The 71,614-nt window shown below is 43.6% G+C and overlaps 3 protein-coding genes and 1 long non-coding RNA gene across 4 annotated transcripts in view; 1 reads left to right on the top strand and 3 right to left on the bottom strand.

Moving 5' to 3' along the window:
* Nucleotides 1-4,840: 4,840 nt before the first annotated feature.
* Nucleotides 4,841-36,455, bottom strand: LOC102793716 (uncharacterized). The gene is made up of 6 exons (XM_087833817.1): nt 35,882-36,455; nt 11,141-11,373; nt 9,544-9,730; nt 9,214-9,309; nt 8,525-9,032; nt 4,841-6,395 (listed from the first exon to the last, which is right to left on the bottom strand). Exons 1-6 carry the CDS (start codon nt 35,906-35,908, stop codon nt 5,458-5,460), a joined length of 1,989 nt encoding a protein of 662 aa, XP_087689943.1. The 5' UTR covers nt 35,909-36,455; the 3' UTR covers nt 4,841-5,457.
* A 13,700-nt stretch (nt 36,456-50,155) lies between these two features.
* Nucleotides 50,156-58,583, bottom strand: LOC148097054 (secretory phospholipase A2 receptor-like). Its single transcript, XM_087833846.1, has 5 exons — nt 58,320-58,583; nt 54,797-55,007; nt 54,337-54,672; nt 53,885-53,979; nt 50,156-50,290 (listed from the first exon to the last, which is right to left on the bottom strand). The coding sequence occupies exons 1-5, from the start codon at nt 58,581-58,583 to the stop codon at nt 50,156-50,158; spliced, it is 1,041 nt and encodes a 346-aa protein (XP_087689972.1).
* Nucleotides 50,620-51,560, top strand: LOC148097055 (uncharacterized). The gene is made up of 2 exons (XR_015717030.1): nt 50,620-50,706; nt 51,075-51,560. It is a non-coding gene; the product is annotated as an uncharacterized LOC148097055 (long non-coding RNA).
* Nucleotides 58,584-61,313: 2,730 nt separating the features above from the next.
* The window catches only part of LOC102798685 (peptidase inhibitor 16-like), a 21,511-nt gene continuing 11,210 nt past the window's right edge, over nt 61,314-71,614 (bottom strand). Inside the window, exons 2-6 of the mRNA XM_087834198.1 lie at nt 68,257-68,407; nt 66,660-66,727; nt 66,249-66,358; nt 64,627-64,718; nt 61,314-64,278 (exon numbers count right to left, since the gene is read on the bottom strand). Coding sequence (XP_087690324.1) covers nt 63,764-64,278; nt 64,627-64,718; nt 66,249-66,358; nt 66,660-66,727; nt 68,257-68,407 — 936 coding nt within the window. The 3' untranslated portion in view covers nt 61,314-63,763. The remainder of the gene's footprint in view (nt 64,279-64,626; nt 64,719-66,248; nt 66,359-66,659; nt 66,728-68,256; nt 68,408-71,614) is intronic.

The raw sequence follows: 71,614 nt of genomic DNA on the forward strand, positions 1-71,614 counted from the left end.
CAGACTTTCGTCCGGCCTCGGAGGTTCTGGACAAACTGGCATTGACACTAGCTAATTATTAACAAATTATTTACATATTAAATTCTTATTGTTATTAAAATTCACAAGATAAGTACCTGTAGCAATCCCAAGCATGTCCAGTTTTTGGCTCTGCTTTAGCTTAACAATTTTAATTATTATCGCTGCCTGTCAGATGTCCGATCCAAATAAAAGCCCAGGCTGTAAACCCCCCCCCCCCCCCCCCCCACACACACACACACAAAAGAAAAACAAACACAGGACGACAGTTTTAGCACAAACAGCAGTTTAGGCAATCAATGAAACACTTGTTCTGTGCTAATCAGGTGTTAGCATGCTAGGCTTTGACTGTAATATTAGCGCTTGTATATGCAACACTCAGTACGCTAACATGTATGTACAAACACTAGCACAGCAGGATGTTGGTGTAAAGCAGAAGTAATCTATTCAAGGCAAAATAAAGGATAAAGTATAGAAAACTACTATGATTATAAAATATACTTTTACACGGTACAGAGATATTCTAGATTGTCCACAAACCAAAGTTACCCTGTTATCTTTGGCTAATCACTGCCAACAAACCAGCAAATTCACTCTTCTTCACACACACACACACACACACACACACACACACACACACACACACACACACAGCTTAGAAAAAACCCTCAGATATATTCGTTCGACAGGACCAACCTTTGAAACTCACTTCCTTCCAAATCTTCCCATGAAATATGAAAATAAACAGACATTTTCTCATATTTAACAAAATTGCATTGAACAGTTAGATTATGACACATTATTAAATCATAACATTTAACCCTGATAAACATTTCTTAGATTGGTGAAACCACCAGCTTCCTTCAAAGGTGCCTGCAGTCATATTGGCTCACAGCAGCCCTTGTGACAAGACAACAGAAACCTTGATATCTTGATATTTAATCATCCTCTCTGATCTGGAAATCTACCTGAACGTCATCACTGATAATCTGACAGGCTGGAACAAAGTCTCAATTACACGTTTACAGAATTAAAAGTACAATAATTAGACTGAATTTGCAGCTAACAGCTGACGTGTGGTGATATGTACCTGTACTCATTCATGTACCGTGTTTGTGTAGTGTCATCAGTGTTGTGTTTTCACAGATTTCAGATGCAACAGCTCACAAGAATATAGTGTTTTTGCCTCCTGTGTGATAAGACTGATAGTTCTCTCATGTCTCTAATGGATATGAAATTATTGCCAGAATGTAGTTAGCTTAGCTAGGCCAGGCTAAAAGATTAGAAATAGAGCCAGTCTAGAAGAGTCTACTTCCTGGTATTTCCACCAGGTGAGCAGTAGGGGGCGATCGTGAGCCAATCCTGAATATGTAAATGAAGCTCAACAGCTAACACGTTTATTTACACCTGTTTAAAGACAAAAAGCCTATTTTTATTTTAGTATTTCTAACACAACACTGATAATATGCCAGATTTGATATGAAACGACTCTTTTATCTCTCCTTTGATTTTTATTTTTCTAAATTATGCATCGGTCGTTTAAGGACGGGGCGTACTTTCTCGATGGTTGTGGGAAGCGTAGCTTAACAACAATGGAAACTTCCATTGTATATAAGAAGCTACTGGTTGCGTCACACTTCCAAAGCTGTAAAGCTTTCTCAGATTTACTGCAACACAAAACTGTAAAAACTCTTAAAAAATAAATAAATAAATAAAAGTAAATCTGTTGGCTCAAAGACGTCTTTTAAGAACATCATGGAAACTCGCCAAAGAAAAATGCTTTCTCCAGTAGATCTGGTCATTTTCTTCATCTACATAGAGCTCCACTGATTATGGAATAACTCATGAGCGCCCCCTACGCTCTCTGAGAAACAAGGGAAAATGGGTATCCTGATTAACTGGACAAGTTGTTATCTCAGGTGTGCTGGCAGATTTGGAGATTTTGCTTTATAACATTTGAAACTGAAGTACAATCATAATCATTTCTATGCAAAACTCCCAACATTCCCAAAATTCCCAACCATTTGCTGCATATGGCCTCTGTGTGGATTTGTTACTTTTCTTTGTCCCATGTTACACAGAAAGAATTTATTTGATAAACTGATGGATGACGATGAAGACGCAGGATTTCTGAGGGACAAATGTTTTATGTTTTTGGTCCGTTACATATAAAAAAATAATTATCTGTGTTAAAAATATAACTCAGTACTCAGACAGGTGTTTATAAACTTTACTTTCATTATTTCATTATATTCAAATTTGAGTTATGTTTAAAAATTCAAAAGGTTGTTTTCAAATAATGACTTTTACAAACAATAAATAAATAACTGGTTCAGTTTGAATGTTTACTGAAAAACATACAGATGGATGAGCATAAAGGTGTTGGTGTGCAGTTTTTCATTTAGTGTTGAACAAAGAGCCAAATTGGATATTTTGTATCATGTCTTCACAAATAAATATCAAATTGAAAATAATGTCATAGACGTCTTTGTGTTAACGGAATAAAACGAACCTGGATCTGAGAAGTTCGTACATGGTGTTGACGGCCTGCTGTTTGTATTTGTCCTTAAATATAAAGTCAGTCAGTAATTGTGTTAAATAATCGTGATCTCCATATTTACCAAAGTAACTGCGCGCTGACAGATTTGTTGCCAGTGGAGCGCTCTCAGGGCTACGGTAGATATGATACATCTGTCCTGTTTGATTTCCACGTCTGACCCATGTATTTGAAACACAGAACATTATGATTTTGGACTTAACTCTGCAAGACGAGAGAAAGAAAACCAACAAATCCGACACTCGACACTCTGAACCCGGGATGTGTTCTGCACTGCAGCTTCAAAAATCATCATATTCATCATCAATTTATAGATGAATCATCGGGACTGGAGAACCAAATGTGAGAAGTGTGCGAAGTGGAGATTCAGCTGAACACAGTGCTGCACAGAGACTTGCGAGGCCTCTCGATGGCGCCGCATTTATTTACACTCCGAGTCTGTGGGAGTGCGTGGAGATTAAAATGGTAAACCACCCAGGATACGCCAGTGAAACGACGCTGTGTTGAAACAGCATCTTAGAGGATTTAGAGGCTGTTTGATCATAAAGGTGCAGAAATCCTCTAACAAGCTTAGAGCGAGTTTTGTTGTTTCACACAGTCGACTTTGACATTTTATGGCACAGAAACAAAGGCGGTCAACTAGAAAAGGAGCAGAGACACGTTTCCACAAGGCAACACATCCAGTGGTGTGATATTTGATGCTGGTCGCAGGCGGTCTGGTGTGTGAAGGATCTGACCAGTTCATCGTGCGAGTTTGAAGCTCATGCAGCTCTTTAGAGTCTATTTACTCGTTCAAAACCGCAGAGAGTCCTTTGATTAGAGGCTCTCTGCAGACGGTTGTGTTGCTGAAACTGAGCTCAGGAAGGCTGACGTCTCCAGGACTGGAATGATCATCAGCATTTATTCATTTAGCCTTTTCTGCAGAGAGCTTTCTCCCTCTGAGCCCCAGTTTTGGATCTGACCACGCTTTTTTTCTGCTCTTCGGTTGTTTTTATAAACCCAGATGCATTTGAAGAGCTCTGACGCATCATCAAATGAGTCAGAACTTCCTATCAGATATTAAATAACACAGCTGAGATCCAGATTCACTAAGAGTGTGATGTGAGTCTAATGTAACCTCTTAACTTCCGCCGGGAAACTGGAGACCCATTTAGGGTTCTGGGTGGGTGATCGCCTTTTTCTAGTTTCTGAAATGTGCTTGTTTAGCATCGAGCTGAAGCGTCGCCAAACCCAAGCTCTGATCCTTAGTGGGTCACCAGAAACCATTTGGATGTCAAGATGTCTGCAAGTTTTTTCCTTTACGTCTTTACTAGGGATGGGTATCGTTTAGGTTTTATCCGATACCAGTACCAAACCGGTACTTTTGAAACAGTTCCGGTGCTTAAACGGTGCTCAAACCGGTGCTTAAAGAATGGAGAACAAAAAATTGGTCCAAAAACCTCTCATGTTTAGCTGTTTTTTTGTAAAAAGATAACAATGTTAGCCTTTTCTGCAGCTATGGGGCATATATGGTATCACTCTTGGCTGGAAGCAGTGCTTAAACAATGGAAAAAACACAAACTTTGTCCAAAAACCTCTCATGTTTAACTGTTTTCCACTTTTTCTTTGGTCATTTTAACCTTTTTGGCCAGGGTGAAGGGAGTATCTGCCATCAAACAAGAAGACAGCCGCATGTAGCTATGATGGTGTTTGCTAGTTCACCTTACATGCATTAATGTAATAACGTGGTTAGCCTACTCAACGTAAATTACACACGAACAACATTAAGCTACTCACGCAGAGAAGAACGGCTGCTGCTGCATCATCATCATCATCATTCCTGCTACACTGGCAGGGCTAGGGGCCAGGACTCTCCTCTTCGGGTTTTTGGGGGATGTTGCTAACTCCGGGTCGATAACAGGCACCACACCCGCAGTAGATGTGCTCGGTGTGAGGTCTCGCAGCAATCTATCAAATACGGCGCATTTCTCAGCTTTTAACAAAATGCTATACGTCGCCAGGTGTTTCATCAGATTCGAGGTGTTACCTCCTTTGACAGTATCACAGTATCAGCTTAAAGCACTTGTTGCAGCTGCTGAGTTTGCATCTTTTGCTGTGAAGTACAGCCAGACTTTGACCGCTTCGCCTTGGGCATTTTTAATCTGTAGCTCTGCTCTAAAAGAACGTACGTACCTGGGCTCGCCTACTATCCTTGGAAACGTAAAATGATTGGCTAGAATCCAAAGTGCATGACATCTCAGGAAAAAAAAGCACCGAAATGTGCGCTGCTTTTCGGTCTGGTTACTACCGTTTATGTCAGAACCGGTGCCATCATGGCGAACCGGTACCCATCCCTAGTCTTTACTCGGTGTGACGGAAATGTTTAAACTTTAGTCCCTGCAAGTCAACATCAGCGTATCTTCTACGGTTCTTTCAGACTAGAGTAGCTGTAGTAGAATTTATGAAATATTATGACAGTGTATCGTGGCCATTAAACCTTTAAAAAAACATGAATGAAGCAAAGAGAGGAAGGTAATCTTCCTGAAAAACGTATATAATTCTTGGTATTTTAATCCCAGATATATGGATTTGTAATCTAACGTTCAGAGTTATATATTTCTTTGAATGGCAGCGTACCTTGGAGAACTGATTACTGAAAGGTGTAAACTTTTGTCTTAATTTTTCTCTTTATGAGGACTTAAAAAGATATTCAGTGAGATTTATGTTGGCAAATCTTGCAAATTGTGTCCCCAATACACAAAGTTTTGTTTTCAAATGTGTTTAAAATGTAATTTCGATGTGTAACTGAGGCGTGAGTGACCATGAAGTTTGCTGTTTGCAACACACATATTTAATGAATCTGGGTCTGAGTGATCAGTAAATGATGGCGTGTTGCGTTGCCATCAGACGGTAGTGACCGACAGCAGTGGGCTGGGACAGAGCTGGCTGTCGCTCTCCACTCGAGTCCCGTGAGTCAACAGCTCCTCCACCGTTGTCCAATCATCGAGCAGCTTGCTGTTCCTCAGTCGGTTCTGCTTCATGTGGCTCAGCTCCAGCACCGTCTGAGATGACAGTGACCCCTGAATGACCCCAGTTTGCTCCTCCCCACCTCCTCTCCTCTCTCGGTGTTGGCGTGACAGCGCCAGGTGGCGTCTTCTTTCCGTCCGGCTCCAGTATCGCCCCGCCAACCGTCCATCGTCTCCTTCCTCCTCCCCTAGCCTGCCTCCTTCTCCTCGCACCTCCTCGTCTGTGGTGACCTCGCTGCGTTCCCTGGCCAGACGGTACGCTCGGGCCCTGAGCAGCTGATTCCTGACTGACCTCTGATTGGACAGTCTGGAGCGAGGTGAGGGTGGAGAGTGAGGGCTACGTTGTGGAGCTCCAAGAGTGCTGTAGAAAGGACTGCACGTGCCCTTTGGCCTGCCGGGGCGGTTCCCGAGGGTCTGAATGCCACGCCAGTCTGACATCCCACTGGAGCCGGATCCAGGGCTCTTGGAGAGCGAGTCCTCCTCCCGGCTGCGGTTCGAGCCCGGGCTGTTTCTCATCGTGTTCTGATGATTGGTCAGACTCGTTTTGTCTATGCTCAGATGACTAGCAGGGTGACAGTTGTTGGGGTAGCTGGCCCTGCTCCTGGGCCCCAGTGCATTGCTGGTTGTGTCTGGCTGGTTAGTCTGGGCTGTGTTTGGATCCGTCATGTTGGGATGGCTCGCCCGGCGCCGTCGCTGTCCTTCACTCAAATCTGTTATTGTTCGACTCCTACCTGGACCCTCTACAGTCCCGCCTCCTCTGTGCTGCTGCTGCTCCAACCATAGCGCCCTCCGCTGACAAGGCTCAGTACGACAACCTGTTCAAAGAAAGCTGTTATTAGGCCTTAGATATGTGTCTGCAAGAGTGTTTTTGGATAGACTGAAATATGCTTGACGGGCATCTCTGTCCTACAGAAACACTCACTTAAAAAAAACACAGACTCATTTGCAAAATTTCTCATACATTATGAAAAAAATAATGAAAAATAATTAACCACATCTTTCTGAAAACATGAGGTGAGACGCAAGTTTGTCAGGTCGTGGTGCATTAACCCTTTAAGACCTACCATAGAACCAAGTCCACCAGAGCTTATATTATATTTTTACATGCTGTGGAGCCATTTTTGGGAGCATTTCAAGTTGCTATACATCAATACAACCATTACAGCCTAAATTCTAATAATATGTCTGCATTAAGTGCATAGTAATTACATAAATTGCAAGAAAGTGCAATAAACTACCAAAAAATTAAAAATCGTTTTTGTTTTTTTAACATCTATTTCTAGTTAGAGAAATTTAAGAGGCTTATCCCTCAAAACTGTAAATACAAAAAAGTTGCACAAAATAGTTTCCCACAACAGGAAATTTATTTTGAGTGTCTTCATAGTTTTATTTTGGAAATACACCAATTTTTATATACTGCAGGAAAAACGAAAATAAATATTATAATGCAAATTTGTAAAAAAGCAGCATATGCATCAAAATAAACTATTTCCAGCAGTGCAATATGAGTCCTAAGCATCCCAGAAACGACACAGAAAGTCATAAAGTCAAACATAACTTTTAAAAACACCAGTATAGGCTCATGAGGCCTTGATGGTAAAAAACTACATTTCAGCGAAAATGACGTCACTTCCGGTTTCGGGCAGGTCATGGCGGACATGCGATAGTTCGCGCTGACGTCTATTCCAACCTAGGAAGTGTTACAAACAGCTGATCGGATCGGCAAAGCGTGTTTCTGGAATATTATGTTTTTGTTGCTGCAAGTGCTTTTTATGCCGTTTTTCAAAGCTATATGTGGAAGGAAACTGTGACCGAGGACAAGCTGATGGCATAAGATGTAAGTACAACTCCTCCGGTTTCATATGCAAAAAAATGATTGCGCTAGCTCACGTGGTTGCAGAGCTACAAGGATTTAAAAGTAGTTGCGCAAAACGGAGCGTTAAGGATCCGAGACACTGAGCTGGTGACTTAATGCTATTTTCTTAGAAAGTCAGCACAACAATACCACGATGCAGTGCACGGTTGCTTATATAAACAAGAAAATGTGGAAACTACACGTTGAATTGTTGGCTCTCAGTCAACACATTTAAGCATTTTTCTCCCTCACAATGAGAGTCTGAGACTTTATGAATAAAGGAGGGATTTAGCCACCATGACATTACAGATTGGTTTCTGTTAGCACTTTGTCCATCTACTAAAAGTGACTATGTTTGAATGAGATGGTAGCGTGGCCAAATTATCAACTTTAGATTAGATTAGATTAGATAAAACTTTATTAATCCCTCGGGTGGGTTCCTCTGGGAAATTTGCTGAGCAAGATTGATTCATAGACTATGGGTACATCACACCAGCAAACATACGTGCGTATTAGTGGGTAGACTTCTTGGATGGTCTGCAGCGATCGATTGCAGGAGATACAAACACAGTAGAGAAGCTGTTCTCATTAATTCTAGGATGTGAGGTCCAGCAAATAGCTAACAGCTGCTGTTACCTGTGTCAGCACACTGTCAAAGTGGCCATTCCCCTAACTTTAAGCCTTTGCTGTATCTAAATGGATGTATTTTAAACCTGATGTGTAGCTTTGTCTATAGATAAAACTCTACCCAGCTGTTAACCTACCTTTGTGACGCTGTAGAGTTGGGCATTTTAACATGAGCTGTTGGAGCCGCCTCGAGTGATCGTTCAAGGAACTGAAGCTTTGTCCCTGCCTTAATTTGCAGATGCAAATTTAGCTATTTGATTGGAGGGTGTAAACCTGAAAATTCTGTATTGATGTAGTTATGTTTTTCAGGAAAACAGGGATAAGAAGAAAAGACACCCGACTCTAAAGTCACTTTGACCTCTGGTTGGACTGTGATGAAGCCATAGCTCAAAACTTTGACAGATCAGATTAAAATGACTAAAAGTGGAGATTCTCACAATTATTTTACTGTGTTTTACTAACCGATAGAGGGTGAGGGTGGTGAACGGTGACGAGGTAAAGTGGGACTCCTCTCAGCTCTGTGGAAGTGAACTGTTGTGGTCGTGCTGTTACCCACAGAGCAATGGGATGCTTGTGGTACTCCAGGTTGGGTCATCGGAGTCGTCTCAGGAATCGACTCCAAATCCCAGCGTCCTCTCTGCTCACGAGGGGAGTGGCCTGAGCGAAGATGGTGAGCTTGCCGATGAGTGTGGCCTCCGTGAATCTTGTGTAGCCGTCTGTGCTCCCCAGTGCTGACACTGTGGAAGCCTGAGTCGCTGGGTTCGGAGGAGATTAGGGACTCGGAGGAAGAGGAGGATCCTTGAGAGGAAGGGGTGTGGCCAGGCAGTGATGACATGGCATCTGTCTCAGCTTCGGAGAGCGCTATCCGGTTGTGTGGGCTGTCGGGGCCACAGCCTAACCCGCTGTCAAGCTCACTGAGGGGAAGGTAGCCAAGAGGACGTTCAGACCTCCAGGGCTGACGATAGTCCGACTAAAGAGAAAATAAAAGAATTTAAACTGAGTTTTTTGTTCAAATCAAACTGCAAAATCTGCTGCAAATGCTCCAAAACTGCAAAATGTACTAATAAAAATGGAATAGTTAGAGAAAGAGTATAACAGAGACAGGGATAGGTCTGAGAAGAGGGCATAGCCTTGATACTGAAACCAGTTACCTGTCTGGGAAAATTTTTCGGGTCCACCTCTTCTGCACCGTAACAGCCAATCAGACAGCTCTCAGAGTTAGGCTGGTAGTGCAACATTTCTTGGCCCTGAAATAGAAACAAAGGTGAGAAAAGAAACTAGTGTGTCTTCATTGGAGAGGGTCATGAGTTAACTTTAGTGCTGAACGTCTCCCAGACGTGACCTTGAAGAGGAGTTCGGTCAGATGTTTTTAAGGGCCGATTTATGGAACAATCTGGAAAGATCGCAGCGAGCGTCATATTTTAGACGAACACACTCAAGTGAAATTTCAGAATAAAATGGTGTAAACAAAAACAAATTACCCGGTAGTCCAGTCTGTCCAGGTGGTCTAAGCTGTAGGACACACTGGGCAGGTAGTTGGTGCCTGGGTGCTGGTCATTTGATGATCTGGGGAGGTATCCATTGGGCGGGTAGGCATCAGGTGGCATCATCATGTGACCATTGGGAGAGTATAGGTCAGGTGACACCGTCATGTGACCATAATAAGGCCTGTGTAGTGAAAGAGATCAGGTCATGTTATATTTTATGATATATACCTGCTTAAATAAAAACAATACATATATAGTCTTCTAAACAGACAGGTACTTCAGGAGAACAACCTTCCATGGCCATGACAGACACTCGATGGAGCATCGTGCTGATCTTGCAAACTCAATTTGCCCCAAACCCTCAAGTAAAAAAGACACATTGTCCTTCAATCTGACATATCGTGCAAACAGAGGCACAGGATTCATTTTGGTGTTTCTCGTTGCAGTCGTTACACGTCAGCTCATCCCCAAACCTGTTCTAAAAGTCTTTATGATACGTGTTCTCATCCTTGATCCCGAACCCACATTCTCTGCTTCGTGCTGAAAGTTTACTCCAGTTGGTTCTCAGTCATCCAGGTCATGGTAAACTAAGGAGCTTGGAATGAAAAGCAACTGGATGTTTCATCTCTCATCTGAAAAGCTTCACCAGTTCTAAGACCAAATGGTGGAGAGTCCCAGATTTTAAGCCCTAGTGGGAGATCTCCCTTGAGAGGCTCGTTGACCCACTAACTGATCATAAGGTGTGAAAAAGGGTTTGGCTCATTATCAGCAGAGACCGGGTGAATCCATTATCAGGGTGAGTGGGTGTTAAGTCGCCTGGGAAGGGATCTCGAAATTGGATTATAGGTGGCAGACAGTTGGTGTCGTAAGCCACGCCCTTCTGTTCAAAGATGGCCGTCGTTCAGATGGTTTCTTTCAACTAAGCCATCCATGTCCACTGCTGGGAAGGCCTTCCACACCATGTAGTTCAGATAGATATCTACAACCAGATTAGTTTTATTTCATTGAGAATAACAAAAAGATATCTACCCATTTGTTTTCAATTTGATATCTATTTGTGAAAATGTGATACAAAATATCCAACTGTCTGCCACCTATAATAAAGTTTTGAGATCCGTTCCCAGGCGCCTTAACTTCCACTCACACCTTGTGTCTGTTGGTCTCAATAAGTTACATGATAGCGTGACGCAGGGACTCACAATGGTTTCACCTGAAACCTCTGCTGATAATGACTCGGATAAGAGGTGAAAACATCTTCAAGAAACGTAAAGAAGTTCATTTCCACTTTCCTTAGTTTAGCTTCAAACTTTCAACTCATCCTTCTGCCATCTTCTAGTCCTACGGCCAACATCTTATCCAGTTTGCAAACACCTTATTTCCAAAATCGGACCTAGGTTCCAAACTTTGCACCATTTAATTCTTTCCTTCTCTATAAAAGTCTCTCATACTGTGAAAAACACAAATATCTCTGTTGTCATGAACGTTTGGGTTGGGGCGCTGACTTGGTTATCAAGTCGGATCTTGGCTCCTTAAAAGTAAAGAAAACTGAAATGTTTTTTACTTAAATCACAAAAACGACAGAAGTACGTACCCTGCAGTGTAGCCGTCTCCCTGACCTTCCTCTCCCTCCATCAGCCCCATGGCTCTCAGGGCCTCCCAGTGTCTCTCGGTGGGGACGCTGCACTCAATTGCACAATGGGACCTTCGCCTCCTGTGACCATGCCCCCTTTTAGCTTCGACCTGCACAGCGACCGGCTGGCCATACTCGTCCACGTAGTGAAGCTCCTCTCGGTGTCGGTGGTGAGCAGGTTCACGAGTTTTAGCCTAAAGACCAAAAAAACCATGAAAGCTAAAACACTGCAAGCTTAAGAAAAAGTGGAAATGAACATCAGTAATTTGGTTCCTTCTATAAACCATTATTTATATCTTCAACCACCCGAGGTTTCTGCCGTGAAACATTGCAGTATTTCGTGCAGTATTGATAAAGCAGATAAAGACACGGAGGCAAAGTGGGAGTTTAGCCTCCAATACAAGGTCAGTCCGTGCTTTAGATCCAACCGTTTGGCATGCCTGACTACAATTGCGTTACATAAAGTGGCAAATGATTCACACTGTCTTTATATAGAAAACGAGCCATTTTGCATAAGCTGGATAACAAAAGAGAAAAGTTTGGAACAGCTGCAAAGTTTTTCCTTTAGTGCTGTGTTTACTGTGTTTACAGTCAGTGTGTTTTTAATGGAAACAGATGTTTATTGAATATAAAGCCTCTGACCAGCTGTGTCTCAGAAGGCTCCATGCAGATTTCATGTAAACTGGAACAGTTATTACAGCAGACAAATAAAGCCACTGGGTGATGAATCGGTGGTGTAAACACACTGGTACTGCTGTCCAGGCTCCTGTGCATGTTCACGCTGATCTCGCTCTACCTCCAGGATGACCCTGCTTTCATATCTGTGGGATGCAGGTCGGCTGATTGGTTGCTGTTTTAGCTTGCTGCAGGCCTGACGCCTGAACGCTGGCTTCCCTCCAGCTTCTGTGGGCTCTCCTCTTTCCACCTCCAGCCAGCAAGCGAACTCGTCACTCAGCCTGTGTGTAGGATGTTAACTGATATCTGCCCAACGATGCAACAGTCCAGGTTTGGTAGAGGTGGGTGGCATCTCCGTGTAATCCTCTATTTCTTCTATTTTGCTGAGTTAGGAGTTTATTCTTCTCTTTTATTTCATTATGTATGTTTAGGTTGTTCTCAGGGATCAACTGAGTCCATCCTCAGTCACACAGAAATTTTTATGCTAACCTCTGTAGAGCTGTCACGATATCACATTTTCCACATCTTCTCCAACAACCACTAACTCACTATGAATACACTGACAGCAGCTAGCATAAACCTTATAAACAGAGACTGTTAACGCAGGCTGCATTAACACAACTGTGTGTGTCTTTGGATGCACGCGGTCTGTAGGTGAATTTAAATGCCCTGAAACGAAACTACAAACGCCTCTCCCTCTACTGCACGCTCATCTTTTCTCTTTTCTTTCCCTTCAAGTTAAAAAGCAGATAACTTCCTCTCCCTGACCCTGGTTCTACTAAAGATCTCCTGTTAAAAGAACGTTCTTCCTCCCCACCATCTCCAGCTGCTGGCTCACAGGAGATCCAATCATTATAGATCAGTCCTATTTTATTTTGTAATCTTTGGTTCCTGAGTATTCTTGCATTATTCCTAGTAGTATTCCTTTGACAGTTTTCCCTGAATTTTTCAGCCCTGCCATCACCTGTTTAATTAGCCACACCTGTACCCAGTCAGCCAATCAGCTGTGTACGTTCTCCCCCTGCTGCTCTTTGTTCCTTTGCCCGATCCGCTCATCTTTTTAAAGGTTTGGTTTTCCAGTAGTTCCCAGTGCTTTAAGCATTCCTCATGTTCCCGACGATCTACTTGTGCACGGCCTTTTTGGATTCTCTCTTTTGCCTGCCCCTTGCTGGGATTGTTTGCTCTGCTAGCTGACCCGTGCACGACCTCTGCCTGGTCAAAGAATTTTAGTCTCTTTGCCTCCGGGGTCTTGCATTTGGCTCCTCTGCTCAGCGAGCCCTGCACTAACAGTGTCGGGTACCTCAGTCTATGAAGCCCCTTGAGATGACTTTTCTCTACATGGATACAAATTAATTCACACAGTAAAAACACAAAGATTTGCCTCTATTTTAATGAAACTGTGAAAATCAACAAGTAATGCTGTAAACTATTAAACGCTTCCCTAAATAAGGACGTGTTAGACGTGAAAGGCTGAATGATGGAGAGTTCAATAGAACTGAAAGCAGCAGAACGGAGGTCTGAGTTTATAAAGAACGAAGACGAGCTCACTGAAAAATCAAGAAAGATTTGAGTTGAGTGACTCACATACAAATAAGGCCGGCTGTACCAGAGACGCACGATAAACACGGAGACGCCAGACTGGGAAGATTTGAGATAATAATGAAAAAGCTTCAACTCGGTAAATATTCTCTGCTGCTCGTTTCTGAAGGAGAAACATTGGCTGAGATTTTATTTAGCTAGACCTCGAAAATAACACAAGTGTGGAGATCAGGCTGATCACAATATCTCATGTTTACAAATTAATTAATGAAGATGTGATTTTGAAAAATAACAGCAACAATGTTATCAGTCAAATCAAGGTTTAACCCTTTAAGACCTACCACAGAACCAAGTCCGCCAGAGCTTATATTATATTTTTACATGCTGTGGAGCCATTTTTGGGAGCATTTCAAGTTGCTATACATCAATACAACCATTACAGCCCAAATTTTAATAATATGTCTGCATTAAGTCCATAGTAACTACACAAATTGCAAGAAAGTGCAATAAACTACAAAAAAATTGAAAATCGTTTTTGTTTTTTAACATATATTTCTAGTTAGAGAAATTTAAGAGGCTTATCCCTCAAAACTGTAAATACAAAAAAGTTGCACAAAATAGTTTCCCACCACAGGAAATTTATTTTGAGTGTCTTCATAGTTTTATTTTTGAAATACACCAATTTTTATATACTGCAGGAAAAACGAAAATAAATATTATGATGCAAATTTGCAAAAAAGCAGCATATGCATCAAAATAAACTTTCCAGCAGTGCAATATGAGTCCTAAGCATCCCAGAAACCACACAGAAAGTCATAAAGTCAAACAGAACTTTTAAAAACACCAGTATAGGCTGATGGGGCCCTGAAGGTAAAAAACTACATTTCCGAGAAAATGATGTCACTTCCAGTTTCGGGCAGGTCATGGCGGACATGCGATAGTTTGCACTGATGATCTATTCCAACATAGGAAGTGTTACGAACAGCTGATCAGATCAGTAAAGCATGCTTCTGGAATATTGTGTTTTTGTTGCTGCAAGTGCTTTTTATGCAATTTTTGCAAAGCTATACATGGAAGGAAACTGTGACCGAGGACAAGCTGATGGCATAAGATGTAAGTACAACTCCTCCGGTTTCATATGCAAAAAAAATTATTGTGCTAGCTTACGTGGTTGCAGTTCTACCGGGATTTAAAAATGGTTATGCAAAACAGAGCGTGCCCGCTCCGACCGGCTTTAAAGGGTTAACTTTAATTTAGGATAAAATGAGACCTGATCATACAGATTTTAAATATGAGAAGTTTCTTTATTCATTCCCAATTATTTAATTTAGAATTTCCTTACTTTACCCATTTTATTTATTAAAATACAACAAATAAGATCAAGCAAGCTTACTCCGTCCAGAGTGGATCGTTCTGTCCAGTCAGAGCATGAAAGGAGCACTCACACTCCGAAGGACAGTCAGTCATTAGGTCGCTAAAGCCAAGTGATAACAAAACTCCCGTGTAACGGTGCAGCCTTGTGTTGGAACGTCACGTGTGAAAGTTAAGATGCAGCGAAGTTACAGAGAGGCAGCATCTAGGTCAGGATTCAGCCTCCCGTAACCTCTGCACCAGCACTGGAGTCTTTACTCTCTCAGTACAAGCCTGAGGTCTCACACACACACACACACACACACACACACACGCGCACACACACACACACACACACACACACACACACACACACACACACACTGGCACAGATATTAACACAGAATCAGAACCACATGCACACATAAACAACAGTTCATACATGTGGAAACCTGCTTCCCAGAACACCCCTGCCCCTCCCACACACACACACACACACACACACACCCACACACACACACACTCTCACACACACACACACACACACACACACACACACCCACACACACACACTCTCACACACACACACTCTCACACACACACACACACACACAGCAGTCAGAGAGTGATGTGCTGTACCCTGGAGAAGTGTGTCGCGCTCCGCTGCACTTTGACAGTAACACAGGCTGATCTCTCTCCCTCCCTTCATCTATCCGTCGCTCTCTGCTGTTTGTGATGCTTTGACTCAGTTTTCAGTCTCAAAGTGCAAAACTCTGCAGAATGCAGACATTCGTCATTCTCAGCACAAAATCACAGTTAGCATGCAACAAGAGAAAACAAGTGTCACACGAGGAAAGCTCGGTGAATCTGGGTCCACCACAGTTTGATCATCAGAGTCACTGCAATTCAAAATGTCAAACTAGGCTGTAAAGATAAAAGTCTGATACTCAGCCTGCTGTCTTTTAAAGCAGATGATACAAGAGAGTCAAATTTATTTATACAGCATCTTTCAACGTTCAGAGACAAAAAGATAAAAACATTAGGACAAAACAAAAATGCAATAAATACAATAAAGTTTATATTTTATGTAAAAGCTACAGAAAGCTGCTGTAGACATGCTGTTCCACAGTCCTTACAATAAATAAATAAATATCAATGTGAAAACCGGAAAAAGGTAGAGGACAAAATAAGAAGTGACAAACCTAAAAGACACTGAACTATACAGAGCAGCACCCCAACCGGTCGCAGCAGATGGCCCCGCCCCTCCCTGAGCCTGGTTCTGCTGGAGGTTTCTTCCTGTTAAAAGGGAGTTTTTCCTTCCCACTGTCGCCAAAGTGCTGCTCATAGGGGGTCATATGATTGTTGGGTTTTTCTCTGTATCTATGAAGCGCCTTGAGGCGACTTTTGTTGTGATTTGGCGCTATATAAATAAAATTGAATTGAATTGAAAAAAGGTTTTAATCCTGATTTCAAAGAACTAATAGACTCTTTGTTTTATTCCACAAACGTATGTTGCTCTCATTCTGTAATCTGTAGTGGAATACATGTTAAAAGTAACCTTCCCAACACTGAGCATAACTATGCTCCATAATCTGAGTTAAAGAAAGCGTATAAATATTAAAAGGAAGCAGTCCGACAACAGAACCCTGAGGAACCCACACGTGACCTTTATTTGGTCACAATTATGTTTGCAAAACGACAAAAAAATCTGAATTTGTCAAATAAAATTCAAACCAATTAAGCGCTGAGAGTCCCAGTCGTTTCTCCAGCCTATCAGGCAGCATATTAAATGCAGCACTGAGATGGAGCACTACTAAGACTGTAACTACTAACTGTAACTGTAACTATTATGCTGAATAAAACGGTGATAAGAGCGGTGTCAGCGCTATGATCTGAATCCAGACACTGAGGAGATTGTTCTGAGTGAATTTGCTGGTAAACAACCGTCTCAATAACCTTTGCCAAAAACATTAATTTAGACATCAGCTGGTAATTACTCATTACTGACACGTCCAAGTTTTTTAAAAGAGGTTTTATTACTGCATTTTTTAGGGTCTTAGTAAAATGCTGTGATTGCAGAGATGTATTATCTATCTGTGGTATCAGTGGGCAAAATATCAAAGGAGAAAGTTGCAGATTTCATCTATTTAGCAATTTCTGTCAAAGATATGAGGTTTAAAGGTTTATTCTTAAGTTATTATGTTATTACTGTCTCTTGAAATTGAAACACCAACTGGTTGACTTGTCTTTTGTATTTTCTCAGTAAAAATGCTGCAAAATCATTGCAGGGTTTATTAGACGATAACTCAGAAGGAAGTTTTTGTTAGTCTATCAATAAACTAAATAAAACACGAGTGTTATTGATATTGTTATTGATGATCTTTGAGAAAAAGGACTGTCATGCCCATTTTTTACTTTTGATTATAAATCTGAAGATGTCTTTATTAATATTGTAATGAGCCTGCACTTTAGTTTTCCTCCACCTGCATCCAGCCTGTCTGCACCTGTTCTCAGTTCTAATTAAATCATTGATCTTTTCCCTCCTCGGATAATTTTGGTCTTAATTGGAGCAATAGTATCCATAACAGTGAGCAGGTAAAAACCATTTACAAGATCATCAACAGAATCCAAAAGCAAAGATGATGGAGGTATTAGGGGTGCAACGATGCACAAAATTCACGGTTCGATATTTTTTCGATACAAAAAAATGTTCATGCCTTTTTAATTTGTCATTTATTAAAATTATAAATATATATTTTAACTCAAAAGTACAGTTTTTAAATTGACGTTAACGCGACAACACGGCAAATCTCCGTTAACGAGCTAACGCGGATCGCCCCGTGAGTGGGGCTCGACGGCCAACACGTTAATGAGCTAACTGCGCTAACACACTAGTTCCCACCAATGTAATTGAGCATTGGGTGGCACATCCAACATACTGTTTTACTTTAGTCCATGACGCGCTTACCTACAGGGTCATACTTCACATGAAAACCATGCACAGACAGCACTGTCAGAAGGAAAGTTGATAAAATAAATTAAAAATTTTGTATTGTTTGATACATATGCGTACCGAACCGAAAGCACTGTATCGAACGGTTCAATATCAATACGAGTATTGTTGCACCCCTAGTAGGTATATAAGCCTGAATAACCTGTGGACAGATATTGTCACTGACACGTTGATAACTTCATCTTTACCAGTGATTTTAAACTCGACACAATAATGATCTGAACAGGCTACATCACTGACCACAGTGTCAAATACAGTTAAACCTGTAAAGATCCAATACTCTTCTCTGAGGGCCTTCAACTTTCAGATTAGAGCAAAGCTCAAGCCCAGATTACCCAGATCTTCAGGATCAAGCCAAGTCTGCATTAATGGTGCAGTTTGAGGCTCCGCCCCTTTCATTGATGAACGATTATCATCTTCAGGATGGGATGCTGAATCGTCCATTGATGCTACAAATCTGTTCTGTAACTTCACGGCCTGTTCACCGATAGGTTTATTCTCTGTTTGCTTAAATACTCAAATGAGCATGAAGCACCAAAGGTCAAAGGTCACTCAGTCTGCTCTTCAAGTCGATTCATTCGTCTACATGGTGACATGCACTGTGCTCACAGTGGCCGAGACTTTCTATTGAGCAAATATCTGTGACATAAGTCCAGTATTATTAACAGCTTATTGAACATGAACCATAAAGTGCAACACACATGTTCCCTGATTTTTCCCGTTTCTTTAAGACCAAGCATCCCAGCTGTTTCCCAGGAATCTCCCAGAATCTCTGACTTTTTAAAATAAATAATTGGTAAACACATATTAGTAAGTTTTACGTGTTTGTTGTGTTGCCAGAAACACGGTCCACACACTAAATACAGTTTATACCCATCTGTCAGTGCAACCTGGCAACACACAACGGTTCATTTGTGCTGCTGGTCTCAGGAACACCGCTGTTATTAAACAAAGGTGAGCTGAGCGTGTTTGTGCCTTTGGTATAGTTAGAAAGATATTAATCAAGCCAAACTTCTGGCATTAAAAACTTGTAACTGAAATATGGTAAAAAGACAATATGAGTTTATAAACATTGATGAAAATATCCACGCTGGACAGCTGTGGCTGTGACTCGTCTGTGGTTGGAAAAAGGCGAGTGTGCAGAGCCGGTCAGCAAAATACAACAAAAAACAAAGATGCTGCAAAATCAAACGATTTGGAAAATCATTTCACACATCACTGATGTCCTGTCCCATATCATTTTCATGTTACAAGTATTATTATACATGAAGTCACATGTCAAGTGCCTTAAAGACACGCTATGAGAATTAGCCTGGGAAAAACACTTTCCACAGCTTTAGTGCAAAGACGATACAAAACTGCTGCCAGATACTCATATCTGCTATTTAGTCACACTGATTAAATATCAGAGTTTTAAACTGCACCAACAACACAAACAGCTGGCAAGAGACTCCAGCTGAGCCGAGGTCTGTCAGACAGCTTAGAGCCGATTTCCCTTCTAAGTCCAGGAAGAGTCAACAAAAACAAAAACTTCCAACAGAACCAAAACTGTGCTTTGTAGCAGGAGACCAACATGTTCATTTGGGCATTTCAACAGAGGAGTCGGTGGGACTGACTCACGTTTTGGATAAACAGGTGAGTTTCATAGTGATGACATCATGTTTTTAATCATCTACACTTCTGTGGTAGCTCTGCTTTCTTAGTCAGTAAAAATAGGACCAAACGTCTGACTGACAGCAGACTGATTTCTCAGGTTGTTAACGAAGCATCGAACCACTGATGCTCACACCTAACAGTCTGAGTTTCTGTGACATCACAAAACTGGAACTCTTCAGATCTGTAAGAGCCTGATGTTGTTGGCTAATGTGCTGCATATCAACGTGCATCATTTAATGTAGTGATAGATTTGATAGATTTCAAGATGGCGCCAGTGTGTGTGGCTCGCCGTCTGGCTCTTCCTCTGTTGTGTTTGCTTATGTTGTTTTTTATTGCTAGAGTCACTTCTGAGGCCACTATTATAGATCTTGGTTCGCTGGCACAGTATGTTAAACCCGTCATCACTAATCTGGGAGTTAAAATAGAGGCAAATCTTAAACTTGAAAGCCAGGTCAGAGCTGTTGTAAGATCGAGCTTTTTTCATTTGAGGGAATTAGCCAAAATAAAGCCCATCTTATCGAAACAGCATTTTGAGACAGTAATCCATGCCTTTGTTACTTCTAGGCTGGATTATTGTAACGCACTTTATTTTGGGGTTAGTGATGCGTCCAATAGGCGCCTGCAGGTTGTGCAAAATGCTGCAGCAAAGTCTGAGCACATTACCCCAATTTTAATTTCACTCCACTGGCTACCTGTACATTTTAGGATTGTTTTTAAAATTCTCTTATTTGCTTTTAAATCTCTTAATGGCCTGCCCCCCCCCCCCCCCCCACCTCTCGGAGCTACTACAACCATATACACCTGCCCGTTCCCTTAGGTCCGCCAATCAGCAGCTCCTTAACCCTTTAAGACCTACCATAGAACCAAGTCCGCCAGAGCTTATATTATATGTTTACATGCTGTGGAGCCATTTTTGGGAGCATTTCAAGTTGCTACAGATCAATACAACCATTACAGCCTAGATTTTAATAATATGTCTGCATTAAGTGCATAGTAATTACATAAATTGCAAAAAAGTGCAATAAACTACAAAAAAAATTGAAAATCGTTTTTGTTTTTTTAACATATATTTCTAGTTAGAGAAATTTAAGAGGCTTATCCCTCAAAACTGTAAATAATAATAAAATAAAAATAAAATAATAAAAGTTGCACAAACTAGTTTCCCACCACAGGAAATTTATTTTGAGTGTCTTCATAGTTTTATTTTTGAAATACACCAATTTTTATATACTGCAGGAAAAACTAAAATAAATATTATAGTGCAAATCTGCAAAAAAGCAGCATATGCATCAAAATAAACTATTTCCAGCAGTGCAATATGAGTCCTAAGCATCCCAGAAACCACACAGAAAGTCATAAAGTCAAACAGAACTTTTAAAAACACCAGTATAGGCTCATAAGGCCCTGATGGTAAAAAACTATATTTCCACAATGACATGACATCACTTCCGGTTTCGGGCAGGTCATGGTGGACATGCGATTGTTCGTGCTGATGGACGTAGGAAGTGTTACAAACAGCTGATCGGATCGGCAAAGCGTGTTTCTGGAATATTATGTTTTTGTTGCTGCAAGTGCTTTTTATGCAGTTTTTGCAAAACTATATGTGGAAGGAAACTGTGACCGAGGACAAGCTGATGGCATAAGATGTAAGTAAGTAAGTGTAAAAATTATTGCGCTAGCTCACGTGGTTGCAGTGTTACAGGGATTTAAAAATAGTTGTGCAAAGCAGAGCGTGCCACTCTGACCGGCTTTAATGTTTTACTTGTTGGCACACCATCTATTCTAACCAAATCCCACAGTTTTTCCATTAACATTGAAAATTCTCCCACCCTTCCCTCCCCTCAGGTTAAGAGTTTGGGTGTCATACTTGATAATACTCTCTCATTCCAGTCTCACATTAATTACATAACCCGGTCTGCTTACTTCCACTTACGTAATATTAACCGATTACGCCCCTTCCTTACTCCCCATGCTGCTGCCATCCTTGTCCATAGTCTTATCACATCCCGTATTGATTACTGTAATTCCCTCCTATTTGGTCTCCCTAAAAAGTCCCTTCATAAACTTCAACTTCTTCAAAATTCTGCAGCTCGGATCATAACCCATACTCCGTTAAGTGCTCATATCACCCCAGTTCTCCAGCAGCTTCACTGGTTGCCCATAGAAGCCAGGATAAACTTTAAAATCTTACTTTTCACGTTCAAATGTATCCATAAATCTGCTCCTGCATATTTGTGTGACCTGCTCCATATCACCACTGTTTCCCGCCCTCTCAGATCATCCTCTGCTTTTCATCTTACCGTTCCGCCCTCACGCCTTATCACTATGGGGAGCAGAGCTTTCAGTTGCTCTGCTCCCCGGCTCTGGAACTCTCTTCCTCCTGCACTAAGAAATATTGACACCCTTTCCGTATTTAGGACACAGCTCAAAACACACCTGTTTAGACTGGCTTATTCGCTTTAATGCTGATTTTTATCTGTTGTCACGCTCTGTTTTGTAATTTTAACTTATTTTATGTATTTTATGACTATTCTTCCTTTTATTAATTGTGTTTTTTGTAAGGTGACCTTGGGTTTCTGAAAGGCGCCCTCAAATAAAATGTATTATTATTATTATTATTATTATTAAAGGGTTAAGGTACCGAAAACTAAGTTTAAATTTAAAGGTGATCGTGCTTTTGCTGTAGTTGCTCCAAAGTTGTGGAATGATCTACCCTTGCATGTTAGGCAGGCTTCTTCTCTTTCTGAATTTAAAAGTCTTCTTAAAACATATTTATTCGCTGAAGCCTTTGGCATTGATTAGAGGGGTTGACTCAATTTGTTTTAACATGTTTCAATTTATTTTAGTTTTTTAGTTATTTATCTTATCTTATCTCATTTTAATTTTCTTTACTTATGCTATTAGCATGTACAGCACTTTGTGAACTCTGGTTTTATGTTAAAGTGCTTTATAAATAAAGGTGGTATGGTAGTGTTAAAACCATCAAAAATAAACTTGTGCTTTTTTTAAAGAAAAAAGGTTAAACGACATCTCGCTGAACCCAAAATAAAGCACACGTAAGGCTTCACAGTAACATATACATGCTGCTGATGAGCTGAAAATCTATAGCTGAGGTGGTGTTCGTCCTCTGACTCTTCAGCCTGACAGAAGCAGAAATACTCAGGAGGAAAATAGATCGTGAGCTCTGTGATTCGGGTGAAGTGGGAAGTGAGTCACATTTTCTTTTGTATCGTACACACAAAGAAGGTCGTTTTTTAACGAGATGATTGGACAAAACCCTGAAATGTTCTGGTACGAACATGGAGGCTTTATCTGAAAGCATCTAAATTTGTTATCATCTGATTTATCTCAGTTATAATTATCAGAATCCCTGTTTGATCAGTGATTTGTGAATGATGCCGTTGACACAGTGTACTGTGCAGCCACGGGGAGGACAGAGCAGCAGCACCACTCTTTTATGTCAAGCTGTCAGTCTCTGTACAGTCACACGCCACGCCCGGCTCTGCTGCCTTAAATTCCTCCGATCACGCACAAATTTGGCTTTCTGCTCTGTTTTGTGTTACAGCGCTGTCAGCACAGACAGGTCAAACATTCACATGCAGCTTTAGGGGCCATGAAAGAAGATCCTGCTGATCGTCTCCAAGAAAAACCTCGAGCTTTCACCTGGCAGGTGGACCGATTCAGTCACAGCACCAGTGGGATGAAGTTGAAATGACATCCTGGGAACAATCGTGTTGGTTCTTCTTCTTTTGGCTGCTCACCGCAGCATCCGTCTGACCCGATCCCCAGCATCCTCCTCTGTCACACCAAACCTCTGCACATCCTCCTTCACAGCATTCACGAATCCTCTCTGGGCTCGTTTCCTTCTTACATCTCCATAGTCAGCATCCTTTGTCTAATATATCCACTATGCCTCCTCTGCACTTGTCCTTGCCAGTGCCCTCTTTCCTAGACATCTCCACTCCCTCCTTACTGATCCTGTGTAGTTCATTGTCCTCCATCTGTCCCCTTACCTCGCTAATTTTCTGCACTCATCAGCTCCATCTTCTAGACACACTCTCTTCACTCATTTGCACACGTCTGTGGTTAACCACCCTAACCTGCTGCACATCCTTTCCTTTCTTAATGCCCAGTCTCACACACAGCTTGTCACGAACGGGCGGACTACGCACGGTAATTCGGCGTGCCTGTGTGGCGTGCTGGTTAGACCCAAACGCGGGGAAGGCTAGCGATGGGTAGGAACAGACACGCAGTTAATCTAGTAACGGTCAGTGCACGAAGCGTGGCTTCGGACTGGCGTTACAGAAAAAGAATCGAGAGGAAAAACACTCACGGTTGCTGAATCAGAAGGACACTGACGTCGGCAAAGAGTTGGAGCTTCTGACATGAGGAGAACGATGTCTGAGCGGCGAACAGGTGGGTGGCGTCTCCCTTTTAAACCCGGCCCCGTGATCAGCTGGCGATCAGCTGATCACCGGCTGACAGGACCCCCCCCCCGACGACCGGCACCCGACGGTCCAGGACGGCGGCGACGGAAATCGGAGATGAGGGAGGGATCCAAGATGAAGCGGGACGGCACCCAGGAGCGCTCCTCAGGACCGTAGCCAGCCCAGTCCACCAGATACTGGACCCCCCGACCCCGGGGACGGGAATCCAAGATCCGCCGGACAGCGTAGACAGGACCCCCATCGACGAACCTGGGCGGGGGCGGGGCCGGGGAGGGGGGCGCCAGCGAGGAAGTAACGCGCCGCTTAAGCTGCGAGACGTGGAACACCGGATGGACCTTCATGGCGGGCGGAAGCCGGAGACGGTAAGTCACGGGGTTGAGCCGGGCAGTGATCTCGTATGGACCAACGAACCTGGGAGTGAGCTTCTTGGACTCGGTGTGGAGCCTCAGGTGCCTCGTGGAGAGCCAGACGCGATCCCCAGGCTGAAAAGGATGACCCGGGCGATGGCGGCGACGATGCTGCCTGGCGTACAGAGCGTTGGCTCGGGTAATGGCCGCCCGCGCCTTGATCCAGGCCTGACGACAGCGGCGGACCATCTGTTCAGCAGCAGGAACGTCGACCTCCACCTCCTGATGGCCGAAGATAGGAGGATGGAAACCATAACAGGTTTCAAAGGGCGAGAGACCGGTGGCAGAAGAGACGTGGAGGTTATGTGACAGCTCAGCCCACAGCAGGTAACGAGGCCAAAGCGACGGTTGGGCAGAGACGAAGCACCTCAAGAAGCGCCCCAGCTGTTGGTTGGTCCGTTCAACCTGCCCATTGGTCTGCGGGTGATAGCCGGACGAGAGGCTGGGAGAGGCTCCAATCAGGCGGCAAAAGGCTTTCCAGAACCTGGCGGTGAACTGGGGCCCCCGGTCGGAGACGATGTCCTTGGGGAACCCGTGAAGCCGGACGACATGGTCCAAGAAGAGCTCGGCCGTCCGTTTGGCAGAAGGGAGACCAGCCAGGGCGACCAGGTGCACTGCCTTCGAAAACCGGTCTACAAAGGTGAGGATGGTGTCAAGACCGCCCACGGATGGGAGGCCGGTGACAAAGTCAAGGCCGACATGGGACCAGGGACGTCTCGGCACAGGGAGAGGGTGAAGGTCGCCAGTGGGAGGCTGAGTGGAGGACTTGGCCCGAGCACAGGTGTCACAGGCGGAAACGAATTCACGGACGTCCCGGGCCATGGAGGACCACCAGAAGGCACGACGGAGGAGTTGCAGGGTCCTGTCCGGCCCCGGGTGGCCAGAGAGCGGGGAGGAGTGAGCCCAGAGCAAGGCCTCCTGACGGCACCGGGAAGGTACGTAGAGCCTCCCAGCAGGGGTGTCAGGCGGAGGCGGTTCGGCGGTCAGGGCATCCCGGATAGAGTCCTCCAGGGGCCACCGAAGGGGGGCAGCGAAGCACTGAGAAGGTAGGATAGGTCCAGGGTCTGACGTGAGGCCGTCCTGGGCGAACTGTCTGGAGAGAGCGTCTGCCTTAGCGTTCTTGGAACCAGGGCGGTAGGCGAGGTGGAAATTGTAAGGCTCAAAGAACAGGGCCCAACGGGCCTGCCTTGGGTTGAGCTGCTTGGCAGACCGAATATGGATTAGGTTCTGGTGATCAGTCCAGATCAGAAACGGGTCTTTCGTCCCCAGGAGCCAATGCCGCCACTCTTCTAAGGCCCACTTGATGGCCAGGAGTTCTCGGTCCCCGACTCCGTACCGTTGCTGCGTGGGCGAGAACTTCCTCGAGAAATAGCAGCATGGGTGAAGTTTTCCATCCGGACCATGTTGAGAGAGGACGGCGCCAGCGCCGACATCGGAGGCGTCCACCTCCACCACGAAGTCTCTGGCAGGATCAGGGTGGAGCAGGACGGGGGCCGTGGTGAACCGGTGGATGAGGTCGCGGAATGCCCGTTCTGCGCCTGGGGGGAGGCAGAAGGGCTTAGGCAGGTTAGCTGGTTTGGTGAGGGATGTCAGTGGGGCGACAACGGTGCTGAAATTCCGAATAAAACGCCGATAGAAATTGGCAAAGCCCAGGAAGCTCTGTAGCTGCTTAAGGCTGGAGGGCTGAGGCCACTGGGTCACGGCTTGGAGTTTTTGCGGGTCCATGGTCAGGCCATCAGAGGAGATGGTGAAGCCTAGGAAGGAGGTGGACCGCTGATGAAAAGCACACTTCTCCAGTTTGCAGAACAGCTGGTACTCGAGCAGCCTGCTCAGCACGGCCCTCACATGGCGAGCATGGTCCACTTCGGTGCGGGAGTAGATCAAGATGTCATCCAGATAAGCAAACACCCACCGGCCTAGCATATCCCGCAAGACGTCGTTGATTAGATGTTGGAAGACAGCAGGGCTATTGCAGAGGCCGAAGGGCATCACCAGGTACTCCCAGTGCCCGTGAGGGGTGATGAAGGCCGTCTTCCATTCATCCCCTTCCCTGATGCGCACCAAATTGTAGGCGCTGCGTAGGTCCAGTTTGGTGAAGACGCAGGCCTGGGAGAGGGAATCGAGGGCGGTGGATAGCAGAGGAAGGGGATGGCGGTTCTTGACGGTGACTTTATTCAAGCCCCGATAGTCTATACAGGGGCGGAGCCCGCCATCTTTCTTTTTGACGAAGAAGAATCCAGCAGCAGCAGGAGAAGTAGAAGGGCGAATAAACCCCTGTTGGAGAGCCTCAGCGACGTACTCCTCCATGGCCTTATTCTCTGCGGGAGACAGAGAGAACAGGCGACCACGAGGAGGGACCGCTCCCGGGAGGAGCTCAATGGTCATGTCGTAGGAGCGATGAGGCGGTAGAGTAGAGGCTCGCCTCTTACTGAAGACCTCAGACAGGTCATGGTAAGCCGGAGGGACCTTATCCAGATCAGTGGGCTCCGGGGGTGAGGCCTCTTCTGACTCCGGGTCCTTATTGGTCCGAGAGAGAAGGCAGCGGCGCGGACACTGGGGACCCCAATCCAGGACCTGGCAGGAAGACCAGGAGATGTGGGGGTCGTGTTGACGGAACCAGGGGTATCCAAGGATGAGAGGAGAGGTAGTGGCCGAGACTACAAGGAACCGGATCTCCTCCTGATGATCCCCAATAGACATGTGAACCGGCTGGGTCTGGAACTGGATCGGGTAGGGTTGGAGGGGTCGCCCATCGACTGAGGTCACCGGGAGAAATCGATCGACAGGAGTTAACGGAATGCGTAGTCGGGAGGCTAGTGTTTGGTCGATGAAGTTCTCAGCGGCTCCGGTGTCCAGGAGGGCTTCAGAGGAGAACTGGCGGTGTTTCAGGTGGAATGTTACTGGTAACAGAAAACGAGAGGGGCCAGAGGAGTGTGAAGGGCCAGGTGGGGCTCCCCTGCAGCCTACCTGGCGTCGTCGTTTCCCGGACGTAGCGGGCACTGGGGACGGCGGTGTCGAGCTGATCCACAGTAGGCGCAGAGGCCCTCTCGCCAGCGTCTCTCTCTCTCTCCCTTAGGGAGTCCACCCAGCTGCATGGGCTCCTCGCTGGATGCGCTGCGTGAGCTAGCAGCAGCTCCTTCAGAGGGGGGAGGAGACTGTGAAGACGTGGCCCTCTGAGGCTGGAAGGGGTTGAAGGCCCGGGGGGTGTGGCGAGGCCGCGACATCACTCGTTGGTCGATCTTCAGAGCGAGGTCCACGGCCTCATCCAAAGTTTTGGGGGCCTCACGGCCGGTCATCTCGTCTCGGATGTAACCAGCCAGTCCCTCCAGAAAAATGGAGCGTAGAGAGGCGTCACCCCACTTCAGCTTAGCGGCCAGGGTACGGAATTGGGAAGCAAAGTGACAGACAGGTCGACTGCCTTGGCGTAAATGAAGCAGCTGTGACTCCACTTCCACTTCACTGCTAGGGGGGACAAACGTCTTTTTTAATTCCTCCACGAACAGGGCATAATCATTGCAAGCTGCAGATTTGTTGTTGTAGAGGGCCGCGGCCCATTCCTGAGCCTGACCAGACAAGAGAGAAGTCAGCATTGCCACTTTTGCACGGGCGGTGGCATATTTAGTGGGCTGACATTCAAACAGCATGTCTAAAGTGGCAAGCAACCCATCAGGCCGGCCATCGACTCCATTCCACTTATCTGGTAGTCCGATCCGGGGCTCCGCGCTCACCGGCGCTGGCTGGCGTTGCAGCTTGGTGACGGAAGTGGACAGCTGGAGGAGATTCTCGGTGAGGGACTCCATCTTCGTGCTCATCCGATCTACCACACCGCGAAGATATATCACTTCGGCTTTCAGCCGTTCGAATTCCGCTGGGTCTATTCGAGGCTCAGACATCCTGTCACGAACGGGCGGACTACGCACGGTAATTCGGCGTGCCTGTGTGGCGTGCTGGTTAGACCCAAACGCGGGGAAGGCTAGCGATGGGTAGGAACAGACACGCAGTTAATCTAGTAACGGTCAGTGCACGAAGCGTGGCTTCGGACTGGCGTTACAGAAAAAGAATCGAGAGGAAAAACACTCACGGTTGCTGAATCAGAAGGACACTGACGTCGGCAAAGAGTTGGAGCTTCTGACATGAGGAGAACGATGTCTGAGCGGCGAACAGGTGGGTGGCGTCTCCCTTTTAAACCCGGCCCCGTGATCAGCTGGCGATCAGCTGATCACCGGCTGACACAGCTACTAAGCCTTTTCCTTTGCCACCTCTCTCTTTCCTGCACGCCTAGCCTCAAAGTACTCTTGTCAATCTCTTCATCTCCCTGGAGTAGTGTAGTTATTGACGGAAAATCTATTTAGGAAAAAATAACTACTGTGCACACAAGACAAAAGATTTTTGGATGGGTCCAACCAGGGATCTATAGGGGCCGTGAGACTGCATGAGTTAAGGACAGTAATCACCTCTTGTTGGCTCTTTTGATTGGATTTTTTGCTGATTGATACGGATTTTTATGGACAGACTAAAGCATTCGATTTGAATTATCTGCTACTGTTTTCTCATCGTTTAAATCTTATTAGCCTGTCAGATGTTCCACAGGGGTCAGTTTCAGGCCCAGGCTTGTTCTCCTTATATATCCTCATAGAGCATGTAAGTGAGATGCATGGTTAATTACTTACAGATATATCAATGTCACTATCAGGCCATCTGACCGTGGTATGCCAAGTTGTCTTAAGGACTTCCTTTGCAAGGTCAAAAATTAATTTCCTCCAACTAAACTCAGAAAAAATGAAATTGCTGACCACGAGTTTTGGCCCACGCCTGAACAGATTCTGGCTTTAGCTGATGATGAAGGTAAATTTCATGGCAGTTGTAAAAATATCCTAGTGATATGTATAAGATGTAACTAATGAAAGGATATAGACAACTGATGAAAGTTGCAAAAGTGTGTAATGATGTTGGTCTGGACTGTCATTTTGGTGATCAGCTCAGAAACTCAGAAATCCTCAGACTACATGGAGGGAGATACTAAAACAGCATCAAAAATGTGGCTCTCATTGGGCATAACTAAGGCATGACATTACCGGTATCATTGGGGGATAGTTTCCTGCTGTTCAAAAATCTCTAAATGTGGGCCTGTTTGATCAGGCACAGTGAGAGGAAATCCCTTCTTCTTCCAGTACTGGAGCTACTCCTCAAATACTGTAGTGTGGTGCAAGGCTGCAGTGGAGGAGTCTACAATGTAGGTTGGTGCATGGATTATAATAGTTTGCAATTCTTTAGGTTGATGATAAAACTGTCGGTGCAGTGCAGCATCATTTTGTTCAGTTATACAACTCGTAGAATCAAAGTTGAAGGAAAAACCAGAAACATTATCAGTTCACATTCAACGAAAATGCTGTGAAACATGTTGGCTGAAACTGTAAACCTTTAAGAAGAGGCTGAAAACTGGCCAAATAATGAGCACAGTTAATAATTATTAAATATACTGTCCAGCAAATATACCTCCACCAGTGTGTGAGAGTGAGAGTGAATGAATAGTGGAATTGTAAAGCGCTATATAAATGCAGTCCATTATTATTAAATATACTGTCCAGCAAATATAGTGCTATATCAAAGCTGTTTACTGATCTGTTGAAAACTACAATTTATTGTGTATGTTTAACTAAATAGCACAAAACTTAATGTGTCATTAAGTTGGATGAGTTAAACTGGGACCTGAGAATGATCTATTACATAAAAACATGATATCAGACTAGCAATAAACTACATAGCCCACATTATAAAGAAATGAATGCCTTATTGTCGACAAATACATGTCAAGGAGTTGGTCATGTTACCAAGGCCATAGAGTATTAATTTAAGTGGTTGAATGAATACATTTGTAGGGAAATATCAGCAGATGTAATTTTGCACATAAATTCATATATATATATAAAATATTTCATGAATCAGAAAAAATCCAACATACAGTTTCACCTTTTTAAGTAGGGACCAGCGTAACTAACGCTTGCCCTGTCCTGCTAGAACTTAGTGCAGTGTTTGATACTGTTGACCACAATATTTTATTATTAAAGGTAAAGAGTCCTCGTCACACACTGAGGTTAATTATGGAGTTCCACAGGGTTCAGTGCTAGGACCAATTCTGTTTACATTATTCATGCTTCCCTTAGGCAGCATCATTAGAAGACATAGCATACATTTACACTGCTATGCAGATGACACCCAGCTCTATCTGTCCATGAAGCCAGATAACACACACCAATGAGTTAAACTGCAGGAATGTCTTAAAGACATAAAGACCTGGATGGCCGCTAACTTTCTGCTTCTTAATTCAGATCAAACTGAGGTTATTGTACTCGGCCCTGAAAAGCTTAGAAATATGGTATCTAACCAGATTCTTACTCTGGATGGCATTACCTTGGCCTCCAGTAACACTGTGAGGAACCTTGGAGTTATTTTTGACCAGGACATGTCCTTCAACGCACATATTAAACAAATATGTAAGACTGCTTTCTTCCATTTGTGCAACATCTCTAAAGTTAGAAATATCCTGTCTCAGAGTGACGCTGAAAAACTAGTTCATGCATTTATTACTTCCAGGCTGGACGATTGCAATTCATTATTATCAGGATGTCCAAAAAACTCATTGAAAAGCCTTCAGCTAATCCAAAATGCTGCAGCAAGAGTCCTGACAGGGACTAGAAAGAGAGAGCAGATTTCTCCTGTTTTGGCTTCCTGTTAAATCCAGAATTCAAAATCCTGCTCCTCACATACAAGGTCTTAAATAATCAGGCCCCATCTTATCTTAATGACCTTAAAGTCATGGAAAAGATTTTCACATGATCAAATAGTTTAATTTAGCATTATGTCATTCTGTTATTCTAACTTAATTAATAATGAGCTTATTCACTGCAGTTGATTGAGTTGATGCAAACCGTGCAATTACGTTAGTCCAACAAAAGCACTTAATACTATTGGAAAGCTATTTCTTAAAGTGGAAATCCTTCCCACAATTATTTTAAGTTCATTCAAAGAGTTATTCTTTGGAGTGTTCAACAAAGTTTAGAGTCTGGTTGAAATAAAACTTTAAAGAATGTATTAAAAAACTCATATACCTGTCACTACATCCTTCACTCACTATGTGTTTATAGACCTCTCTGCATTCAATCATTGGTTGCTATTAATCTCTGTCTCTCTTCTACAGTGTGTCTTTTGTCTTGTCTACTTCCTCTCACCCCAACCGGTCGCAGCAGATGGCCCCGCCCCTCCCTGAGCAGATGGCCTCGCCCCTCCCTGAGCAGATGGCCCCGCCCCTCCCTGAGCCTGCTTCTGCCCGAGGTTTCTTCCTGTTAAAAGGGAGTTTTTCCTTCCCACTGTCGCCACGTGCCTGCTCACACAGGCTCGTCTGATTGTTGTCTCTAACAGATTACTTTTAATTCCCCTTACTGGAGGTTTGATTCTTACTCCAAGCGGGCTAATGAAAGAGGCACCGGTCTCCTTATTACAACAACTCATGTTTTCCTCTCTGGTCTCTATTTAAAGTCTGGTGTAGACTGATATGTAGTGACTGTCTGTAAACACGTGTTCATGAAGTGCACTGATCAGGTCACCTCAGCAGGCATCAGCTTGAGTTGTGACCTCCCTCCTCTGTTTGTCTCTGCCTGTTTTACTCTGTCAGAGATCCACTGGTCTCTGAACTCTGTGTGTGTGTCTGTGTGTGCTGCGCATCATCTGATAAGGTGTTTGTTTACATGCACCACAGCGTCAGCGCATCGAGGAGAAAACCCTCTCCGACATGCGTTCCCAGATAATCGTATGTTCCAGAGTTCTGAGATGAACAGGAGCCAGAAAACATTCATGCTGCAGATTGTTCAGCTCCGCATGAAGGCGAGCCTTTTGATCATTGAGCCGTTCAGCCAGGAGATGTGGTGCTAAATGAAAACACGGCTAACTCGCTGACAGCAATTACTGAGATGTGGCTTCTTGCTACAACAGGCAGCGAGCAGGAAGGAGGAGTGCTCAGTCACCAAGACGAACGGGAACACTTTCCAATAAAAACTCCCAGTGACGGCTGATCTGTAGAGCTGGAGCCTCTTCATAATGTGTCCTTGTGCTATTCAGGCTTTACGTGGATAATAGATCGTTGAAAGCTTTTAAGAGAGTGATTTTCTTTTTCCCTCTTATACAGTAGTCACCAACGGAAGTTGCGGTTGGCAGGTTTTGGTTTAAGAAAAGAAAAAGATCTTTGTAGAGTCGGATAAGATGCTCCATATCTGTGAGTTTATTAGAGGCACATAAAGAAGGAAAAACATGCTGACCTATATTCAGATCGCTGCCAACGAGCTCAACACTAATTAGGGAAATTATGGGGTTAATTAACATAAGATTAAATATTTATTTTTCTGCAAAATGAAATAAAATAAATCCTCCATTTGTCTGGAATGATGGTTTAAGGTTTTGTGCAGAATTCTGATGGAGACAAGAACATAAACGCTGGATGACTCATCCTTCACTGCTTCAGTAAGTCAGATGACAAACTTGATTTGTTTTTGTCACATGGAGGAAACATGGGCGTAATTTCCAGGAGGGTTAGGGGGGCTATGACCCCCCAATAATCAGACCCAACCAATAAAATGATGAATTATCTTGCATAAATAGGCTGTTGATTTTCTTTACTCATTTCAGTTATTACCAGCAGAATAGTTGCATGTTTAATCATCTGGGAATTTACCCAGATTTATTTATTTATTTAGACAGAGATCTTGACACCCCCCCCCCCCCCCCCCCCCGCCCCCCGACCCAATGTTCAGCACAAAGTTACGCAGATGGGAGGAAGAAAACAGCGAAAATCCAAATCTACAGTTACAGACTGTTCGAAAGAAGATTTCAAAACCAAACGCTGTGTGATAATAAAACAGATGCTTTAGGTGCGCAGGTGTATTTGTAGATCGACAGATGATGAGTGCATGGTCTAAACTTCTACTTTCACTTCATATTTGATGCAACATGATCTTTATCTTGTAAATAATGGCGCACAATCACGATCATGATTGCGTGATTCAGTGCAGGCCTGTTGCTTGGATTCCTTTTCTAACCCTCCTTAATCTTCATCTCTAGTTTCGTGCTGCTAAAATTGGGATGCATCTGTGCTCACTCCCAACGTCTCACATATGGACAGTTGATCAAGACCCGTCAGCATCACATTTTTATACAAATTGCACCACTTAACATAGTTTTTCTACAGGTAAACACTGTGAACGTCTTCTTAAACTTCATCAAACTGCGAGTAAAAAACAAGCAAAGCAAAGCTTGAGACCTGAGCCGCAGTCCCCCGGTTCCCTTTCTCCTGTGTAGGCTTCATGGCTCCTTTTACGCAGGAACATTTGCTCCGATTTGATCTCATGCAAATGAGATTGGGTTTTAATTACTTACTCTCTGTGGCCCCTCAGGCTTGTGAAAAATAACCGTCTGAACTGAGTAGTCTGGGTGTCTCGTGCACATTCTTACATCGTCAGGATTAAGAGAAGATCTCTTACTGAAACATTCACAGCACTTCAGCGCACGTCTAGATTCTGGAAGTGCAACCAGCTCAAACGGTTTTCTGGGCTCGCAGATTAAATCAAAGATTAGCCTTGGAGAGTCAGGTCTTCATCTCCAGCAGACATCAGACCAACAGCTCTCTGAAGCTGTATTTGACCCCTGCATGAAGTGCCTGATGAGGCTGTTTGAAGTTAATCCAACCACAACTTCTCTGTCTGAACGCGCTGCTGACAAATACAAGACCTCAAATTAATTTTGTTAATCAAGTTATTACAATGAAAACACCACCAAACAGTCTGCAGGCACACAAACGACTCTGAAAAGGTTACACTTGTTTCTCCCTGGTTTTACAAACCTCCAATTAATTGTTCTCATGTAAACACCACCATGATGGCTTTAAGTGAAGCACACATTCATACCAATGCATGTGTAAATATAACTTATTTATCGGGATGAAAAGAACAAAGCATCTCTGCAGAGATGAGATAACCTGCTGGACGTGACCTCAGCTGATCTCTGCAAATCAGGCCTTTGCTTCAGCACAGCAGTGAGACTGAAGCCACTGTGGGTAAAACACTCGTGACAGCCTGCTTGGAGTTTGACAAAGTGCAAAGAGATTTGTTGATTTGATGAGACAAACTCCCAGGCACTGATCATCACTCAGTGAACCCACTGGTGCAGCTGAGCACGGTGGAGGCATCATCATGCTGCAGGGGTGCGTCTCAGCAGCACAAACACAGAGACCTGGAGCAAACCAACCAGACAACACTGGAGTGCCTTCAGCTGCAGCGTCACAGGTTCAGACTTTAAACCCAGAGCATCAGTGCAGCCAGCACAGGCAGCATTTTAAAGGTTTACGTAGCCACAGTTAACAGTCCTGCTGTCAAACTTAGTATTAAGTTAAAGGTTAAGCTTGACCATTGACATTCCCCTGATTTATTAAACTTTTGATTCCACAGTGGTCCTGAATTCACAAAGACTTAAAACTGGCAATTAAAGAATAAAGTCTTCAGAGAAGTGTCCTGATGCATCTCAATCATCCAGGAAAGCAAATCTCCAAAAGTTGATTCTGTTCATTGGACGAAGCGTTTTGTGGGAGAAACGTTTCTGAAGGAACTGAAGGAACAACGGGCTGGGAGGTCAAACCTTCAGTGGGCTGGTTTCAGTCATTATGCAAATGTATGTTTATAAGATTGAAACCTGCAGTCAGCTGAGACTGAAGACGTCGCCTGGATGATGACGAAACGTTTCTCCCACAAAACGCTACGAACAGATGAACAGAATCAACTTTTGGAGATCTTCAGAGAAGTGTTTTTGCAGCCACGGGCTTCACCTCCTGCTGACCATTAGAGAGACTACAAGGCACATCTACAGTAGCCTCAGTTCTTAGACACAGAAATCATTTTTCATACTAAGGTTCTGAGGTTCTGCGAGATACACTTCTTAGAGGTTTACCCAAAATACTGGAAACTACCACTGCTGCTAGAGAAGCTTCTATAAAAGACTAAATTAGTTTTAGAATACTTTTAAATGGCAAATAGGATGTTTGATTTTTACATAATATTATTAATAATAACAGAAGCAAGAAACACTGTGACTCATTGATGTGAGTGTAAAGTGAAGGGATGTGAATACTTTATGAGTCCTGGTCATGTGTGCAGCTCCCAACACTGTTTCTCACTCACTGCTTTTCTTTCTGCCTCCTCATCCTTTACAGAAACACACACACACACACACACACACACACACACACACACACAAACAGCCTTTAGCCTTCAGTCATCAGAGCTTCTCTCTCAGCTATTGTCTGGGTTCATTCGTAATATCTGGGTTAGGGATTTGTGTACATGTGCGTGTGAGCAGGAGTGTGTGTGTGTGTGTGCATACAGTAAAGGTGTGTGTCTACATCTCCACAGTGATATAACAGAGAGCAGGTCATCCCAGCAGCCATCACATCTCATTTACCCTCCTCCTCCTCCTCCTCCTCCTCCTCGTTCCTCTCTCTTTCTCACCCCCCTCTTTGTTTATCACTCTCTCTCTCTCTCTCAGACCCAAAACACACCTGCAGAAGCTCACTCACCTTGGTCCGAGTGAGACGGCAACCCATTCTGCCTTTGCCCTCGGACAGGTCAGAGTTAGGAGGAGCAGAGAGGAGAAAATGGTGGGGAAATGGTGAGTATGACAGGAAAAGAAAAGGAATAAGATGGAGAGATCAGACGAAAGAAACTGCAGAGGAGAGGAAGGAAAAGGGCAGAAGAGGGTTCAAAAGCATGAGAACGAAAGACGGCGAGAGAATAGAAAGAAAGAGAGAGAGAGAGACAGAGTTTGTTGAGCCTCGTCCGCCCACCAGCTCACATCTCCAAACTCTGAAAACCCACAATCCCTGGCTAATCAGCTGTCCTCCTGTGCTGCTGAGGAAACTACAGCTCCCATGATGCTGCGGTGTAAACAGCAGCAGCAGCAGTCGGTGGGAAGCAGGTCCATCGCATTAAACCCCTCTCTCCTCAGGAATGAGAAATAATCATGGGCGAGCAAACTGCAGCAGGAGCAGCACACAGCGGGACGAGCGAGACAGAGAATGAATGGAAGAGAGAGAGAGAGAGCGGTACATGTAAAGAGCAGAGCTGTCTTCATCTGACTGTTTCTTCCCTTTCTCTCTGTGTTCTTCTCTCTCTCTCTGCAGCTCGGCTCCTGCTGGCCAATCACAGTGGCTGGATGCAGGAGGAGGGAAACATTTGCTGTGATTGGTCAAAGGAAGTGTCAGCTGAAGCATCCATTCAACGTTTTCTCTCCCCTCTGCTCCTCTCTCTCTCTCTCGTTCTCTGTATTTTGTTGGTCTGTCCTTTGTTTCACTCGCTCTTCTTCACACGGTGCTTTTTCTCTCGTCCCCATCTGTCTCAGAAAGCCCACAGCAGTGTGTGTGTGTGTGTGTGTGTGTGTGTGTGTGTGTGTGTGTGTGTGTGTGACTCCACCAGACCCTTTTTAGCCTTCATAACTCACATGTTCAGAAATGAAAGTGCACTTTGATGTCCTGTAATATGGACGTTATTTAGCATGAAAGTACATTTTGCACAGCTTCATTTAGAGTTAAAGCTGGACAGAAAACACAGACCAATCCTGTTTGAACACTACACCTTAATCTAAAATCTTAATCTAAAAAATAATATAAATATATACATATATATTTATAAATATAAATATATATATATAAATATATATATATATAAAAAAAAAACACCCAGCACGCCCCTGCGGGCGGTTTATCCTTCAAGCTCGGGTCCTCTACCAGAGGCCTGGGAGCTTGAGGGTCCTGCGCAGTATCTTAGCTGTTCCCAGGACTGCGCTCTTCTGGACAGAGATCTCCGATGTTATTCCCGGGATCTGCTGGAGCCACTCGCCTAGCTTGGGAGTCACCGCACCTAGTGCTCCGATTACCACGGGGACCACCGATACCTTCACCCTCCACATCCTCTCGAGCTCTTCTCTGAGCCCTTGGTATTTCTCCAGCTTCTCGTGTTCCTTCTTTCTGATGTTGCTGTCATTCGGAACCGCTACATCAATCACTACGGCCGTCTTCTTCTGTTTGTCTACCACCACTATGTCCAGTTGGTTAGCCACCACCATTTTGTCCGTCTGTATCTGGAAGTCCCACAGGATCTTAGCTCGGTCATTCTCCACCACCCTTGGGGGCATTTCCCATTTTGACCTCGGGACTTCCAGGTTATACTCGGCACAGATGTTCCTGTACACTATGCCGGCCACTTGGTTATGGCGTTCCATGTATGCCTTGCCTGCTAGCATCTTGCACCCTGCTGTTATGTGCTGGATTGTCTGGAGCATCTTTACACAGCCTGCACCTGGGGTCTTGCCTGGTGTGATAGACCCCAGCCTCTATGGATCTTGTACTCAGAGCTTGTTCTTGTGCTGCCATGATTAGTGCCTCCGTGCTGTCTTTCAGTCCAGCTTTGTCCAGCCACTGGTAGGATTTCTGGATATCAGCCACCTCCTCTATCTGTCGGTGGTACATACCGTGCAGGGGCCTGTTCTTCCATGATGGTTCCTCGTCTCCCTCCAATTTCTTGGGTTTCTGCTGCCTGAGGTATTCACTGAGCACGCTGTCAGTTGGGGTCATCTTCGTGATGTATTCTTGGATGTTCGTTGTCTCATCCTGGACTGTGGTGCTGACACTCACCAGTCCCCGACCCCCTTCCTTCCGCTTAGCGTACAGCCTCAGGGTGCTGGACTTGGGGTGAAACCCTCCATGCATGGTAAGGAGCTTTCTTGTCTTGATGTCAGTGGCTTCTATCTCCTCCTTTGGCCAGCTTATTACCCCAGCAGGGTACCTGATCACGGGCAGGGCGTACGTGTTGATGGCCCGGACCTTGTTCTTACCGTTCAACTGACTCCTCAGGACTTGCCTGACCCTCTGCAGGTACTTGGTGGTTGCAGCTTTCCTAGCGGCCTCTTCATGGTTCCCATTCGCCTGCGGGATCCCCAGGTACTTGTAACTGTCCTCTATGTCTGCAATGTTGCCTTCTGGTAGTTCAATCCCCTCAGTTCTGACTACCTTCCCTCTCTTTGTTACCATCCGACTACACTTCTCCAGCCTGAACGACATTCCAATGTCATTGCTGTATAGCCTGGTAGTGTGGATCAGTGAATCGATGTCTCGTTCACTCCTGGCATACAACTTGATGTCATCCATGTACAGGAGGTGGCTGACAGCTGCTCCATTCCGTAATCGGTATCCGTAGCCAGTCTTGTTAATGATCTCACTGAGGGGGTTCAGGCCTATGTATATATATATATATATATATATATATATATATATATATTTATTTATTTATAAATAACCCAACATAACTGAGATCCTGGTACTCTGATTCCTTGCTGCTATATTTGGCGATAGAAACATGGAATTTCTCTCTGGGGGGGAAGGCCTCATAATCAAGCTTTCAGTCTAAGTTCAACATTTTAAGTTATTTTTTTGTTTGTAAGTTATATTATAATTATTATCTAGTTTCAGATTTCCTGTCTTTCCTCTATTTGTCTCTTAAGTCTGTATTTCTTTGTTAGACCTGCTGTTACTTCCTGTTTTATTTTGTTCCCTCTCGTCTCGTCTCGTGTAACAAGACTGTTTAGTTTTGTGTTTTCTGCTGTGTGTGATTTCCCCGCCTGTTTTCCCTTCCCTGATCATTTCAGTGTATTAAGAGCCTCAGTTTGTGGTAGTTTCCTCCTTACTTTATGCACATTGTTTCCTGCCTGTTGTCGGATTTCAGTTTTATTACTTTGTCTCCCAAATCTGGATTTTGGCTCTGATTTTTCCCACTACATCTGACTGAAGGATCCTGAGCTAGTGTGTGGTTGAATGATTTTACCTACATATGATCAGAAGTGACCAAAGAAAGACAACTTTTAACAGGTTTTACAAAATCAAAAGTGTAAAAGGTCCAGACACAGACAGCAAACAGGACCAGACTGTTTATGCACTGAGAGGCTGACTAAAAGAATACAATAAATTCAGCAAAAAGGAAGAAATAAAACTTATGTGAGGCATAAAAGGAAACTAACTTTCAAAATAAAACAGGAAATAAACAAGTGAACTAATATGGACGTAAATACTAACATGTCGGAGTAGAAAACAGGAGAACTGAGATATTAACACAAACATGAGAGTGAGTGAGGAACAGCCTCAGAAACAGACGAAACTAAAAACTAACAGACATAAAACAAAACACAGGAACTAAAATTCATCGAAACCATTAAAGGAAAAGAGCAAAGTCTCAGTGATCTCTCAATAAACACAGTTTGCAATCTACTAGAAAACCAAAGAGGAATGTTAAATCTATCAGTCTAATCCATTACAAGGGTAACAGATCGTGGCAGAGGTGTGGTTTATGGCTCTGCTGGCGTCGTGGTGGTCACGTCAGACCCATCGCCTGCACAGCTGGTTCAGTTGCTTGTGTAGATGCTGGCGGCATACACAGGGAGGAAGCAGTGGCGCAGAGGCAACAGCTGAACAGACTTCAGGGCCCGGCCGAGCACCAGATTCAGGTGCTGGTTGGGGTCACCGTGCCACTGCCTCTGCTGGCAGTGACGACGCACCGGATGGGGGAGGGCGACAACCCACAGTTATTCCTGGAGACCATCCAAGCCATTTCAGAGCGTGCCAGTGTCCCACGGCAGAATGGGCGCCATGGCTGCTGCTGCTCTCTGGGAATGCTCAGACAGCAACTCCGAGCTTGCCGCCAGCCTCGCCGGGACCTTTGGAGACATCTGATGGGACATTATAGATCGCTTGGGCCTTTCCCAGGAAAACCGCTGCCGGCGGTTCTGGGGTTGTTGGATGACGGCAGAGGACCAGACACTGTTTGTGGAAGGATGTCCCAGAAAGATGGCAGACCCTGGCCCAGTAAAAATGAGATTCAGTACATTCTGGACCTTAGACAAAGCTGCACACATTGGGGAGGTTGTCACTGAAAAATGTGCTCCAGGCCCAGAAATGTCAGCAGGGCCTCTACAACAGAGTGGCAAATTCACCAGGAGATAAAGTACTTCTATTATCAAGCTCAAAGTTAGTCACCAAGTGGCAAAGACCCTTTGTGGTCACATGGTGAGTGGGCAACATACAGACGGGGGTGGAGCCACACAGATATATCACCTTCATCTCCTGAAAGCATGGAGAGAGGCCAAAACCACTTCTCTGGTCTAGTGTCCTGGTGAAGGAGAGAGATGATAGTTACCTGAGCATAAAAGGCAAATCTTCCAGAGAGAACAGGCTGAAATGCTGAAAATAGTTCTTGTAGTGAAGAAAGATGGGTCTATATGCTTCTGTGTCAACTACTGCAAGGTAGATTCCCTTGTCTGCAAATTAAGGAAAACACAGCGTGAGGTTTGGACCTGTTTGTCAAGCTTTCGTTTGGCTTGTTCCCAGAGCCTCATGGACCATGTGCTCTGTGCCCACGCTGCAAAGCTTCTTAACTTAAACAGAGGGCTGGGTGCCGTTTTGTCCCAGCGGGGGATCGCCACCTGATCCTGTACACCAGCTGGAAACTGACAGGGCAGGAGAGGAAATACAGCACAGTGGAGAAGAGAGCCTGGCAATCCGGCCGGCGGTGGACTCTCGTCGTTCCTCTCACACTCAGACTGATGTGACTGTGTCAGAGGCAGAACTGAGGTCTAGTAGCTGCATCAGCAACTATTCTCAGGTCAGCTCATTACAGCGTTTGTTATAGAAATATATGAGATTTCAAGGTTCTTTATTTGTTTTATTATTATTTCATATAAAATCTTAGATGTTCTTTTTTATATTCACAGAAACAGCAGTCCAGGCTTCTTTTACCAACATGTTGCTCAAAGTCCTGCTTCTTCTTTATTAGCAGTGACCGTTTCATTTTAAATAAGAAAGTAGAGTTTACACAAATTAGAGAAGAACTAAAGAATAATATTTTTTAAAAGGACAAAGCAGAAAGAAATGTTTCATAACCAAAGTTGGTGAAGCTTGTCTTATACAGATGGTTTCCTTTCCTTGTTTCCTTCTTCATCCTTGTGGAAGACTTCTCCATCTGGCTGCTTCCTCCAGCTCAGTGCGAGATCTCCAGCGACTCCCTGCTCCTTCAGCGTCTGTTTGAGCTGGGACACACAAAAATGTGATTTGCAGAATATGACAAAATCATTCACTAATATTCGCTATTCACTCTTTTTTGCTGCTGCATAAGTTTGTTGTTATCAGGTATATGAAAGTTAAAGCAGCTGAAGCTATGTTTCACAATAACGCTGCAGGTGACTGAATTATTCTGCCCCAAAACCAGCTACCTGTTTCAGCATGGCGTCCATCACATCATCGTCATTCAGATCCAGACTTGTATTTTTCTCCAGCCTCAATCTCACGCTTTGACTTCCCATTTAAAGAGTTGAATGAATTCAAAACCTTGTAAAGCAGGAAATGCAAAGCAGCTTTCTTCCCAGCTTTTTCACCAGGTGAGTGGAGTGGCTGTCCTGCGCCTGTATTGAATACTGCTGTTTTAATAGTTTGATGATTTGGTGGACTGCGGTAAGCTGGAAATTTTGCTTTTCACTGTTGGAAAGTAACAAAGTGCAGCTTACCACTGTAGCAGATGAATGCTGTTTTTCGATCACAGTTCCAGTCCTCCCATACTCCAGATAAAGATACAAAGAGTCCTGACACACAAAGCTTACTCCCTGTGCTTAGATCAGGTTGATTTGTGTTCCAGTATCTAAACGTGGAGTTACTACCATCTGTCCACTTCCAGGAGTCTCTGAAAAGGCTGATCCAGGCGGCTTGCCCTGCAGGTAGCACTTCTGTTACTCTCTGGTTCTCAGACATGTTTCTCACACTGGCCTGTGTGATGAGCTCTGCAGTAGCTCTGAGCCTCCGTCCATGTCATGAAAGTGTTGATGAAGACAAATGTCACATTCAGTCCTGAAAACAGACCAAAGTGAAGAACAATGTAGATCCCTTAAACTTTTATTTTTATCATTTTTATTATTATTATTTATTATTATTTTATCATATATTTTTTATCATTCTTTTTTTTTTTTTTTTTATCATGTAAGCCTTCAGAGCAGTGACTCATTTTTCAAGTCATTGTCAAGCAGTCGTTAGCAAAACTACTCTGAACCTCTGGCCACATAACCTGACAGGACCTTGCAGAGACTGGAGGGAACGAGAGAACTGCATTACAGATGTGCTCGGGAGCATCGAGATTAAAAATACAACAAGGAAAGAGTGAAGGAACAGAGAAAAGGGGAACAGGAAGGTGGCTGGATAACAGGTGCATGGAAAGAAAAACAAAAGATTACATGGAGTGAAAGAGAAAGCGACCGAGGGCAGCCAGAGGTCACACTGTCTCGAGCTTCAGTGAAGATCTTTCCTTCTCTCCTGCTTTTACTTTTACAGCTCCCTCTGTGTGTCTCCCTCCATCCTTTTACACTGCATGTCTTTCTCTTTAATGCAAACTCACTCCTCCTGCCTGCAGCAAGGTTGTTGGTGTGGTCACTGGAGGCCTGTACAGTGCAGTGGATCACTGTGTCCACTGCAGCGGCAGCGTCATTGTTTGGCCGGAGGACCCAAGCTGGGTCACTACAGGACGCAACATAAAGTGACTTATTTTACTTCAACCTGAAAGACATTTAGCATTCTGCTTATGGAAAACTGGACGCTTCTCCGAGTGTGTAAAATCAGAGCAAGTTCATCGTTGAGCCTTTAACTAACCTTCATTTACAAAATCAGTATAACGACGCTTATGTGTGAGTTCAATAAGGAAGCCGTCATGATGACCTTCTCCCGCTGATGACGTGGAGACCCAACTTTTTTAGCTCCAATTAAAATCAAGACACTCAGAAAGACTCTGGAAAAGAGTCGAATCCTTGGGACAGAGTTTAATACACTCAATCATATGAACAGCAGGAAAAATACATACAGACAAAGCAAAAGCCCGGGTGTACAGCTTTAAGCACAGACGGCAGAGCAACAGCAGAGGGGGAAGTGCTGGGGTGTCCTCTGGTCCCCTAATATATACGGACCAGTATCCCCCCCCCCTGCTGCTGGGTAACTTTCCCACCCGTCCTCCAACCAGACACAGCTGACATTGAGTCTCATCACCATTAAGCTCCCGTGTTTCACAGTGACGATGCTGAATGTGGGAGACAGAAGCACAAACACGGAACAGGGAAAGCTTCAAAGTTCATGGGTGCGACGGCCATTTTTGTCTCCTCTGTCTCCCTCTTCAGTGTCCAGTGCTGTGGACAGGCCTCGGGGTCCTCGGGGTCCACCCAAAAAAGTCACAGCGTCGCCTCAGCTGAAACCTACTAATACACATAAGGTTAAACTAATTCAAACAAAAAGCAGAAACGTTAATATTTATTGCATTGCAAGTTCAGCTCACAGTAGTTTATTGTTTCTGCAGCAGTCGTGGCGAGCGGCACGATGAGGAGGACGCTCGTCTGATGGTCGAGGTCAGACTTTAGTACCCGATGTCTCTTTGAAACTAAAGAACAGGCTTGTGTCGGCTTGTGCAGCTAGTTTCAAAACACAAATGTCCTCAAAAATATGTAAATAAATCTAAATGTGTTACAGATGTTCTGCACTCACAGTCAGCTGTTCGACTTCTGCCTCTGCTGCTTGCGTCTGCTGTCTCAGACATATTTGCACGCTTTCATTATTGTGACTCTGAGTCTCCTGTATTTGTATAGTTGTCATAGTGTAATCACTGCAGAGCTTTTCCATCGGTCACGTTTCTTTGTAGCCACTTAGAGGGTTTTTGCACTGATATTTGACTTCTTTTTAAAATCATTTTGCATCTACATGCAGTTATTTTCTTTGCAGCTAAATGAGTTTGAGCCTCATTTGATTTTGCTGCAGTGCTGCACTGTAGTCCAGTGTAACATATCTGGTAGTGCCATCATTCTCTGGCTGTCTGTGTCACTCCTGTACTGCATATTTATATTATTTGTGCACTTTTACAGAGCTGGTTTTAATCTTGCTACACTGTGTATACTGACTAGAAAGGCTTTCAATTCAATTCCGTGTTTCTTTCCCTTCTTGTTGCAGTTGTTTTGTGTCTGAAGTTTTCTTGAGAAACATCCCTACAGCCCTCTACAGGCCTGTTCAATAGTTCACACAGGCAGTCATTAGAGCTGTAACATCTCCTCCTATGGCAGAATCAGAAAGCCGTGAAAAAGATCTTCTCTTTTCCAAACACAAACAGTAGAAAGCAGCACAGAGTGAAAGAGTCTGATAGAGGGAGGGTTAACAGAGCGACATACACAACAGAAATACAATCAGACAAGTTTATTTTAATAGAAGAAGAGAAATGCTGCTTAGCTGCAGGGAAGAGCTGCAGCACACACACACACACACACACACACACACACACACACACACACACACACACACACACACACACACACACACACACGAAGGGTGAGTCTGTGTGCAGCTTTGCAGAGCACCAGGACCAGAAATAGGCTGAGAGCACTACGAGCATTTAGCGATGAATATTTCAACCACTCTCTCACTTCTGGTCTCTCGTAACCACCGCTCCACCTTCTGTCCCTGCTTTCACTTCTTTAAACTTTTAATCCACAATCTTTAAGTTCACATCTTTGTTACTTTCTCCACAGGCCTGCCCACCACACCCACTCAAAGCCATGTCCATCACTGCTCTCCTTCTGGTCCTCTCTGTGGAAATACATTCACGACAGTGCAGCAGATGTGGGAGCAACAATCAAATATATGATGGATTCACGTGCATTCGTAAAGAAAACTTTACCTGGTGATGTGATTGCTTCTTGAAAGTCCTATTCTGACTGCACGCGCATGTAAGATTTATAAACTGTGGAAAAATCTTATTGGCTTTGTGTTGATGGGGCGATGCTAACAAGAATGTTAGCTAGAAAGACTGGCGTGGATCAAACACACACACATTTCTCCTGCCAGCGTCAGGGCCCACTGTCACTTACAAATACACACCAGCCTGGCACGTAGAGGTGGAAAGTTTCAAGACTCCCTAAAACACATTTTCCTCGATTTGAGCCTCAGTGATCAGAAAAGTGCAACAGTATCAACTTTCATGTTTGCATTGTTTGGGTCACTGAAAATTACATTTAAAATATTGTTGCTGTCATCAAAACTGGGCACTACCCTCACACATAAACGTTTATATACTGAACAGTATGTAAAGGTTGTCACATACTGTGGTCCCTCGTTTATCACCGGAGTTACGTTCTAAAAATAACCTGTGATGGGTGAAATCTGCAGCTTTATTTTTTACAGTTATTATGGAAGTTTTACCCGCAGTGGTTCACCTTTCACTGTGCTGAAAACGATGTTGCACTTTTTACCCTTCACAGTTGAAAAAGACTAGAAATAAATGTTTTTCTTCTTTAGCATTTTATCAATAAATGTAGTGAAAAGTCAGTGAGCACCTGTGAAACCTCATGCTGCATTAACTTAAATTACATTTGCCTTTGAACAAACACTAAACTAAAGTGCTGATGTGGATGAACACAGATCAGGAGGAGTAACGACAGCCTGTCAGTTTCATCTGGAGCACCAATCGCCTTCAACATACGGCCACACGCCTTCGTAGTTCCCTCTGAACACACGTACACAAATATCACACAAATCCAAAATCAGATGAACAGAATCAACTTTGGGGGATTTCCTGAATGATTGAATAAACTGTGTTTGGTTTTAGTCTTAGTGTCATTTTCTAACAGAACTGACACGAAGCAGCATTGATGTATAAGTGTATTATACTCTATTGTCTACATTATTGTGAGATAACTTTTTTAAATAGAAGCCACATTTAATGACGTCTCCTGCATTTAGTCAAACATAAAGTGTCATTATTACTACTGTCCACAAGAGGGAGCACTTGTTGTAGTATTGTGCCGCAGTAACACTGGAAGGAGTCGTGGTACTGACGCTGGGTAGTAGTTACAGACGAGGAAGGAGACTCTGTCCCAGTCCAGTCCCTCCATAGTGTCACAGAGATGGAAGGCACAGCCCACTCTGTGTGTGTCTGCCCACACCATCTGTAACACACACACAGTTTAAACTGAGTGGATCTGCCACAAGGTTTGGACAAAGTCCTCTGCAGTGGATTTTAGCCATTTTAGTTGTATTCCCATTACTGAGAAGTAACTGGACAGTTGATTGATATTTAAAGTCGTTCTCAGTTTGGATGTGCATTTCTGCAGATAAATGATGTTAAGATGATTCCAAGTGTTGAACACCTTTTTTGGCTCAAACTTAAAGAAATGCTGGTCTGCTTAGCAGAAAACAAAGCAGCAAACTTATGAAACTCAAAAACGACAACAGGAGCTTCTACAACAGCCGCACACAGAATTCCTGCATCAGAATCCTGAAAGAGATTCTGATGGACCAGAGCACATCCTTCATGTCACGTTTTGAGTTGCTGGGTATGAAGTCTATTTGGACTAAAGTGTATCACCCACAGACTGATGGTCTGGTGCAGCATCTGAATAAGGCTTTCATTGATTAATGATGATGAACATGATTGAAACCAATGAATAGATCCTGTTTTTATCACTGCGTTTTTTTAATTTCCTGTTTGGCAGGAAGCCACATGGGGTTCTGGACCTACAAATGTAAAACTGGGAGAGCCAAGCTCCAAAAAAACGGAATTCAGCACGTAATGGACAAAACGTCACGCTTTGGGTCAACTGTCATGTGAAAAAGGGTGTCTTAGGGCAGCGGTCCCCAACCCCCGGGCCTCGGACCGGTCCGTGAGTCGTTTGGTACCGAGCCGCGAGAGTTGAGGCTCAGGTGTGAAATGTATAGTTTTCAGCGTTATTTTGTTATCGTTTTATCGTTTACTCGGTTTTCCTGGGTCTTTTCACGTGTGTTATGAATAAATCTTCTTTTTTCGGTACCGGTACTAGTTTTATTTTGTTGTGTTTATCCGCGACACCTTAAAGGCCGGTCCATGAAAATATTGTCGGGCATAAACCGGTCCGTGGCGCAAAAAAGGTTGGAGACCGCTGCCTTAGGGTGTGTGGTGCTGACCCCCCAGTACTGTACATCAGCCAGTACATCAGAGGATGAGCCACGCTACAGCACTGTAGAGAAGTGCTTAGCTAACAAGTGGGCGACCAACACCCTGTGTTATTTCCTCCTGAGATGCCCATTCACCCACTCTTTGGAACATTCACCCCTGCAGTGGCTCCACCACATGACAAATGTCAACAAATATCCACACCGTGACCACCTGTCGGTATCTGGCTCAAGGGTAGCAAAGTTAGTGGGAGTAAAGTTAGTGGGAGTAAAGTTAGTGGGAGTAACGTTAGTGGGAGTAAAGTTAGTGGGAGTAACGTTAGTGGGATAACAGTTAGTGGGAGTAAAGTTAGTGGGAGTAAAGTTAGTGGGAGTAACGTTAGTGGGAGCAACGTTAGTGGGAGTAAAGTTAGTGGGAGTAACGTTAGTGGGACTAACGTTAGTGGGAGTAAAGTTAGTGGGAGTAACGTTAGTGGGACTAACGTTAGTGGGAGTAACGTTAGTGGGAGTAACGTTAGTGGGACTAACGTTAGTGGGAGTAAAGTTAGTGGGAGTAACGTTAGTGGGACTAACGTTAGTGGGAGTAAAGTTAGTGGGAGCAACGTTAGTGGGAGCAACGTTAGTGGGAGTAAAGTTAGTGGGAGTAAAGTTAGTGGGAGTAACGTTAGTGGGACTAACGTTAGTGGGAGTAACGTTAGTGGGAGTAACGTTAGTGGGAGCAACGTTAGTGGGAGTAAAGTTAGTGGGAGCAAAGTTAGTGGGAGCAACGTTAGTGGGAGTAAAGTTAGTGGGAGTAAAGTTAGTGGGACTAACGTTAGTGGGAGTAAAGTTAGTGGGAGTAAAGTTAGTGGGACTAACGTTAGTGGGAGTAAAGTTAGTGGGAGTAAAGTTAGTGGGACTAACGTTAGTGGGAGTAAAGTTAGTGGGAGTAAAGTTAGTGGGAGTAAAGTTAGTGGGTCTAACGTTAGTGGGAGTAAAGTTAGTGGGAGTAACGTTAGTGGGAGCAACGTTAGTGGGAGTAAAGTTAGTGGGAGTAAAGTTAGTGGGAGCAACGTTAGTGGGAGTAAAGTTAGTGGGAGTAAAGTTAGTGGGAGTAAAGTTAGTGGGACTAACGTTAGTGGGAGTAAAGTTAATGGGAGTAACGTTAGTGGGAGTAAAGTTAGTGGGACTAACGTTAGTGGGAGTAACGTTAGTGGGAGTAACGTTAGTGGGAGTAAAGTTAGTGGGACTAACGTTAGTGGGAGTAACGTTAGTGGGAGTAAAGTTAGTGGGAGTAAAGTTAGTGGGAGTAACGTTAGTGGGAGTAAAGTTAGTGGGAGTAACGTTAGTGGGACTAACGTTAGTGGGAGTAAAGTTTGTGGGACTAACGTTAGTGGGAGTAAAGTTAGTGGGAGTAAAGTTAGTGGGAGTAACGTTAGTGGGACTAACGTTAGTGGGAGTAAAGTTAGTGGGAGTAAAGTTAGTGGGACTAACGTTAGTGGGAGTAAAGTTAGTGGGAGTAAAGTTAGTGGGAGTAAAGTTAGTGGGAGTAAAGTTAGTGGGACTAACGTTAGTGGGAGTAAAGTTAGTGGGAGTAAAGTTAGTGGGAGTAACGTTAGTGGGAGTAACGTTAGTGGGAGTAACGTTAGTGGGACTAACGTTAGTGGGAGTAACGTTAGTGGGAGTAAAGTTAGTGGGAGTAAAGTTAGTGGGATTAACGTTAGTGGGAGTAAAGTTAGTGGGAGTAACGTTAGTGGGAGTAACGTTAGTGGGAGTAACGTTAGTGGGAGTAACGTTAGTGGGAGTAGAGTTAGTGGGAGTAACTTTAGTGGGAGTAACGTTAGTGGGATTAACGTTAGTGGGAGTAACGTTAGTGGGAGTAACGTTAGTGGGAGTAGAGGTAGTGGGAGTAACGTTAGTGGGAGTAACGTTAGGCCAGACTGCTTGCTGCCCTAATTTGGGCTTTGGGGTTTTCCAAACAGCCTGATTATTACATATTTTGATGTATTTGAAAGATGTGGACAGATCACTCAGAAGTATTTTCCTCAACTTTCAATATTTGTTTACAAAATTCAAGAAAGTGTTAATCCCACGGATGAAGTAAATCCAAAACAAAAAGGGCTTTACAACAAGATGACAGACTTTTGTTTTATTTTCATCTCAATATTGTTTTAGTTTACACGGACTTTGAATACAGTCAGACTAACCAAACAGCAGGAAGTAAAACTAACGTGAAAAGAAAAATCAACTTTCAATTTTAAACAGGAAATAAACCAGAGAAGTAACACAGACTGAACACTGACACTACGTCTACACTAATCTGGATACATTTGAAAATGGGCGTCCACTCTATCGTTTTCAGTCGTTTCTGAACAGTTGTTCATCCACACTGAAAACGGCGTCTCAGTGTGGACAGGAGGCCAAAACGGAGAGAAAAAGATGCGCCTTTAAACGAAAGTGTGGACGTGGCCTCGATAAGATGCCTGAGTAGAGAACACCGACGTGCTGAGATATTTACACAGACACGAGAGGAACAGCCACAGATACACGAAAGAAACCTTGAACTCCTTACAGACATGAACCAGAACACAGGAACTTAAACGCATCAATAACCAGAACATGAAAACAAAACTTAAGTCTCAGTGAGGTCCTAACAAACACAGTTTACTACTCTGACCTTTACTACTCCAATCTACCAGAATAAAGACAGAAACACACAAACAAATCAAATCCTAAATGCAGAATAAAAGTAAAACAAGAACACGTTTATTACTATAATGTGCTCTATAAAAAAAACCCAACACCAAACCACACATGAGCCCTGATCAACATTTAAAACTCATTTTTACAGGCTGTGTTATTCTTGGTTTGCTTCTCATCCCTGAGGAAGACCCCCCAGTCCGACTGCTTCCTCCAGCTCAGTTTGACGTCTCCTTTTACGCCCTTGTTCTTCAGCTTCTGTTTGAACTGAAACACACAAAAAGTGACAATCTGAATATCATTTAGACAAAACTCTTCACTAAAAGCTCGTTACGCTTACCGCTCTGCTCTGGAAGGATGCAGGATCACACATCTGTAACTGATTTAACCCTGTACTTTGTTCCAGTGTTTGTGGACAGCTTATACATCTCTTGATTGGTAAATAAATGTAACCCATGGTTATTTTATTGCCAATTGTATTCCATTTTTATTCTAATTTGAAGTGTTACTGTTTTGTTAAGTTCTGAGTTTTCCCATGTACCGTGAATGCACCATAGCGCGTGCGTGGTAACTTTCTTTCACTGCATCCGCCTGCACGGAGCTAAATGCGCAAAGCTGTGTGGAGATTCAGTCCTGTAACGTGTTGCGCTACGGAATTAATGTTTTCTTTGCAGAATATCCTGGTGAGTCTCACAGTCCAGTTTCTGAGCATAAAACCAGTCAGGATACTACGCTTGTCGGAAATGTGATATTTGTCTTAGAACCTGCTAACGATTGCTTAGCTGTGTTAGCTTGTGGAAGGTATGCTAGCGTACCCACATGTGCTCCCTGGGCTAATGCGCTTACATGTGACGTTTTAGCTAACACACCACGGAGACACTTTTCATGCTTCATGATTTGCAGTGAAATGTATTTTTGTTGTTGATAAATTGTTATTGGCCAATAAGAACTGTATAGATGTGTGATGTGTGAGAGGAAAAAAAGGGATAATACTAGTGAAACTCATGTTTTATTTTACAAGTGGAGTGATTGCACTGCACGTTGTGTGCAGGCTGTTTTTTTATGTGGTAGAAATCTGCTGCAAGGACCGAGCGGTGCCATCTAAGGACTGGATGCCACTGGAGGTGCCTAGAAAGGACATTCTCAATCTGAAGGCCACCTGTTCACTCGGAGGGTGGTAGGATGCAACGATTTGCTATTTTTATTTGCATTAACATTTTTTCTGAGATCTCAGGACGCTTTATGTTGTTACTTTTTTCCTTTTTGGGTCAGATCTGATTCTACTTAACACCAAAAAAACTGATGCATCAAAAAAGCAAACCAGTGACTAAAGACAATTAACACTTACTAAGAACACTGAATACTAAGTGCCCTGAACTGAAATGGACAGCCTACCTAAAACATTTATGGACACTTTAAGTGATATATTGTACATTGTTGAGATTTACATGTTTGAGATTATTTAAATGTTTTGTTCATGTCTATGTTTTGGACCATTTAAATGTTGAATACACTCAAATCACGTTTCTTCCTTTAAGTTGTTTTCAGTGCCTCATTCTGAGTGGAGGGATATTCCTTCTTTAAGTTGAGTTACCACTGCCAGTCTCCTTACGATCCTAACTGAACCCAATGAGTAGATTCTCAAATATTGTTCTTTTCCTTGACTTTGTATGACAGATTACTGTGGATTTGACTGATTTTGGACTACTCAGTTAAAAAGGGTGACATAAAGGCAGGCAGTATTCAGAGGACTACAGTTTGAGCTAATAGAGGTAATGAATTATTCAGTCAGGTGATGTCTGTTCCCTTATTATTCCATAACAAATTAAACAGATAAAACAGTCTCAAAGTACTCATCCATTACTTTGAGTTACTTTTTACATCCATTAGTTTGGGTAAGTAATGAATGTAAAAAGTAACTCTTTGAATAACATTTCTACCAGATATTTTTGTTCAAAATGACTGAACCTTGTGCTCTATTAGTGCATTACTGTAATAATATTGTTTGCAGGTTTCTACACCTGATTGTAACCAGATGTCAGCAGATGTTTTATGTTGCCCTGGCTGATTTCCACCCTCGACACTGACAGTATTTGCTGTCTTTATAGGAGAGAGCTACTGTGCACCACTCACACACAGTTCTTTATTTTAAATCCACCACAGTTCAGAAAAGTAACCTGTTTGTCTGCACTAACCTGCAGGATTTTCATGCAGCCTTTAAATAAGTTACATGTAAGCTTTGAATGAGCAGTCGTTCCCTTTACAGTTAAGCTCGTTTCCTCTCCCTTCCTGTCTTTCTTATCTTTCTCCATCTCTGACTGAAGTCAGCTGTTTCTTTTCTCTCCCTGTGACATGCAGCAGCTGGACCTTTAGCTAGCAACACACTCTGAGACAAACAGCACACTAACAGTTTGTGTGTTTGCTGAGCTGATAGAAACAAATTACCCAACACTTGCTCCCTTTATTCTTGCTACTCTTTTGTAGGGCGAGCTAGAAGCACCACAACCGAAACTTGCAGACATCCGTTCTGGTGTGGTGTGAAAAAAACGAATCACCAGCAACCGCTGGTGATTAATGAACAGAGAGGCCTTTCATGTGTCACTGTTCAAACTCAAATCGGTTTGATGTGTGAAGGCTCACAGCGGCGTAACACAAAACTCTCCTCAAATACATTTGTCTTTATTGAACAAAAGCAACCAATTGCTGGTCAGTGTTTATTCACACCTCCCCAAAAGCTCTCAGTATCAGGTGAAGATCAAACTGAGGGGCAGACAGCAGTAAAGAGGTGGGTGGGGCCGAAAAACGAGGCAGCTTCAAACTAATTACTTATGAACAGTGTTGGTCAAGTTACTTGAAAAAAGTAATCAGTAACTAATTACTGATTACTTCACCAAAAAAGTAATCCCATTACTTTACTGATGACTTATTTTCAAAAGTAATTAATTACTTAGTTACTTTTTAAAAACACGATTTACAACCTGAATAGGTGATAAAGTGATAGATCTTTCAGCCCAATTCTACTTTTTCTACATAATCATCATACAAAATGTGATCAAATGGAAAAGTCTCTTTTTAAAACTTGTTTTATTAGTTTTAATCTTTTAACTTTATGCATCAAGCAAAAATTTAATTATATGCAACATTCTCTGACTGGAAGAAATTAGTTTAACATTTAAACCTATTTTCTGCACATTCCAGCACATAAAATAAAATATTTTGTGTGTTTACACTCAGTCTTTCAAATAGATGCAAGTAAAACACAGCAGAAAATAAATAAAGTCAAAGACTAGCGGTCCTGTTGCTCTATTTTCACCTGTAAAGCAGGAGTGGTGTAGGCGGAGGGTTACCCTGGTGCAGGTGTGCAGCGGTCAGTGGAAGAATCCGCGAGTTTCTCTGTGAGTTTCCCATTACGTCGTAGCTACTCGCTGCTTGTTTGGAAGTTTAGGGTTTTTTTCGCTGTAAAAAGAAGTTTTCTTCCCACGCACAACGGACACTAATGTTTTTGTCACTTTTTATGGAATCAAACTCAAAGTAAGGTCAGTACTTCCACGCTTTAAACGCTGCACGCTCATACTCTCTCTGCACTCGATATATGATCCATTGTTGATCTGCACACAGCTGTTGTCACGAACGTCGCACTCGCTTACGTCACTGTCATGAGACATTCTCGCAAAAAAATCACGGTTTTAGTAACGCAGTAACGCAGCGTTCCTACGAGAAAGTAACGGTAATCTAATTACTGTTTTTGCAATAGTAATCCCTCACTTTACTTGTTACTTGAAAAAAGTAATCGGATTACAGTAACATGTTACCCCAGAACTAGTTTTACCCCTGCACTGAGATCATGAGTTGTATAATTACCTGTTCCAGCATGGCTTCCATCACTGCATGGTCATTCAGATCCTGATGGTTGTTTGTCCCCATCCTCAGTCTCACCACTTGCTTGTAAGCCGGCTCTTTGTAAATAATGAACAAATGTACGGCTTTAATTGTAAAGGTAAATAAGTAATGCTGCATGTGCACAGTACAGTAGCACTTTGTTGCTGCCCTGAACGTTCTCAGGGTAAATAAAAGGGATTTGTTGTTTCAGAAATGAAGCAACATCAGTTTCACAACACTGTACTAAAGCTCTTGTGTTTTTACTTTCTTATATTAAGCTAAGCTAACCGTATTGACCTTTGTCATAAAAACATACGTTGTCTGTAATGTTAAACAGCAGCCTGCAGTGCAGTCTGTGAGGATCAGAGATGATGGTAGCAGCCTTGTCTCCATTTGAAATTCAAAAACTAAAAGCTACATGAATCAGAACGTACCACTGTAGCAAACAAATGCTGTCTCCCGGTCACAGTACCAGTCCTCCCATTTTCCAGTAGATTCAAAGTTTGCTGCCACACAAAATTCATGTTCGACAAGATTGGGTTCATATGTATTCCAGTATCTAAACGAGGAGTTACTTCCATCCATCCACTTCCAGGAGTCTCTGAAAAGGCCGATCCAGACCGTTTGTCCTGCAGGTACCAACTCCTTTGCCTTCTGGTTCTCTGACATGTTTCTCACACTGGCCAGGTCTGTATAATGAGCTCTGCAGTAGCTCTGGGCCTCCATCCATGTCATGGAATTGTTGATGAAGACAAATGTCACATTCAGTCCTGGAAAATACCCAAAGTGAAGGGAGAAGAAGACATATTTAAATGTAAAATCCAAAGACATTGAAAAGACTTGTAGAACTTAAACAATTTTGTTTTAGGGTTCTGTATGAATTAACATCCTCACCTCTGATGTCAGAGCAGAGTGCTTTAAATATATTGTCACAGTTTTCATCAGTCCATGATCCAGTCCACCTTAACCCGGTACAGCGTTCTTTCCTATTGTCTGGTTGTCCAGGCTCCCAATTTCTGAAAGCCACACTGTTTTTGTATAAATCTGTGTTTGACATTGACCATCTCCAGCTGTTGATATCATCGTACAGTCCAATCCAAGCTCGCTGCAAGGAACAATTGAAATGTGTTGTGACATAAACTATTGATCTCAATTGTTTCATAAAAAGCCTTGAAACTAAAATGGTATTTTTTTTACTTTCGAGTCATATATTTTAATTTCAGTGTAAACTGGGTGATTATCAGGTCATCAGTTGCTATTTCTTTGGATCTTGGTCAAACAGCATTTGATGATGGTGATCTTTATTTGTCACTTGCAGTGAAACCATACATATAATAAAGAAACATCACATTGAGGAGACAGGTCAGAATAGGTAGCATAAAGAAAAACAATGAAATGTACAACACAAAAGGGGAGGAGCAAAAATAGAAGTCTACTCAGACTGAACGCCCGACAGGGGGTCACTAGGAGAACAGAAAACAAAAACTACTCAGCACACAAGCACATGAATCTTCACACCGTAACACCATGAAAACACGTGACAAGCAACAGGGGTGGGAGAGTAGGGTTACAGTAAGGCAATGTAGACAGCAGCATTGGGTCGGTATCTCTGAGGAGTCCAGCTGACCTGCCGTATGATTCGGGTGGGGGGCAAGCATCTCCATTCAATTCAATTTTATTTATACAGCGCCAAATCACAACAGCAGTCGCGTCAAGGAGCTTTATGTTGTACAGTAGATCGTACAATAATAGATACAGAGAAAAACCCAACAATCATGTGACCCCCTATGAGCAGCACTTTGGTGACAGTGGGAAGGAAAAACTCCCTTTTAACAGGAAGAAACCTCCAGCAGAACCAGGCTCAGGGAGGGGCGGGGCCATCTGCTGTGATTGGTTGGGGTGAGAGAAGGAAGACAGGATAAAGACATGCTGTGGAAGAGAGACAGAGGTTAATAACAGATATGATTCAATGCAGAGAGGTCTGTTAATACATAGTGAGTGAGAAAGGTGACTGGAAAGGAAAAACTCAATGCATCATGGGAATCCCCCGGCAGCCTACATCTATTGCAGCATAACTAAGGGAGGATTCAGGGTCACCTGGTCCAGCCCTAACTATATGCTTTAGCAAAAAGGAAAGTTTGAAGCCTAATCTTAAAAGTAGAGATAGTGTCTGTCTCCTGAATCCAAACTGGAAGCTGGTTCCACAGAAGAGGGGCCTGAAAACTGAAGGCTCTGCCTCCCATTCTACTTTTAAATACTCTAGGAACAACAAGTAGGCCTGCAGAGCGAGAGCGAAGTGCTCTAATAGGGTGATATGGTACTACAAGGTCATTAAGATAAGATGGGGCCTGATTATTTAAGACCTTGTATGTGAGGAGCAGGATTTTGAATTCTGGATTTAACAGGAAGCCAAAACAGGAGAAATCTGCTCTCTCTTTCTAGTCCCTGTCAGGACTCTTGCTGCAGCATTTTGGATTAGCTGAAGGCTTTTCAGGGAGTTTTTTGGACATCCTGATAATAATGAATTGCAGTAGTCCAGCCTGGAAGTAATAAATGCATGAACTAGTTTTTCAGCGTCACTCTGAGACAGGATATTTCTAACTTTAGAGATGTTGCACAAATGGAAGAAAGCAGTCTTACATATTTGTTTAATATGTGCGTTGAAGGACATATCCTGGTCAAAAATAACTCCAAGGTTCCTCACAGCGTTACTGGAGGCCAAGGTAATGCCATCCAGAGGAAGAATCTGCTTAGATACCATATTTCTAAGATTTTCAGGGCCGAGTACAATAACCTCAGTTTGTTCTGAATTAAGAAGTAGAAAGTTAGCGGCCATCCAGGTCTTTATGTCTTTAAGACATTCCTGCAGTTTAACTCATTGGTGTGTGTTATCTGGCTTCATGGACAGATAGAGCTGGGTGTCATCTGCATAGCAGTGTAAATGTATGCTATGTCTTCTAATGATGCTGCCTAAGGGAAGCATGTATAATGTAAACAGAATTGGTCCTAGCACTGAACCCTGTGGAACTCCATAATTAACCTCAGTGTGTGAAGAGGACTCTCCATTTACATGGACAAACTGGAGTCTATTAGATAGATATGATACAAACCACGGATGGTGCTGGCATAAGGTCGGCAGCCTTAACCCAATTTCCTTCGGGGTCAATAAAGTTTTACTGGAGATTATGTATCGGAATTTCAGGAGCAGGGCCACGCCTCCAAACACGCTCCTTCCGGCTGTCATCTATATAGGTTCCTCCAGTTCTGCTAGCTGTTCATTCTCGTTTACGTACAAACAGGGTCCATTCTCAGCGGATACCTTTAAACACAGCTTTCTCACAGGAGTAACATAATTTTACTCACACTTCCATTCGCTACAATCATCCTTGCCAGCTTCCCTTCCCTCCATCCATCCTTTGCAAAATTCAGCAACATGCTTGGTATGGCGGTTTTGGCGCCAGAGCACATCGCTGCCTGCCACCCTGCTCTTTTTCTGGCTCAGTGAAACGGGGCTGCCGTGCAGGAGCGGCCACGGGCGCTGACGATGCTCTTCATTGAAGACTCGTGCTGGTTGACTCTGGCTCCCAGAAGAGCCTCATCCCACCCACCGCTGCGGACAGTTTAGCGGCAAGCCACGGACTGCAGCTGATTGCGGCTAACGGTTCTAGTATTGCAACTTATGGGGAAAGGTTAGTGACTGTTAGTTTCCACGGCCGGGAATTCCAGTGGAACGTTTTTGTTGCTGCCAGCTCGGCACCGATTTTTTTTTGTGCCCACGGACTGTTAGTCAACGTTGCTCACAGACGTTTGATTGATGCTCTGTCGTTCTTTTCGCTACCCTGTCTAACCCGGGCCGCTCACTCCCTTATTGGGGCCAGTTTGGTGGCCTCTGGATATGTATTTCACCTTTCTTGGTTGCTACCTCAAAGCACGTTGTGCACTGTTGGTCCTGCGTGCTGCACAATAACATTCAGTATTCAGTATTTACTGTTACTTACATTTATTTAGTTTATTGCAATGATGTTGTGTGTATTGTGTTGCTGTCTGTTTGCTTGCTTTGTCTTTTTTTCTCTCAACAGGTAACCCAGGTGATTTCTTTCTTCTTTTTTTAAAGCTTCCTCTCTCTCTCACTTTCCCTCTTCCTCTCCCTTTTTTCTTTTTGTCTCTCTCTCTTTCTTTCTTTCTCCCTTTCCTATCCCTCAGTCATGTCTTTCCCGTTTCTAATAACTTAAAAAATTAATAAAATAAAATAATAACAAAGGTCAATCAAATGGACCAATACAGAAAGGCTGTGATGATCCATTTGGTAAAGTAAATCTGTTGGGCATCTCTCTTGGCCTTCAGACAATAATTCTGATTGCTAAAGAACCAAACAGGACAGGCAAAAAAAAAAGAGGAAGAGAAAAAGTGTACTCACATTTTTGTATTGTGTGTAGTTCATTTTACTTGAGTCTGCCATGCTCTGCAGGATCCTCACATCCTCCATGTTTTCTACGGTGGCCAGGTCTGTGTATCTCTCTCTGCAGTGACTCAGAGCATCAGTCCAGTTCTTCCAGTCATAAACAAACTGGTACTGACGCTTAACATCTGAGGAGCCTGAACACAGCCCTGCAGATATAGATGTGAATACTGATTTTACATTTATGCTTAAAACAAAAGAAATCCATCTTAACTTTGTCATTATATTTTAATGTAATAATATCTACTTTTATGTGCAGTAAAATAACTCATAATTTTAATGTTTCGAGTATATAATGATTTAACAATTTGGTGCAAACGATGATTCTGTTTTCAGCAATGAAAGAGAAAAGTATTGCACAGCTAATGTAATAGTTCCTAAAGGTTTCACAGTGCTGATGTTGCATTAAAGAAAAATGATAAAAACACGTTAAAATACTCGCCTGATGCAGCTACGATAAACAGAAAAACCTTTTCCATACTCGTCTGCTTCGTGTTTCTTCTCCGACTGAACGTGCGACTGATCTTTCAGCTTGTCTCATGCAAAGTGATTATAGGGAAAATATTTGCATTCGACACCAGTTTGATTTGGTTCTACTGAAGCCCGTTGCTGTTTAGGGGTTACTGTAACATAAGAGTCTTTATTTATCCCAGAGCTGGTAAGTTGTTATGGTGGATGATTTGCCTCCAGCCTGTCTCTACTTCCTCTTCGGTCACATCAACCCTTTGCATGTCCTGTTTTCCTGCATCTATAAATATTTTCTTCTGTTCCTCTTTTCTGACCCGTTTCTCTAGAAGAAGCATTAATATGTAAATAAAAAAAGGTGCGGCACTACTGCTGCTAATATATTTTCAGCTGATTTTCACAGTGTCCCTGTGTGTATGCACATGTGTTGTGAGCCTTCGTGTTCAGTTTTGCCATCGTGTGTAACTTTGTAATTTCAGATTATCCTGTTGAATTGAGATGAGATTATTAGCTGTGAAAATTGTGAACATCACTGTTCTTTGTATGCTACTGATGACGGTCATTCCTGTATATCCATAAACTTTCCCATTGGTTGGTTTTCATCTCTGCTTTGGCTGGTTTATCTTAGGGCGACCAACCGTCCCAGGAGAACTCTGTTCCCAGGGCAGCAACTGCAGGTGAAGCTTGGGATGTGACCGGTCCATCCCCAAAGCCGAAGCCACCCCGAGCTGTTCACAGACAGGGAGGAGGGGCTGGCAGCCTAGCCTGCGTAAGTGGAGGGCTGAGCAAGGCGATGACCCGAAGGTCCACCCCCAGCACCGTCACCACGTGCTTGTCTGTAAACAGAGGAGCCTCAAGAGTGAACTCACAATGAGACAGTCGAGGTCAGACACTTAGTCCCAGCTACTGGGCGTCCCCGTGCTGGCCGTGTAAGTCCATGACACACAGGCCAAGCACCAACAGGGAGCCAGCATCGCAGGCTGGGAGACACTCCCTCACTTGCTGAGGCATCAGACACAGCGAGGACCGACCGGCGGGCAAGTCGGCAAATGCGGCAACAACCAGGAGAACACAGCCTGCAGTTGCAGCAGCCTATTTACCAGACAGAGACTGGCCAAGGAGGCTGGAGAACGCACATTCGCTGGCTGACGTATCAGACACAGCGAGACCCGGCTGGCGTGTAAACCGGCGACGCGCGGGGAATACGCCAGGGGAACACAGCCAGGAGCCGCAGCAGCTGATATGCCAGAGAGAACCCAGCTAAAAAAGGCTGGAGAACGCACACTCGCCGCAGCGAGGCCCAACTGGCACGTAAGCAGGCGAATGCGGGCAACACGCCAGGGGGAGACAGCCCGGAGCTGCAGTGCAGCCAGGGACGTGACACGCCGGGAGTGGCAGCTCACTGAGCGGGCCCCTCCGGCCACGGGGACCCGCAGCACGTGGACGACGTGCCAGACAGTGAGCCAGCGCCGCAGGCCGGAGAACTGTCAACCGCAAGCCGAGCCTTCAGACGCAGTGAGGTCCGACTGGCGTATGAAGCCGGCGTATGAAGCCGGCGTATGAAGCCGGCGTATGAAGCCGGCGTATGAAGCCGGCGTATGAAGCCGGCGTATGAAGCCGGCGTATGAAGCCGGCGTATGAAGCCGGCGTATGAAGCCGGCGTATGAAGCCGGCGTATGAAGCCGGCGTATGAAGCCGGCGTATGAAGCCGGCGTATGAAGCCGGCGTATGAAGCCGGCGTATGAAGCCGGCGAAGCGCGGGCAACAGGCCAGGGGAACATAGCCTGCAGCAGTGCTGGCCACTAGGCCCAACTCAAAGGATGTCAGGAGGGCGGCTGGAGGACAGCTGAGTCCTCCCCGCCTCAGCTGAACACGCCTGCATAGGCCCCTCAGCTTCTTCATAGCGAGGTGGCCGCAGGGCAGACAGGCAGTTCCATCAGGCAACCCTGGTCGGCTGACCGGAGCCAAGCATCATAAGCATCAACCTCCTGACAATCAAACCTCCACCAGCCCAGGCCTCAAGAAGGCGGGCCCACGGGAGGGAACGCTGTGGGAGGGGCCCGCAATCAGGCGACCCAGACATGGGTTCACTCGTCCGGGCCCCACTCCAGTGGTAGCCAGAGAGGATGGAAGCTTCTTCAACATCCACCTCACGATAATCAACCCCCACCAGTCCGGGCCTCACAGAGGCGGGGCCATGGGAGGGAACGCTGCAGCCACCATCTTCACATAGCCTGAGAGGCTATAAAATTGATTCATGTTTGTGACAAAATGTGGGAAAGTTCAAGGGAGCCGAATACTTTTGCATCCACTGTAGTCAGTGTCATTTGTCCCAGTGGTCAACTGCAGTATTTCACTGAAAAAGTCCCCAATTACCTCCATTAAAAAGAGACGTCTCTAAAAAAATAATGGTATCTTCAACATCGAGCAAACTCAGCTTTTACTATCCTTACTGTGAATTATTAGAAGAAGTCACACAGTATCCACTAAAGGAAGTAAGGTAGGTTTTTTATTTATTTATCTTATATACAGACATTTACAGCCACCTTTGCTACAGTTATTTAGGATAATTATGGTAATTTTCCTTCTAAGACAGCGTAGCAGAGATATGTCAGTTGTTAGATGTTGTCCAGTTGCAGTCCCAGTCTGAGAGAGAATACGGTGTACAGTAGACATGTAGCGGTGAAAAAGAAGAAGCAGGGTCGTCAGTTTGAAACACAACAAACACACTCAGTGATTATTTCTCCTGCAAACCTACTACAACACTAAAATCCCTGTAAGACAAAACGTCTCCCACTCGGTTAGCTTTCACTTGATGATACTGATGCACATCACTTTCATCGTTACACAACATCCAGAAACAAAGAGGTGATCTCAGCAGGGATCCGTTTGTGAGCAGCTTCTCTGCAGCACTCCAGTGCTGTTTGCTTTTCAGTGCAGAGGAAGCACTGCTGTAAATATCTGACGGAGCTCAAACTCCGAGTTGAAAAATATGTAAGTAAAATAATGTTCGTATATTTTTGTTTTTTTTTGGTATTTCACTTTCTTATTTTAACACATTTTTGTGCATAAAATAAGATCATTAGGACTTTCCACAGTTTTTGATGGCATAGTAGCAACAAAACATCAAAAATATGAAGCAAATTCAGTTTTTTCGTGTGAGGGTGAACCTGACGTGCGGCACAATAAAGGAAAATGCTTCCGGCTCTTTCACGTATCAGAGTTTCTGCCAAGAGTTAAAGCAGAACAGCAGCTCAAAGTAAGACGAGGGATGTGATTAACTTATCAGCACAAAGACTGGAAGTAGAGGAAAAACAACCGTTTGGGGTTTTGTCCTGTAAACCAGCTGTGATGGTTATACAATTCAGTTATTCACCAGAGTTTCTTCCATAATTTTCCATCTATTAAACTGTTCAATAATTTAAGACATTTTTGTGATATGATTGGAAACGCAGGTTTCATTAATGACAATCCTGCTTTTGTCTTCATTTAGACCACACGGGCCGGCAGGTTACATCCTGGACATTTTTACATGTAAAGATAGAAACGGATAAAGTTACAAACAGGTTGGTGAAACTTTATTACATTTGATATTTTGACAAAATATTTACACTTCATTTTAGTAAGTTTAAAACAAAGTCTAAATAATTACAATATTCAGTGTCCTACATCCTCGGGGAGTCGGATGAAGTCATTTACTGTGTTTCTGTGAAGGTTGAATGAGGCTTGGGGTCCAAAACAGCTGCTGCAGGTGTTCAAATTATTTGTTACAGGTTATTTGATCTGATGATGTCATCAAATCTGGAGACAGCTTCCAGTCTTTATGCTAAGCTATAGGCTAACCTCAGACTCTTACCTGATGTTCTGATGGACACAGTTGAATCTGATATAAGTGGGAAAAAAAAACAATCCTCTCTGAAGGAAAACAACTCGTTCACAGGGACACGGATCTCCCTTCTTTCACGATACAACTTACACATAACTTATTATGTAATTAAGGAGTTTATATTGTGCCAGAAACCACATATTTTTAAGACAAGCTTGCATGAAGCTGGCACTACCTAATCTGTGGTTAACATTTTACACCCAATTCAGCCTGTGGGTCTAAAGGCCGACGTTTGGGGGGTTAGCAGATGTGTGGACAGGCCTTCCAGCTCTGTGCTTTGAAAAAGGAAATAAAGTCCTGCGCTGTTTTTGGCACATAGGCAGTGATTCTAAGACTGAATTAAATTAAACATGAGAACGGGCAGAAAATGTGACGTGTTTTATGATTTTTAATTTTCTGTCTGAGCTACTTTGTTGCTAGCTAGTTTTCAGGGTTTCCCGTGTATCTAGAAATTTCTATTTCCATCCACTGGTCGATGTTTGTACATGCTGATAACTTTTGAAAACTGAAACTTAAAAACGGACGATTGCATAGTCAGCAGTTATCCGATGCATTGATGTCCGCAGAGACTGTGAACCTGCAGGTAATCAAAACCTGCTCAGGTGTGAAGAGTAAAAGTATAAAAGGAAATCCTTTGACTACAGACACTTACCCAAACCACAAATAAACCCATCTAGCCAAACTGCAACACTGACCATGACTGTGTGTCCATGAACCAATAGATTAATCTTCTTTTAACTATTTCACAAACTGCTCTGAAGCTGTTTTGGAAAACATCACGTTTCCTGTCAGTGAACGGTCGTTTACTGGCTGTAAGACTTTAGTTTTCCAGGCAGGTTGAAGCAGGTTATGCAAACATTGTTTGAACCAAATCTCAGTGCAGACTTGACGCAGACGTGGCAGAAATGGCAGCTGTGTTATGGTGAGGCTGATTTATAAATTGACCTATTTTGCTTGACAAGGCAGAGAGGGGAAACGGTGGGAGGGATTAACAAGGCCATGTGCAGTCGATGCAAGTATGGTGACGTGAGGAGAACGCTTCCTCTTCAACTCACAGCCTGACAGTCAGGATGGCAGTCAGACAGGCTAGCAGGACTGAAGGCGAGGACATGGAGCCAGCACTGTTCTGTGCAGCGCTACTGTCCTTATTTATTATACTTCCAACGACTCTCTTCACACCTTTCTCCTCCTTATGTGGCGTTACATTTAGTTTCTCCTCTTCCTCTTTCTCCTGCTCCTTCTCCTCCTCCCTTGCATCAGGACTGAGCTTGATTATCAGTGTAGCGAGCGTTGTTGGGGGGGCAGATGGAGGCTTGGTGGCCTCAGCCGTGGTGTGTGGAGGCGGTGTATCTTCAGTGCTCGATGCAGAGTGCACAGTGGGAACACTGGGAATGCCGTCAGCGGTGGTAGACTCCACTGGAAAGTCAGGTGTTGTAGGAAGAACATCATCATCTGCAGGTTGGAGGGGATCAGTTGTTGCATCAGGACTGGATTCTCCTGTTGTGAGCATGGGATCAGTTGTCACATCATCATCATCTTCATCCTCTTCTTCTACTGTGTCGGGAACTGGAAAACATAAATGAAGGAAAACTCGTTTTAATCTGGGATCTAATGAGGTCTCGCAGTCGTTAATGCTGCCACATGTGCTCATAACAGAGCTGACGTCCCCCTAAACTCTGTCACCATTGCTCCAGAAAAATACACACAGGCATCACATGTAGAGCTTTGATCCGACCCACACTGGTGGATCTACAGTCCATATCAAATTTGACATGGGACAGCACGATAGCACATATATATTATATAAAATTTATATGCTGATAAAAAATACATCAATAAAATAAAGTCCTAAAATAAAATGCTGATGTGGACGAACACAGATCAGGAAGTAACGACAGCCTGTCGTACTCTTACCACAGAGATTGTTTTCACATTTCTGGAGGTTTTCGGGGCATCTGGAGCACCAATCGCCTTCAACGTACGGCCGCACGCCTTCATAGTTCCCTCTGAACACACGTACACAAAATATCACACAAATTCAAATTTAATAACCTCAGATTGTGTTACAAGAAAAACAGAAATAAAAAGAAAAGCTAACAGAAACTGAGTTAAACAGTTGAGTGTTAGTCTTTGTTAGCATGAGGCACCACCAACGTATAAATGCATCGTATTAAATTGCCTGTATTACTGTGAATCAACTGACTTTAAAAAGTTAACAAAGGGATGTTAAAATATACAACACAGCCCAAAGAATTCACATTTAGTGACGTGTCTCCTGCCTTCAGTCAAACAAGTGTAACTAGAAGAATTTGCAGTGTGAATGCTGTGTGGTGGAAATTAACTGCCGAAAAATGCAAACGAAGCAGAACGATCTGCTGAAAAGAAGAAGAAGCTGAAGTGTTTGCTGAAGACAGCTTTATTTGAAAAGGTACACCGAAGAGTGAGAGTGGGGAAGATGAACGGCATGAGCCACAGGTAGGATTCGAACCTGCGCCGCTCAGTCTAACGGCAGCTGCTCATCTCAGGGAGCCAAACAGGCACTTATCTCAGACACTGGAGTTGGAGGTGAAGAAGCTGAAGTACATATTAGAAAAGTTGCTGAATTCATTCAGGATTCCCCTCAAACAAATGGCCATAATTTCCTAACCGTAGGGGCTAAAATGGTCATTCTTGCACCCTTCTTTTAAGAGCAGATGGGGAAATCTTCAGGTGTTCATAATTCATTATTACAATATGAATTATTAAAGATGTATGACTTGTAATGAACCATAACTGAGTAGAGGTGAAGCGAAAACTGCCTTGACTTGCTCTCAAACAACGTTTTGTAACGTTAAATCTATTTGAAGCATCCACCATCATTCTTTAACAATCATCAGGCTTTGATGAACCATCATGGAGGCTTTCAGGTCTCTGTGGAAATCCATGAAGGAGATATAACCAGAGAAAAAAGTGCTTTATTTCCAGAGTTTGAAATCCGAGAGAAGCACAGATTTCCTGCCCTCAAACAAATGCAATTCATGGATAAACAGTCAAAAATTATTGAATTGTGAGCGTTAGGAGTGTCTGAAGATAAATTGGCCAAAGGCTCAAGCCTGGAAATTGTTTCATTGAGGAGATATGACAATCATCCCATTAGAGAATTCCAGCCTGGTTGTGTTTCTATGGAGAGTTTTCAGACTTTGTGTTGCTCTGAGACGACAAAAATCTCTCACTTCCACAATAATAGAGTGAAAACTGAGCGAGGAGCAAGAAGATGTTCAGACACGAAGAAAAGATTTAGAACGGTCCAGTGGGCCACTCAAAGCAAACTGCATAGCAACCATAGCAACGCATGTATTTTCTGAAAAATCATAATGATGCAACTGAAAACTTAAAGAGGGATTAAATTAAAAGGAAAGAAGATGTGAAAAAGCTGAATTACACATGAATAGCTCAATTTGTGTGAGTGTACAGCATTCACACAATTATTACTACTGTCCACAAGAGGGAGCACTTGTTGTAGTATTGTGCAGCAGTTAAGGAGTCGTGGTACTGACGCTGGGTAGTAGTTACAGACGAGGAAGGAGACTCTGTCCCAGTCCAGTCCCTCCATAGTGTCACAGAGATGGAAGGCACAGCCCACTCTGTGTGTGTCTGCCCACACCATCTGTAACACACACGCAGTTTAAACTGAGTGGATCTGCCACAAGGTTTGGACAAAGTCCTCTGCAGTGGATTTTAAATAAAAAATATCAGGATGTGATTGAAGTGCAGACTCTCAGCTTTAATTCGAGGAGTTTAACAAAAGTACTGAACTGTTTAGTCGTATTCCCATTACTGAGAAGTAACTGGACAGTTGATTGATATTTAAAGTCGTTCTCAGTTTGGACGTGCACCCTGTCATTGTCCACATACATAGACTAACTGTGTATACTGTATGTGTGTGTGTGTGTGTGTGTGTTTGTGACCTGTGTGTAGTGTCCACACATCTTATCTTCGTCACAGCTGTTGTTCTGGAAGTCGTAGTCCAGGCGTTCTGCACAGAACAGATCAGTTAGAACTATTCTGTGAACAATGATGAGACCGAGTTGAAGAATCACCACATTCAGGACAAATCCAGTGACAAGTAAAAGTTCTGCAGTCAGGATGAACATCTGGTGTGTTTATCCTGAAACCTGAGAGATTCTCGTGTTACAGCAGCCAAAATAATAAACAGCTATAACAACAAGGTTCAATAAGGATGCAAAGCTAAAGTGCTGGTGTGGCACAGGGCACTGCTGTCAGAAGTATAATGGTTGGAAAAACCACAACAAAACGCAACAATTTCAGCACAGCTGAGTGAAATCAAATACAAAAAGTGTTGAAAACTGAGAAACTACAACAGGAGCTGTAACTTTAACATTCAGTTACATTTTTATACAAGTTCAGTGAATCACTAATCCATAGTTAATGTGTGGTAGGTTCATCTATTAACATCACAGTAGCAAAAATACTTTTAGTGATACTGCAACATAGCAATGCATTTAACATCTAGTCTGCATTCGACTGTAGCAGAAATGTTTTTAGTTACCAAAGATGAGGAAAAAGTCGAAACTCCAACCTCAGCCTGGGTGTGCCACAGGTGAGCTGATGGATATTAAAGCCTATAAGTTTTCTCAAACTAGTCCATATTAGAAAAACTTGGTGAAATGCTTTTGTTTATTACAGAGTGACAGTTTTTGATTTATTGCAGTTATTCCTTCAGATTTATGAGAATTGTCATTATCCTGAACATTTACAGTCACAATTCAATCCACACTTTCACAACAGCAGTCGCCTCACGGTGCTTTATACTGTAAGGTAAAGGCCCTTCAGTAATACAGAGAAAACCCCAACAGTCAGGTGGCGCCCTAACAGCAAGCACTTGGTGACAGTGGATTAAATGCAGAGAAGTGTACAAACACACAGTGAGTGAAGAAGAAACACCCAGTGCATCATGGGAATCCCCGGCAGCCTACGTCTATTGCAGCATCACTAAGGGAGGATTCAGGGTCACCTGGTCCAGCCCTAACTATATGCTTTAGCAAAAAGGAAAGTTTGAAGCCTAATCTTAAAAGTAGAGATAGTGTCTGTCTCCTGAATCCAAACTGGAAGCTGGTTCCACAGAAGAGGGGCCTGAAAACTGAAGGCTCTGCCTCCCATTCTACTTTTAAATACTCTAGGAACAACAAGTAGGCCTGCAGAGCGAGAGCGAAGTGCTCTAACAGGGTGATACGAGAAACAAAACTAGTTGTGGTGATCGTATTTTAAAAGCAGCAGTAATTTTTTTAAAACCCCTGACAAGTCGACTCAAAGAGACTGTTACTGTAGTAAAGGTTTACTAGTGATTATAAACAGACAAACATCTTATTTGCTCTGACTTTTTGTTGTGAAATCGATTGGATTGCAGATCTCGTGGTTGTAAAATACTGAAAACCAACACTGGAGCGGTTTTCTGTGAGCCTCACTTCTACTGTTCAAAGATAACCACTAACTGTAATCTGTAAACAAGAAAGCCAACAAATATTTACTTCTGAGGTCACTCACCCAGGAACCATTTCTCCAGAGCATTTCGGAGGTCCAGTTGCCCGGTGCCAGCGTACAGATTCTCTCCAGTATCCTCCAGTTCTGGGTTGTGGTTCCAGATGCATTTCGCAGCGTAGCCCTCTGCCACCAGCTTCAGGTTTGGATCCCATTTCTGCAAACAACCACCGAATGTTACAGAAGTGCCGGTTTGGCATCACCAAATCTGCTGTTTGTTAATCATAAACAGCTCGTGTCGTTTTGCAAGGCAACATGTTTACTTTAGATACAGAGAGGAAGTCACGTAAAAGTGACTAAAATGCTGGCCAACCATATTGAAAGCAGTCAGAGTTTAAAGCAACCAAGTGAACATGTAAAAGTAAAGTTGGTTTCCAACATTCCTGTCATGATCCATTTTTTATTATTATTATTTGTTTCTGTTAGTCTCTGGTTGTACTTTAGTGGTTTTTTAGATGCTTCCTTTGTTTAGCCTGGTTTCTATGTTCGTGTATTTCCTGTTTTACTTTGACAGTCCCGTGTTTTGCTTCCTCCCTGTCTCATCTGCGTTTCCTCTGCTTTTCTCATGTTTTCCAAGTCCCAGGTTTCTTCAGGTCTCAGGCTCTGTATTGTTTTTTCCCTCTGTATTTTGTTCGTTTATCTCAGTTCCCCGTTGGATTTGGTTTTGTAGTGTTTTGTGCCCCAAATAAAGGCTCATCTTCTGTTCAACATCCACCTGCATCTCTGTTGTGTGTCGATCATGAACTCTACTATAGGGAATAAAAAAATAAATCAATGCACTTGAACCATCCTCATTGTTGTTGCAATATTTAAGATAGAAATAGAGAACCAGTTCCCAGAGGTTCAGTTCCTTGGTTATGGATCACGCTTCAGTTACATTTTGCATGCCGGAGGAGGAAAGTAGTGGCTCAGTCTCCAGCCTGGATATGAACATACTTTTGTTTTTATTGCACAAAAGGACGAGTTAATTGCAAACTGCCTGCAGGACGGAAACAACTGCATGATGCTGCCAACGCAACTCCAGCTCTTTACAAGCACCTGCAGCACACAGCATGCGACTCCTTCACATGAAGGTAAAGTCTTTGATATGCTGCTTGGAGACTGTGGTGACTCTCAAAGCTGAGCCAGTAAGAACCCAAAGACAATCAAATGAATCTTATCAGTGCCCGTCCCTACTGATAACTCTGTTACAGCTAACTTTCATTTCAGAATTATATCCTGTTCATTACACTGTTGATACAAATTACAGTGAAACAGCAACAGTAGCAGCCGGTAGCACACAGTGTGTCTGAGGTACAGGGAGAAAGATGTAAGAACGAGAGGAGGAAGTGGAAATGTAAAGCCTAAGTTTTTTTGTAATCAGAAATTGATTGTGTTCATGTTGCTGAAGTGTTTTCATATCGTGGGACAAACATAATAATTATGGCATAATTATGCTCCATAAGTATAATAACTGTGTTCAGTGCTGCCTTGTAAGTGACTCTCTGTGAAACACAAGCTGACTTTAATGCTTTTACTCATCTGTGCCGTACATGTGGCTCTGATATCTGCGTCACGGCCTTGAAGTCGTTGGCTGCTTCGCCCGGATCAGGACTCGATCAGAGATGAAAGCAAATTTCATGCATACAAGTACAAAAGACACAGACATCAATGAACTGGTGCACATCGTCCTTCATGTGCTGCAGTTCAGCAGGGATGACGACCACGACTGTCCAGTTATTTGGTCGTCATGTTTATTTGTGCACACTGCACAAATCAGAGTTTTAATGTAGACACAGCAGCGATGCTTTCACGACAACTGAGTGAATATTTTTTATTAAAACTTCACACCAGAAGTTACTAAAGTCATACTTATGAATTATTGTTTGTGAGATTAAATTGGTGGTTTTATAACCCGTCTCCATTTTTGGTTCCCTCCCCTCTTTAAACCTGCTTTTAATTATCATGATAATTTCATTGCATTTCCCAAGAGTTCAACAAGCCATAAAACAGTAAATCCAAAACAGCAATGTACAAATATTCTGGAGCTGCTTTAATCTGGTTATATAACCACCTCCATATCTCCCAGTGCTATAAACTCAGCCACAGCTCTCCAGCAGAGTCAACAGCAGGATCATTGTTGCTGTTTGCTGTGACTCTGGTAGAGGCTTCATGAGCTGAACGGCCTCTTAAAGTAAATTTGACAGCCGGTAGTTAAATAAATATTATTGCACATGATATGACATTTAATATCAGACCAATGAAATGTGGAACAGAGAGCTGATTCATAAACTGTGTTTGAGCCACTGAGTCATCCTGTCCTGGCCTCGCAGTCATTTAAAGATGCTGAACTTATTTATTTTTTCCAATTATTTTCTATCCTGCTTCCTTTATACAAGACAAACCATGGGCGACCCCTTACCCCTGACCTCTGACCCTGAACGCAGTCTGACCCCCTGACGTGCACATTTCCTACAGCAGGTTCCTGTGCAGAAACTGATCTGGTGAAAGGCAAATAGCGACTGCAAGGATGTGTGACCTTCAAAAAAGTCATTAAGAACAGCCGCTCTCTGTATCAGCTTCCTTTTAGGAAGACCGACCAAAAAATGCTCCGACTGGGACAAGAAACGACAATGGACCGGTATCAGTCCGTGAGTCGTTTGGTACCGGGCTGCGAGAGCTGAGGCTCGAGTGTGAAAGTCGTAGTTTTCAGGGTTTTGATCCTTTCTATGGTTAACTCAGTTTCCCGTGTGTTATGAAGAAATCTTCCTGCTGGTCTTATTTCGCTGTATTTATCTGCAACAAGTTTTCAAACCGGTCAAAGTCACCATTAAGAGTTGTGATTTGAACGTCCACTGTCAGGGGCAGCTGCGGCCGCTGTTGGCCTCCCGCTGCTGCTGAAGACGTCATGTGATGATGGTCATGAGTGATGAGACGGAGCACAGTGACGCCTTTAACTCAGCCCGTTGTCTGCAGCTCGTGGTCTGAGTCACTGTTGCTACGAAACCTAAAGAATGAACAACAGAACCCTGACAGGGAGTTTAATATCCCCGTGTGTGCGTGTGCGTGTGTGCACATGTGTGTGTTTATTTGTCCGGCGCTGACATGCAACACAAACAATAGTCAGGGGTCTCCTTCACATTCCTCTCCCTGCAGGCGCAACATCTGGTCTGTGTTATGACTTTCAGGTCATGTGCTGTACACACACACACACACACACACACACACGATCATCGCTGTCGACTGTACTGGAAGTCACCTGATCTGAGAACAGCTGATTATGTTCTCCTGAGTTTAACCGCAGCCTGTATTTTGTAATCTGAGCAAACGTTTTGTGTTTTAATCACTGACGGATATTTTTCACTGTTTCCAAGCTCACAGAGTC

This window comes from Neolamprologus brichardi, chromosome 20 (assembly GCF_056152115.1).
Source record: "Neolamprologus brichardi isolate AB-2024 chromosome 20, ASM5615211v1, whole genome shotgun sequence".
Lineage (NCBI taxonomy): Eukaryota > Metazoa > Chordata > Actinopteri > Cichliformes > Cichlidae > Neolamprologus > Neolamprologus brichardi.

Bases quoted from the DNA above. Each gene is read 5' to 3' on its own strand.
- LOC102793716 (XM_087833817.1), bottom strand. From the start codon at position 35,908: ATGGGTTGCCGTCTCACTCGGACCAAG. The intron at 9,033-9,213 runs GTAACTGGTTTC...TTTTCTCTTTAG, and splicing joins CGAAAAATTTTCCCAGACAG to TCGGACTATCGTCAGCCCTG. The intron at 6,396-8,524 runs GTTAGTAAAACA...TTCTTTGAACAG, and splicing joins ACCACCCTCACCCTCTATCG to GTTGTCGTACTGAGCCTTGT.
- LOC148097054 (XM_087833846.1), bottom strand. From the start codon at position 58,583: ATGACAAAGTTAAGATGGATTTCTTTTGTTTTAAGCATAAATGTAAAA. The intron at 54,673-54,796 runs GTGAGGATGTTA...GGTATTTTCCAG, and splicing joins ACTCTGCTCTGACATCAGAG to GACTGAATGTGACATTTGTC. The intron at 53,980-54,336 runs GTACGTTCTGAT...TTATTTACAAAG, and splicing joins AGCATTTGTTTGCTACAGTG to AGCCGGCTTACAAGCAAGTG.